Consider the following 72,089-nt stretch of genomic DNA (forward strand, 5'->3'; position numbering starts at 1 on the left):
ACCATGGTAACAGAATACTTTATGTCACAACTATTTTGTTCTTTTGTTTTGTGTGAATAAGTAAGGTATTGTTACCAGTTGACTCCTAGGGGGTGGGGCTTCAGAACGGTTTTGGCTCTCAGGAGAGCAAGGATACACCTCAATTTTTTCATGTCTGCATGAATATAAAGTATGTCCATTGGGACCTGAAGTCTTTTTTCATTTGTGGGTACTGAAACCATTAGTTTACCCACTTTCATAACTGGACTGTTTTCTTACTAACTTAATCTGTGTAATTTTTGTACTCACACATATGTGTCAAAATACTGGAAAAGAAACTTGTTTTCTTGCCCGCAAGGAAAATGGAATGTTTTCCGACAGTTCTTTTTATTGCAGGCTATAGATGCTCCTTTCTTCTTGCATATGATGCAGACCTGTAGAATATTTGACATTACATAAAGCAGAAGAAGTGAAAGGGTAATGCCCCTTGTCAACTTTAGCCTATACTTATTGTGAAAGGTAAGTTAGGAGGGTGTCTGTGACAGACTCAGCATTACTAATAAGTTTCTTGCCCAGATATTGTCTCCTTTCTCCTAATACATCCTACAAATGCTACCCGAACCAATCAACAACAATCAGAAACCTAACAATAAGGCAGAAAAAATGTATGGGGGAGACACATAAACACATTATGCAGATCCAGAGAACAGGAAGTTAAAATAACTGCTCTAATTGTATACACACAAGTGAATTTCATATATACGAGGGGCCTTCAAAAAGTTTCCACAGTTTTTTAACTCTATTTATTTCAAAACAAATTACATCAAAAACAAATTACATCACTTTTCTACATAGTCACCTTCCTTTGCGATGCAATTTTCCCAACGTCGTACCAACTTTTTCCCAGAACATGGTCAACATCAACTTTCCTGTCGACAGTTGCGTCTTGAATTTCTTTACTACAGGAGATGATGGATGCTTCCATTGCATTCTCTGCTGCTTGCTTTGGGTCTCGTAATGGTGAGCCCACGTGTTATCACCAGTGATCTTCAGCAGAAAATCATCTTCTTTGGGTGTCTGGAACATCTAAACGTCTAAACTCTTGCGCTTATGCTCCTCTGTCTGCTGCTTAGGCGACCACCTGGCACACACTTTACTGAACTTAAGGCTGTCATGAATCAGGGCATAGGCAGATCCAACACTCGCATTCAGCATTGCTGCAGCCTCTTCAACTGTTATTCTTCTGTTTTCGCGAATCGGTTCCAGGGTTCTTTCTTCATTCCTTGTGGTCGTGGCTGTAGCTGGACGTCCAGAACGCTCTGCGTCCGTCACACCAGTAAGGCCATTTTCAAACTTTTTAATCCACTCATAGACGACTCTACGAGAGAGAACTTTATGCCCATACTGAGCACACATGCGAAGATTAATTTTAGCTCCCGGCACACCTTCTGCCCACAAAAAGTGTATGATAGAACGCTGTTCCTCTTTGGTACAATTTATATGTTTCACAGCCATCTTCAACCCGGGGTGAAAACTCTTATACCAAACTGCAAGGGCAGCCGGCTTGCGAGACTGTTTCCAAAGAAAAAATATAGAAGCGCGGAAACTTTTGGGAGGTCCCTCGTATAAATATTTGTTATTGTAAACTGTAAACACTATTACATAGGTTTATTTAGTGTAGAACTATACAATGTAATATTTAAGAAAACTGACTAAACTGAATGTATTTGCAAAAGTTTAATTTGCTTATATTAGTGCCAACCTGCTAAAGCAACATAGACTACATAGGTAGCATTTACTCCATAATCGAATCTTTGCTCTGTTCCTTTATGGAAGAAAATTACCAGTAAAATCATCAATGGATCTTTTCTATACACCTTTGGCTGGATACCCAATAAAGTATGTATATATATATAGAGAGAGAGAAAGAGACAGATACAGAGAGAGAGAGATACATAAAAGGCTCACTTTACTATTCAATGCTTTCAATAGTCACATAAATAGGCATATATATATATATTTATATATATATATATATATATATATATATATATTACACACACTGGCCACTTTATTAGACCTTGCTAGTACCGGGTTGGACCCCATTTTGCCTTCAGGAATGCCTTCATTCTTCGTGGCATACTTTCTACAAGGTGCTGGAAACGTTCCTCAGAGATTTTGGTCCATGGGCATGATGGCATCACGCAGTTGCTTCAGATTTGTCGGCTGCACATCAATGATGCAAATCTCCCGTTCCACCACATCCCAAAGGTGCTATATTGGATTGAGATATGGTGACTGTGGAGGCCATTGGAGTACAGTGAACTCATTGTCATGTTCAAGAAACCAGTTTGAGGTGATGTGAGCTTTGTGACATGGTGCATTATCTCGGTGTGGTCTTCTGCTGCTGTAGCCCATCTGGTTCAAGGTTCGGCGTGTTGTGCATTCAGAGATGGTAGTCTGCACCTTGGTTGTAATGAGTTGTTATATGAGTTACTGTTGCTCTTATCTCGAACCAGTCTGCCCATTCTCCTTTGACATCAATAAGGCATTTTTGCCCACGCAACTGCCGTTCACTGGATATTTTCTCTTTTTCAGACCATTCTCTGTAAACCTTAGAGATGGTTGTGTGTGAAAATCCCAGTAGATCAGCAGTTTCTGAAATACTCAGACCAGCCACGTTCAAAGTCACTTAAATCCCCTTTCTTCCCCATTCTGATGCTCGGGTTTGAACTTCAACAAGTTGTCTTGGCCATGTCTACATGCTTAAATGTATTGAGTTGCTGCCATGTGCTTGGCTGATTAGCTATTGTGTTATTAGGTATAATAAAGTGGCGTGTGTGTGTGTGTGTATATATATATATATATATATATATATATATATATATATATATATATATATATATATATATATATATATATATATATACCCGGTATATATATATATTTATATACACACAACCTAGCATAGAGTGAGTGCAATGTTATAAAATTTGTGTTTATTTCCAGATATTATATAATCTTCTATAACGTTCTTACCACTTTTGATGCTTGGTTGATTTTGTTCTTTACATCATTGATCAGAAATCCATAAAAACCATCCGTTTCCTCTCCTTCTTGAAGCAAACCAGTAGCAAGTATCTTTGTAAAATAAATCCAAATATTAATCATATAAATAAAATAATATTAAACATCATTTTTGCAAATCTTGAAATCAGTATATTAACTGTAAAATTATTCTGTCAAGAACTAGATAGTTCAATTACATGAAGCTAAAGTAGTTAAACACAAAATAAGACACAGACTACACTCAAACACATTTTGGAGTTTTTGTTGCCCCATACTTACTAAACAGTTATAATGAACAGTAAGTTTTGTTTCCTCATCAACCAGTTTTTCTCCATACTTTTCAAGGTCATGTTCTATCCGACCACAGAGACCACATGCTATGGAATTTACAAAAAACACAGGCACAAGTTAACCAAAAAAACATCACCAAAGGAATTATGTGTATAGTTTGTTATAAATAATCCAAATGTGTGTCATTGATATTTAAACAACAATGACCTTTGTCAGATGGCAGATACTTACACAGGGAAGGAATGACACCTTCTGGCCCGAGTAAGGGGTGGGGGTTAGGTAAAGCCAAGTAGGCCCCATCAGCCCCTTACCTCCATTTCGGTAAATAACATAAGCACTCGCACACATATTTGCATACCCTCTTACATGTACATGCACACACGATAACACACATACTTAACTAACACACATTCCTAATATACTTACACACACTTACACAAACACTCATGTTAACACACACTTACACAAACACACACTTACACACACACACTCATGCTAACATGCATATACCCTGTAAAACACTGTCTCCAACATACATACATACACACACCTACACACATACATACTTGTGGTGATTTTTTTGTCTAAGGCTATCACCTAGTTTTTTTGAGCCTTGCACACAATGTGCTATTCTGTCCACACATGAAGATGTGTAGTTTTGTATATTATTACATTTTATATGAATTACAATAAAATGTATTTTAATGATTTTGTGCACATAGCTTTATACATACTGACTCTATCCATTCCTCCTTCTCTCTTACTTCTTACCCCCCCTCACCCATTACCATCTTAGAGTTTTCTAGCTGTGGGCATACACTGTGCAGCTATGCTTTGATTTGAACCTTGTACGTAGACATTTTGCCCTCCGGTCTGTCCATATTTTTCTACCTGCTGTAACACTTACATCCTTACTTGGCTAATGCCTTATGCCTGGCTAGTTGATGCTGAAATATGCCCAAGTAATTTCCAGATAATGTGTTCCATCTGCACTCTTTGTCTAACAATCAGAAAAGATGATGACTAAAACAATGACATGGGCTTTACATAGAGAAATTAAGGAATGATCAAGAGTTGCTAGGGAGTAGGGGTACATTTTCTAAATTTAGTGTTTGACAGTATGCAATTGAATCTGGTGGATATTAGTAACTAACAAACAAAGCCACGTAAAATTGCCAAAAGAACACATCAGTTTTACAGCACTTAAAGCCTATAAGAACCAGAATACCATGTTCCTCAAAAAGATTGACATTTATCCCTTCTTTAGGATACATTTTACTTATGGCTTCTAGGTATATTCAGGCTAATCTGCTGGGTTTTTTTTTTTTGGTTAATATACACCTAGCTTATATGAGAAAAATGGCATATGTGAGCAACCAATTTATTGATGCCAGAAGAGGCCCCTGCAGGTGACCAATAGAGTCGCTTGCATGGCCCTTTAACTCCCGGCTGCGAACCTACGGATTTCTGCTCCCGTTATCTACGCAGCATCGCAGGGGTTAAGAAAAGCAGAAAGAGCAGAAATCTTTAGGTTCACCATCAGGAGTTAAAGAGCCATAAGAATGACTTTATTGGTCGCCAGCAGGGGCCTCCTCTGGCATCAACCAATTGGCTCCTGCTGGCGATAATAGCACACACACACACTATAACACCACCTACAACACTCACTCACACTTGTGCGTATTCTGTCTTCACAACATCTTGCATTGTCCATCCCTGTCGAGCTCTCACGGGCCACACACAGATTAGGATTTTTTATATTTCAGTTTGGCTCGATACCTCTATGTCCTTGACCCTTGTGGGTCTGTCCAAGGGATTTTAAGAGTGTGTATGTGTGTGTGTGTGTGTATATATATATATATATATATATATATATATATATATGTATATATGTATATATATATATATATATACACATCACCAATAGACTTTTCAAATGTTTCATGAATACATTTTCCCATAAACTAAATTGATACACATATTCCTTATTTAGAAAAATATCCATTGATTAGCTTTCTTCTGGGTGATGTAATGCACATATCTACAAAACCAGTAAATTCTAAAAAACGAAAAACTAAAAACACCCAAAAAACACGTGTAAGGTGATGGTAAAAGAATAGGAACCAAAAAATACTTCTCTAATGTATCACTGCCGCAGCCCAACCAAAACGCTCCTCTCGGCGTTCAAACACGGAACCAGCAAAATTCGGGGCGCATGTGTACATAGAAAAAATATGTAGACAAAATTCTAAAAAAGGTTTGTCCTAGTAAGGGTTTCAGTAGTTTCTCTAGTTGTAGACCTATTTGAATTAAACTATTCTTTTGTGGTTAGAAACTTGAAAAATGTTCTCTGAGGGGCAAGGGAAAAGTACATAAGGACATATGCTAAGGAAAACTCTTAGAGTGCTGGTCGACAAACAAATCGTCAATTTTTATTATTTTTGTGCTTCCCACATAAAAACAACATCAAGATGTTTTTAATGTTGCAATTAGTTCGAAAAGTGTTTTCATGTGGAGGAGTAGCTAATTTAAAGGAAAAGTCCCACTGGAAAAATGTTCTCCTTGGACATAAAATACAGTGCTGTATGTAGAAATTACATATTTTCAATGACTTTACACTGCTCAAACACGACACTGAGCTGATTTTTTGGCAATTCTAATGAAGTCCTAAAGGTATCATGAAATATTTTCTTTTCATAGACTTTTATTAGTCAGCGTGTCAAGTTTTTAAGCTATTCTGTTGACTATCTTAAGGAGTCAGGATCATTGTCTAGTAGATAGGAGCAAGAGAAGAGATACAGAAGAAATACAAAAGCTCTCTGAAAACATTTTGGTGGACGTTCCACTTTAAATAAATTAACATTTTGTGCATGTTTGTGCAGGTTTTGAGCAGGAAAAAACAGGCAGTTTTTTTTTTATGTTGCCATATCAGGATGGAGAAGTAGTATTCTGGTTTTTATTCGGGCAACTATGTAACTTTTGGCAGGAAATCATTACTAGTTGGTGGTAAAAGTTCACCTTGTGTCTCCTCCGTCACTGTGGAGCTGATAGAATCTTCATTGTTATGGGTTTTTTTCTCCTCCATTCCTAAAAAAACCAAAAACATGTAAATAGTGAAACTAACCCCGAAAATACGCCATTTACCCTTATTTTTTACGAGCAAGAGTAACAATGCAATACTTTCTCATTTTTTAAACATTTAAGTTTTAACATTGTATACCACTCATTGTTACCATGGTTGAACACTGCCAATACAAAGTAACTATTTCTTTAGCCCTCGAGTGTTTTGGTTATAAGCTCACTGATGTTTAATTCAAAATATGCACTTTTTATATACCTAGAAAATGCATATAATACCAGAGCGAGAAAGATGGCTATTGATAAGGCTTGCGTCAGCATATTTTGGAATAAATAATACATAAACACTCTAATGCGTCTATTATTTTATGTAAGTTTTGCCAAAATTGTATCCACCCTATTATATTGCACTATAAATCATACATGAACAGTATCATTAGAGGCTTCTGCAGACTGTAATGGCTTTATCAGCCAGATTCAATTTTTTTTTTTTAAACCTAACCTTATTCTCCTTGGGGTAAAAGGAAATGTCCTGGAAAATAGTATTGCAGTTCCAGGAATATGTGCAAGTCGAGCAGATAGAACGGACATAGTGTGCACTGTAACGTCACTGAGAAGGCAGCAATGTATGAATCATGCTGGCAAGCAGATATGGTCAACGCAAAGGATTAACAATAAATCAGCATTTACGAACTTTTATTTTACAATGGTCCTCATGTATAAGACATTCAAAAGTCATAAGACCACTGAAGCTACCTTGGTGGAGAGCTTTCCCCTCTGGGTGGAATGAAAAGGACTGTTACAAAAATACACTAGAGGATAATTGATACCATCTGATAAAACCACGTGACTTCAAAGATTTTCATTTTCTTTTCATAATGACGACCATTGTGTATTAGAAAGTAATACAACGTTAACATTCTAAATCATACAGTTTGACAGAATTAATGAGATCATAATTCATCACACACAAGTGTTTTTAATTTTTATTTTTGCAGTTAATTGTCTGTTGTAGATTCTTCATGTTGTGTACCATAGTGCAGAAGTTTGAATAAACGTGTCTATACTCATTCCCCAAAAAGGACATTGAAACAATGACAAGAATTTGGTGAGCTGCAACATAACTTATTAAGTGGACAAGATTAATAGATATATCTTTAAGTATCCACCCTTAAAGTACAACAAAACACAACGCATTCAAAATAAAGAAAAGTTGGGAGTTTCCCAACAATTCAGAAAATAGTAACGTTGAATGGTAGCAATACTCACCGAACCTAGGACCAATGTTTAATCAGTTTCAGATATGAAAATTTCTAATACCCTTGAAGGTATACCCAGACAAAGCCCTCCATAGTACTAGTTTATTAGCCATCAATGAATAATCATGGACATGATGGGCCAGTGATCGAGTTGGTGAACATATTTACTCTTTTCCTTGATGTAGTTTTTGGATAATCCAAAGCAGGGGTGTTGAACTTTTGGGCCCCAAGGATTGACAGAGGTTTTGGAAAACCCTCGTTTTGAAGACAAGTGATTTAACAATTTTATTGTGACTGAAGAGCTCCAGCTGGGATATCCTAAAGAATAAAGGCCTTCTTGTTGATGCATTTAAAATACAAGACTTTTGTGAGGAGATTATGTTGGACAACATTCACATTGCTATATTGATATATACCCTGCTTTGTCACAATAACACAGGTTTTACAAATTCTCTGACCAGTTACTGATATTTTAAGCTATATAGTTTCAGGACATACAATTATGAGATGCAATACCTGGTTAATTTAGAACATCAGCCGGCAGAATACACATCAAGACAGAAACACGAGCCATTGCTGTTTTATTGCACGTATAATACAGCTATAAAGATTACAAAAAAATACAGATTCAAATCTAGCATACGGAAAAATCATACAAATTATTATCATTCACACAAACTGATTAACACAAGTCAGTGCAGTGAATGTCATAATACATAATCTTTATAACACAGAATAACCTGTTGTAATTTTATGTTGACACAATTATCGAAGTGTTAAAGGAACGATCAATTGTATGAAATTTGGTAATATCTAGGGAAGTTGACTTACAGGAGATGCATTTAGCTTTCCAGCCAGTGATTGACTGTAGGCATTTTTTTTTGGGGGGGTGGGGGGTAAAGAGTGCATATTAAAATACTAAGTAGTTTAAAATGCATTTGTAGTTGGTCTCTACAAAGCAGACTTTTTCTTTAATAAAAAAAACACAAGGATTAACTCATGTCTAGTTACTCACGTTATTACTCTACAAGCAACAACAACCCTTATATCATAGAATCTTTAGGTTTATCTTTAGATTTGGGCTGTTATTTGGAATGTTCTATAATAACCTTTGATATCTTGAACCCTAAAGGGCCTTTTATGTGAATGCCAAGTAATACCTCTGGCACATTGTCTACTTTGTGTCATTTAGTATTAAATGTATTGATGAAATAATATCATTCTCTTAGGTCTATGTACAGCTCTACCCAACACCCCAATGCAAGCAGTTACTGCACGTACTGCAAGTATGGATGTTGACTGACAATATAAAAGTAAATCATAACTTCATGCCTTTTGCATTCTCATACCTACATAATGATGAAAGGTTATTGTCAAGTGATATTTGTTAACAATTCCACTCTAAAGACCATCCTTGTAATTGTTTTTATGTGAAATTACATGACTTATCCATTGTTTACTGCTTACCTGTATCAGCTACGTTCAAGGTCATACATTATGGTTCAACTAAATGCTTGCCATCCCATGGTCATTTATAGCTAAACGTTTGAGTTTTATCCTCAGCAAGGTGAGACACGCCTTTTAGATGCCAGATTACAGATTTCACAATTTACTGAATTGTGAAGTTACTAAAACATGGCTTGTAATTAAAACATTAAGATAACCATTAACACAGTGTGTAAAGTAACAAAAAATAAATTGGCATTTCACCCCCAAATAATGCTTTGTGTAATCAACAACTCGGTGTCACATATTCTCTGATCCTTTAAACATATCTGTGTTCGCTGGCTCTAAACAGGCAGCTTACCTCATTGTCAGTTCCCCAAGAGAGGAGAGATTTTACTGTAAAGTCAGTTTCCAACTGTCATTGTTAAAAGTCCAAGATGGCAGCCACCAACTGTTGCTGTGATCTCATCAAACTGCAGTTAATGAAACTTTATAATCAATATTTAAAATGTAACTAACATAGCTGATAATTGTTATTACATTAATGTTGTAATGTTGCTGTGTTTATTTATTCTAACTATGTCAAGGGGACCTATACATATATACCACTGGTTAAAAACATGACCCCATGCAATGATATATATCTATATACCACTGTATCAGACCACATTTTAACTTACGGTTAAAATGTGTGTGTATATATACAAACACACACACACATATATATATATATATATATATATATATATATATATATATATATATATATATATACACACACACACACACCATAACCTGAAAAAGGCAGAGCTTGAGAGTGGCGAGTGGCGTATTTTGGCATAGGGGTCGGTAGCTTATCTGCCAAACGGGGGCAGATAACCCATTTGGTGTATTAGGCTCCCTGGTGTGTCACTGCTTAATGGGGCGCTTGCTGTCCATTGATATAAACCTTGGAAAGCACATATGCAGTATAGTGTATTTGTACCCAGAGTACAAACTTTATCACAGTGCAATATATTATTAGTGGCTATATGGATTCACTGTGTTATAAATATAAGAGACCTCTGTTGATGTCCGGAACTGCGCCATACCTTCCTGACCAGGCTAAGACTTTTGTTTCTTCCTATGATTACTGTTAGTTGTGTACATTGTCCCATCTGTCATAATAAAATTATGGCACTATACACGTGCGTTCACATACATCACACTTCAATTCACGACCTTAAAAAAAGTGCTCATTGAGAACATAATGCTAGATGTACATCTGGTGAGCAGCTAAGGTGTCCATGAAAGGTTGTACAATGTTGTCAGTAGAGAAGTAGAATATCAATCCAAAGGTGATAGAAATTGGTAGAGCAGGCAAAGCTTTCTTGAAAACAGCCAGCAGCAACAAGGTCAGACATAATCCCTGGGGGGAAAAAACAACAGTATTGTCTGGTGCTAAACATTCACAAAATTCTCCTGTCTATGAAAACAGGCTGCATAACAATCATATGAATAATTATATGCTAACAAAAAAAAAAATCTTACTAGTATCTAGAGTTACTAGTAAAATTACTACAGGCCTGTGAAATCATTTTTTGGTGGGACTAAAGCCTTGCATGGCCGAAACATTGGCAGAATACTTAACTTGAATCTTAAGTGTGAACGATAACTAATGATGTGCACCGACCGACTGCTATAACTGTTCGTATATAGAAGTATATTAAAACACAGGGACACCTATGAGGCTAGAGGGCAGGGCTGGACTGTGGATGATGAGGTAGCCCTGGCTGGGTATGAGGGGACCCACATTACATTTTATGTTGATGAGCTGCCAGGCATATTAAATCAATTGCCGCACAGTGTAGCTGAAGTGGCAGATTGGGCTACTATGGAGCAGTGTCGGTAAAAGTAAGAATATTCCATCATTCGTATAGGAACACGCAATACCGTCATTAACAATTTCCAATGCCCAAATCATCACTTGACTTACTATTAATATGGCCACAAAACAGGCCAACGTGGTGTTCCAGTCTCCACTGGCAGTTGCTGCTGCCTTTCCCACAAGGACACTGTAGAATATGAAGTCGCCAAGGCCAAGCTTCACTCCCCCTGCGGGAAATTAGATGATTAGGAAAGCCACAGTCTGCAGTGTATACCCGTACTCAGATAGGCCTTGTCAGACTAAATATGCCTCCCCTCATCCAACCTCATGTAACTCATTGTATTCTAGCTACAGGAGATTTCAGGTTTCTTTTAGACATCCTTTTTTAAATATTAAATGAATAAAACTCAACATGTATAGCTTTGAGGACTGGTTAGGGAATGGATTTAAATGCACACAAGGGATTTAACAAAGTACAAGAGGCAAGTATATTGCAAAGAATGAGAAATGTTAGTACAGGAGGTCATACTCTAAGACTGGAGGGCCAGAGGCTTAGGTGTAATATAAATATGTTTTCATTCACTGAGAGGGTGATAGTGGAACAAGTTCCAGCAGAAGCACTAGGTTAATTTTATTTTTTTATTATTATTTGACATCAAATTCTATGTTTTAACTCTATATCCAATAATAAAATACATTCTACATTTATGTAAATTGCTTTCTGTAAACATGCGGCATGTGTATCTAACACTATACTTTTGTTGGGTAAAGTGGGTAATTCAAAACCTGTTTTTTATTTTATTTACTCAATTGATATTCTTTTATACCAGCAAATATTTACACCTAATACGGTTAGAATTTATGATTTCTAACTAGGATAAACAAGAGCATTCTTCGATCAGACTGTCAATGGACACAACATAACGATGAAGATATTCAGACGACATTGTGGCACACAAAAAGGACGATTGACTTACTTTCTTCTTCTGGGTCATCAGAAGATGCAGATGGGTTGCTTGGAGTTTCAACTCTTGTCTCTATAACATCACTGTCTACTTGTTGTAAGCTATTTACATTGTCATCTGCCAAAAAGCAATTTTAAATAAGTTCAAGCCACTCTTTTTGTGATATCCCCAGGCTGTACCATATGCATATACATGAATTATTTCCAAACTATGCTAATTAGGATTATATATATATATATCTCATTTATACACCTGTGTGCATATACATATGTCTATACATTGGAATATGTATTTAGTATATTGAAAGATTTAATACTGTTTGTTCCCACCCATCTACAACTGCTGTGTAAAGTTACATTATTAAACCCGTTTTTAACCAAAAGCAGTCTCCTTTAGTGGTCAATGTAAATGGAGCATTAATGCCTGATGCAGTTATCATGCAATTTAATGCTACGTGCAGCCACTAAAATAATGTGTCTTCATTGTACCCTACACTAACTTCACACAGTCTTCCCTTGAAGTATCATCAAAACAGCATAATTACATGTATCTTGTGGTGGTTCATTCAGCCTACTGTTCCTTCTCTCAGAATCTGCCATTCCCACCGTCCACACCATAGCAGCTTTCAAGTAAAAAGATATGATTAAAACAAGTGTTAATTAAATACAAGTTCTGTATATTGCTTTGTAATATATGAGACAAATATCTTGCTTATCCGAAAACTTTTTTTCATGGAATCCATGTAGCAGCAGCAATGGATGGTTTTCCCAAACTTATCTTCCCTAAAGCCAAAAAGATCAGTCCAGCAAGCTGTTGTAAACCAGAATGTGCTTAAACGTGAATAGGGGTTCTATATACTGTATATAATTATTTTTCTCTCTACTATTCTACTGCTGTTCCAAATGGCATTAGGACTATTGGCTTTTTTTTTCCAATTATTTACGTGATATCACAATCACCTATATGGCACTTGAGTGAAAGGATGAAAGAAACAAGTATTTTTACACCTCACTTACACACAAAAAAGCAACAGCACGCATAGAGCTAAAAGGGGAAAAAACATACAGTCCATTCATATAACAACAACATAACATTGATGTAACTGGTAAAAATACTTACAAGAATAAATCAATGCAGGGAATATGGGTTCATTCCTTTCCTGTGCAGTTTCCACCAGCATTCTCAAAGGACCCTTTGGGCACAGTACAGCTAACAGATCTGTCGGAAAAATTGCAATATATCAGTTTCCGGTAAGATGCCTTGTTAAATTTCAAGTCAAATCCTCAAGGATTCAGGACAAGGTGTTGTTGTTCCATTTCGACACACCTGTTGATTTTATTTTGTTACTAGTATCAGACTGAAAACAATGTCCAAAATTCTGCGCTGATTTTTTTAAATTATTATTTATTATTATTTTTTAACAGTTTTTATACAATATATTTTCAGGTGGATGCATATGCGTAATTTACATGTGTTCTAGCTCTGTTATCATACCCCAATCTACAAGGCAATACCCCGACTCTTTATTACGCTGTCTGTGGTAAACAACACAATGGCAACCTTGAGCAGGGACATCAACCAATCACAACTGACAACAATAGCTGCCTCCAAGACTGGAGATGAAGGAAGTTTATCGCCACAAAATAAGAGGTTTCTGTCAATGCTACTGTATACAGCAAAAAGGTCCATACAGTACTTAACAAGGTTTTTGTCACCTTACCTCGACAAAAATAGAGATAACACCATGTTACTATATTCATATGTTTGGTTAATAAGAACTGTATGAAATTGCAAAAGAAAAATTACCTAATCAGGGCACTACATACTAACCTCTTGGTGACCAAGACCATGTCTCTTAATCAGAATGATAGAATGGGTTGTCAGCTTAATATAATAACAGAGTTTAAGGCTATCACCCACAGCTAGCTCCAAATTGTTAAATATTTTCACAGATATATAGCTTATAATACAGAATAATACAACAAATATATGTATGGATGCCATTTTGTGTGTGCATACCGTAAACTGAAATAGCTCCTAGTATGACCCACGCAGACCATTCAGGTAGATATTTGATGAATACCAATGCCATGAGTGCACTGATCATGATAAGATAAGCTTGCTGGAGCTGAAGAGGGCCTTTCCAATGAATGCAGATCATTCCGACTGCCCCGAAATTCCAGATTACCATGAAAAGGGTTGGATAATCCATTGCAACGTTGTAGGTCTTGAACACTTCACTGGATTAACAGAAGGAAGACAAGCATATTGAAAACCATTGCAAGAATAACAAGCTATAGAATAGCAAGTCAATAAATCTGGATTATTTATGGTGTACCTACAGCTAAACCTCTATTGTACAGCAGGGCAGTATGGCTGGGCACCTTTAGTAGGTGCTGACCCTTATGATCTTTTGTGTCATCCAACAAGCAGACACATATTTCATTATGGAGGATAACAATCTTGCAGTCCAACTAGTTTGACAGAACAGAGTTTAATGGGGACCTTGAGCATGGAAAAAAATTTAACTTAACATGGAACCTAAAATCTTCATCATTATTTAGAAACCAGCATAAAGGGCGTTTCAAAGATACACAGTCTGCAACGATCAAATTAACTTTTTTAGATATAAATTGGTGTAAATTAGGTGTAAAAAACTGTTCATTTTAAGGTAACTGTTCTGAACAAATGAAACATGGTCCACTTTAAGTTGTATATGTTGTAGTTATCAATGTGTAAGATTTTCATGTGTAAGTTGGCTGGTCCCTCAGTGCTCTTTGCAAGTGACATTAGTAAGATTATACTAGTGTTCGTGTCAGCGAGTAGGGTAAAGCTGGACCGGCATAGAGCATGGGTCTGATGTTATTGCTAGCCTTACCTGCAGAAAGGTTCAATGACCTCTATTATTAACTGGTTCTTCTCAGACAAATGGTCAGAGAAAATGCAAATAGAATGCAAATGGAATTTGATTTAAAATAAATAAATATGTGATGTATACATGGAAAGGTTTAGTCGGCTAGACTGTTCATTTTTCTTAGTGTTAGCCTATAACAAGTCATACATCACATTATTTTGCAATCACTTATAAACACTTACCCAAGATACATATACGTGAACATGAAAAGCAGCATTAAGGATGACAGAATTAACCATCCGTGGATGAACTACAAAACAAAATGTTAAATGAATTTTTACAAATTGAAGATATGTTAGTGCCTTACACAATTATATAAATAGCCACCAACAGGATATCAAAAGTCTATGAAAGTTCCGTCACACCTTTAACACCATCTCTCACACACACTTCTACTTTGGCTATTTCAAGTGTTTGGAGATGCCATAATCCTAAAATATGAATAGTTTAACTGGTAATTCAATCTAGAATCTGTATAACTTCTGTACTGTTAGCAACTGATGTTCAACCTGAAGTTCATTCTTACCTTGTAGCATCTGTACTTGTATAACAAAACAAGGAATATTGTCATCACGAGAATCACGCTGATCATTATGATTGTATTTAGCACAGAATTTAATAAGCGTTGGCCAACAGACGTGGTGTCTTCAGAAAAAGGTGTGTAGATTCTGAAAGTAACAAGCACAACACATAAAAAAACCCCACATACAAATTAAATTGTTGGGTTTTTTGCACTAACCTGAAATACTAAAATCATTGCATAGTGATTATAGAGTATATCTGAAATATACAGTATATTAAAAAAGCTACAGTGATAATATGCAAAACAACACATTAGTTCAGGGCTTGACAAATTTGTTGTGAATCTAGGCGCCAGCTAAAAAAGTTAGGAGCCAGGATTTTTTTTTAAACTAACAGTTGGTTAGGAGTGATCTGATCATCATCAGCCCACTTACTAAACTCACAGCATTTGACCTGGAAGCACCCTGGACTTTCAGGTCAGTGCTGTTTTTTTGGGTTTTTTTTTTTAAATAATTTTTTTTGATATATATATTTTTTTTAACTCTTTCGATGCTGATGTTCCATTGGAGCACAGCATTGATTGATATTTAGTCCCCACAAGCTTGTGGGGACAAATGTTAACCCCTGCAATGCCACGAATGTGTTATAAACAATTGTGGAATTGAAGGGGTTAACGCTGCACTGACGCTCTCATGGAGCGATCAGGCAGCAGGGGGGTGTTGGGGCTGGTCTCCACACTCATGTGGAGACCAAAGAACCCTCTCCCCCTGTCACTGAAGCTGCCTCTGGCAGCTGGGAAGCAATTGCTGGTCTATAGACCAGCCATTGCAGGGGGGAGTCTCTGATGACTGCTGTAGGCTTCCATGCCTACAGGAGTCATCAAAGGGCTTGTGGGGGCTCGTTTTTGCTGTTGCTGGTCTGCCTGGACTTCCAGGCAGACCAGCAGCAGCAGAGCCCCATGAAAAACGGGAATTAACCCCTAAATGCCGTGATCGCGACATTGAAGGGGTTAACGCTGCCCTGTCGCTCTCATGGAGCGATCAGGCAGCAGGGGGATGTTGTGTCAGGTCCCCACACTTGTGTGGGGACCCAATCAACAATGAACCCCCTTTCCTGAAGCTGCCTGTGGCAGCTGAAAACGCTATTGCAGGTTTCTCTGCAATCGCGGTTTCAGTCTACAGGATCACTCCGTGGGAGTGATCTCAGGCTCGGGGGCGGGCTCGGAGTGGCTGTGCTGTCTGCCCAGACTCCTGGGCAGACAGCAACAGCAGCGCCCCCGCGTGGTGACACGGGGGCATTTTTTTGTGAATGTAAGAGGCTGACAAACTCCTAGGCGCCAGGACAAAATTCTGAGACCTGGGATTTGTCGAGCCCTGCATTAGTTGCCTGCCATTTTCTTTTATTCCACAGAAGTTTGTGACACCTTTCAACAGACTTACACTGAGAGAGTAAACTAACTGTGATTCTAAATGTATTAATATGCTTGTATAACACAGCCGTTTGAAAACAGAGCAAAAAAGAAAAAAAAAATGTTCACACAGCAAATTAATGTGTTTGCCAACCAGGGCCACCATCAGAAATTGTGGGGCCCAGTACAGACTTAAAGCCTCAGACCTTTCTATCAACCACACACGCCTTATGAGAGCCAAGCATGGGGGTCCAGCTTTCTTGCTTGGCCAGGCCCAGTGGAACAGTGTCAGGCATACCTCCTTGATGGCAGCCCTGTTGCCAAGAGTTAAGAGTTTGTTACTTTTTGTTGGCAAAGTTCATGGTCTGTTCATCAAACCATCTATTGAAACATAACAATATACCAGCTTCATTATGCATTATGATATAGTGAGTTTCTCCTGCAAAAAGCTTGAGTTGGCCTGGAAATATCTTTGGATATTTGAAAGTCAACACAGTACTTTGACTATACATTTCATGAGGCCAGTTTAGTCCTTCATGCAGAAGTTCACTGTGGCTGATCCTCTGTAATGAATAGTAATTAAAGTTTGCTAAATAGACATTTGGTCAAAATGTAACTTTCACAAATCAACTATTATCTTACTACATGCTGAGCTAAGTTAACATTGACTTTGATTAGAAATTGGGTCTACTGATGACCTGGGTTAGAACTTGGAATCATTTAGTCAGGAGAATAGCAACCATGGAGTGACAAACTTAGGAACTCATCATAGATGCAATACTGAGCTCACACCAGTGTGGTTGTGATGTATATTTATTGTTTAACTGATAAAACATTCATACTCACAATTGCCCATTTTTTTCTGTGTAGAAACTGACTGACTTTATTGTGGCAACAACGACAACCATGCAAAGAGTGACTGGAACAAAGAGCATGATGACGTGACGAGCCCCATATTTCAGAGTCAGCTCTTCCTCGTCACCATCTGCTGGGCCTTCCCTGTTAGAAACTCTTGTACGAGATGTTTCCCCATTAGGTGCATTGCCTGCCTCTTGTGTGCTGTTAGTGTGTTGTTTCTGTTAGGAACCAATAATTATTTAAGCATTACACAAGAAAGACAACATTTACGACAACCTAGCATGCTGATAAGCTGTGCTGTCAGCTTTATTTAATAAAACAACAATCTTACACATGGGATGGGGTACATGCAAATGGAAAATTAAAGTGGATTGGTCATTTTCCTAAATGACATGGAAGCATCCACCTTAGCATCCCATTCTTTTCCTGTTCTCAGGATCAGCATGATTATTCATCCCCATTAAGTTTATATTATCATTTTGCCACTTTATGTAAAGTTGCTGTCCCTGCCAAAATGGAGGATCCTTGTTTTGGTGAGGAAAACAAAGGATTTTAGCACATTGTTATAATTTGTTTGCCAACTTCTAGCACATTTAAACTTACACAATATACGCTAGTCCATAGTCTTTCAATAAAATATCTCCAAAACAATCACAAACTGTGGATATTTTCAACCTATAAGTTTAATCAAGGTAAAAGCAATGTAGGAGACAGTCCATTTTTAAATAAAAGCTCTTTTACTGAAAAGTGGCCACAGATGGGCTTCACTGAACAAGAACAAATTAGAGTATTTTAAGATTAATTGTTCTGTATTTTTTTATGATATATAGTATTGTACAAAAGTTTTACGCAGGGTAAAGAAAAAATTCATATTAATAGCCAACTTATTTTTTTATCATTTAACAAAATGCAAAGTGAGTAAAGAGAAGAAAAATCGAAATCAAATCAATTGGTGCGATGTGTAATAGGGTAAGTAAGAAAGCATGAGAGAACGAGTGTGAGAAAACATGAGTGAGAAATAGGTTTGCATTTTTGTAATGTCATTGAATGATAATAAAATATAAAAATAAACAGTTACTGCTAATAGAGGCATTTCTTAAAAATAGAAGCCTGTCTGTTCGTGTATTCACTTATTTAAGATTATTTTAGAAAAAATGCCTGATTCAGTATATTGCGATTGGAGTTATGCTGTACCACCGTCTGTGTCTAGTTCACTAGATAATGGATGCCACGTTGTACCACCGTCTGTGTCTAGCTTGCTATATATTAATAGGAGTCATGGTGTGCTTTTTGAACAAATATCTGTATAGATATTCAAACCTTCAATCTTATAATCTTTCAGTACATCATGGGGGGGGTGATTTTTCTTCTGTTCACTCACTTTGCAGCATTTTTTTTCACACCTGCCTAAAACTTGTGCACATAAATGCACACACATGACATTTTCTCTTTGCTTGCAGAGATCCAAAAAACATAAAGATGATTCTTAACGGGAAAAAGCTGCAGACTTATTCTGTGTAACAGTGTGTGCATCCTGTCAGACGCCCACTATCCAGAAGGTACCATGTCTTCTGTTGTGAACTCCATATGGCTAGATGCTCACAGGAGCTGTGTAGTTTCTATATCCTAATCTTTTTTTAAATCCAGATAGATTTGATTTTATGTTTTCATTTAAACTCAACACATTATATACCTGTAAAACAAAGGTTTGCTTTCTAGGTTTGCTAGAAGGCCTATTTTACTTGGAATTATGCTGTATTATGCTAAATTATAGAATTATGCTATATTAAACCTGTATGAAAAGACATGCTACCCTGTGGTTTGTAGTCTCTTCTTCTCTCTGTGGCTGATGACCATCTTGATACGATGGAAGCAGCGGGCTTTCAGTTGCTATCAGCGATGTTCGCTCGTTGCATTCTTCTTCTTCTTCACTGTCTGAGCTGTTCATGAATGCCATCATACGCAAATACTGAAATTAAGGGCACATACCAATAAATTAAGTGGAAAACAACTAAAGTTCATGGGGGGGAAAAGCAAAACGTCAGTTCCTATGTTTACCTTTCATATACCCGGTATTATTTATATTTATATATATATATATATATATAAAACTTGCCTCAATCGAATCAACATGTGACCTATTGATTAATTAACATATCCAATAACACAGTAGGCCAGTACCATTTGCATGTTCGGAGTACATACATGTTTGTTTGCATGTAGGAAGTATCTAATGCAAATAACATCGCATGATCGATTATAGACGCCAAATAAGTGTGCAAGACCCTTCATGGCACACAGATAACCTGTTATTGAAAGTATGTGATGTTTTGGGTAATTCCCCGCTCAAACACTGCATGAAGCAGAATCTTTATGGCAACGATATTGAAGCATGTTCCTCGATAGACTTTCATTAGTCAGAGTGTCCGACTAGGCGATTAACACAGAGCCGCCTGTTTACCACATGCAGTATAATGAGTGTCTGTTAGGGATAGAAACTTGTTTTTAATCTGACACTAGTAATAAAAAATGGTGGGTTTCAAAAAAAAAAAAAAAAGAAAAAGAAAAAAAAAAAAAAAAGGTTGGCATTCCCCTTAAACGGAAATCAAGTAAAATCAGACTCATTTTAATAAGCAAAGAATCTTCTAAGTACTTCTAGTTTATTTTAATTCCAATTACATTCATATACAGCAACAAAGAACACTTCAGTGACAGACTGAATGATTCCATTGAGATTCACTAAAAATCACTTTTGGTCATAAGACTAAACTGTGTCACTATGAATGCTTAGCAACTCCAAAAAAAAAAAAAACTTTCTTCAAACTAGAGAAACTCATGCATAACTTTTTTCCCCAATAAAGTTGATGCAAAACACCATTATTAGCAGAATCAAAATAATATGAATTACAAAAGTAATTTACATCATATCCATTGATTGTTTTTTTTATGAAGAAGGCTGCTAGTGTTTGATTTTGTAGTGAATGGCAGCAGTTTTAAACCCGTCTGTCATACAAACTTGACCCTAATGCACTTGGAAGTGATGAGTCCACCTTTACATTCTGTTAGCCAAACTGCTTGCATGTGTATAGATCAAAAGATAATTTGCACTGTATTTTTAATTCATTCAGTATACTAAAAATAGAAAACCTTTAAACAAATCTCTGATAGTTGTAATTCCTATTTCTGGATACTGTTGGGCATGCTTGTCAAGTAATTAAAATTGCTTATTGTTATATCTCTAACAGAATAAGGTGCTAATTATTCTGAATAAGCGTATTCAATATTAAGATGTCAGAATACAACACAGATTTATTTTATTAATTGTCACATTTTCAAACCTTTGGCAGATCATCAGACCCCAACTGTTTATTTAATCATCGCATGCTGGCTTGGGGATGTTAAGTACGAAAAAAAAATAAGGAACTGTACTTTTATATTCTTTTAACACGTTGCAACTTAACACAAATATACAGACAGAACTTAAAAGATGTCAGAATAAAGAAAGACGTGACACTAGTAGGTAATAATAATGAAAAAAAAGAAGAAGAAAACATAACTGGCACAACATATTTCCTACCTAGGCGAAGGAGGCACCCGTTTCCGCAAAATACAGGAAAGACCTTCCGAGGACACCGTACCAAGGCATGTATGCGTTCCACGCCTCGTTTGGCTCCGCTCTGTCATCGTGTTTTCATTTGATTGAGCTCTAAACACTAGAGACAAAACAAATCGTTTACGGGACTTCGTTCTGTAAAGGAACATGTATAGCAAATGCTTTATTACTATCATTATACTAGAAAGTAGAAATGCAAAATAGTTGTGATAAAGAATAATTTTAAATTAAAACGTAAGCTTCCAAATTGTAGTAAAATCTGGCAAACTATTTTTTGTATGCTCCTTTTAACCATGGAAGAAGCCTATAATTAAAACACATGCAGGTCATCCCATATGGTACTAGAAGGGAAAGTGTATATAGGCCACACTATATGCATCTGAGTTGCCATTATTGTACATTCTATTCAAACTTCCACTCTCTCCATGCAATATTATTTTCAGACTACCAGAGCAATAATCTAACACTGCAGTGTTTTACTTTAATAAGATGGTGCTGAATACGTGGAACAGCTTCCCAGCAGAATTGGTAGTCAAGAACTTAAAGAGTCTTTAAAGCAGGAATAAACGAGTAGATTAAATGGTTCTTGCCTGTCGTCAAATTCTGTGTATTTCTATTGTCCAAATTCATTAAAAATATTTATGAGCGAATAAAGTAGTTTGTTTAACCCTCACCCTCAAGCTTAGAACTAGTGCCACTAATTAACCCTTCAGGACTAAGTGTGTTCAACACTTTAGATCAAGATGAATTCTTGCATTCTGTCGCATTCATCCACAATCTCATTCAATCGCCAACACAAACCATACACAGTTGTTCTTATTATCCCTTACGGACAACAGGTTGTCCTTAAATCCATTAATGACAATACATTGTGAGCCGGTGCATGTATGGGCTTTGTCATGAATGGGTTAAGAACTTTCTTTAAAAACAGAATATTTAGAAATTAATTTTAATATTACTCTATATGGATATATGACAGCATATGCCAATAGTTTCTCCTACACAGGAATAGGAAGGAGCACTCTTTGGTGTTTATTATGAAGGGCCAATCTTGGTAATTTTCTTTGGAAAGTAGGGCTGAGGCGATACTTTAACGAGCGAGGAGCCTTTTGAGAAAGCTGATTTAGCTATTCATTATAAAAGACCAGCCAAGTTCTCCCTGCATTAGAAGCTCGCTTTTAACTCTTGGTCCTTATAATGAATTTAGCGATCATGGAAAGGGTACAGGGCATCATTTGGTGAAGGGGATCAGCGCATTGAGGATCCCTTTAATGCGTATACCCGTGGATCAAGAGACTGGTCTTTAGCATGATTGTTTCAGAAAGGCTGCAAGTATGGCCACCTTGTCTGCTCTGTCCTCATCCATGGGTTAGGGATAGAGGAAAACACTTCCCCGCTCTTAATTTCTATATAGGCCTCACTAGGCTTCTGTTAAATTTCAATGGAAATCAAATGCATATTAGAAGTTTAAAATAATGTAATCTTAAATAGAAAAAAAAGTCCACTAATAGGGATCTTTCCAGTCCTACAACACTTTAAATTTTCAATCTACAGTACTATACCTAAAATCTGCCTTCTTCCCCCTAGAGACAAGCTAGCCAATCAGTAAAAGCAACTGCCCCTCCACCCTTCTTCATTAGTAGTTCCCCAGTTCAACCTTGTGCGTTCAAGCCCAGACCCTCCTGACCAATCCCTTTCTGACCCCTAGCTACTGACGTCACCACCGGCGAACTCCAAATACTCCGCCCCACCACAGCAAACCGCTACTCATACCAATCCTTATTTTCTCCGCCCCCTATATCGACTGCAGCCGACAAGGGACAAAACGCCTCCCTTTTACAAATTCAATCCCTCCCACTGTTCACTTTTCACTAGGCTGCAAGGGCCTAATCCAAGTTGGGCCTCCTTTTGTCCCCAAACTTCCCGTTTGTCATGTTGAGACATTTACCCGTGCAAATGAAACAAAACTGCTGAGACAAGCACTTCCGCCATTTTACACCAGAATTTTTTTTTTTTTTGTTATTATCAATCCCCTACTCGCATTGTAATAAAGTACCTTGTGCTCGCTACCCATTTTCATTCGAGTCTCTCATTGGTTGCATTGTTTGCCAGACTGTTTATTATTATGATTTAAGGCCTAATGTCATGCAGAAATCCCTTCCTCTTAGTTTATATAGGACAGGGAAGGCCGGTGCATTTATATAATGTCTGCCGGTGCTCTGATTGTGAATGATTTAATGACACGCTAGGTTTGTGTATGTCTCTCGTTTTGTTGGAGCCGGAGGAGTGTCAGTCGTGTGCTCCGTCCGCCTCCTCCTCCTCTTCTTAGTGGCTGCACCATTCATCCAGCCCTCACACACAGGCACCGACATATATAGGGATATACACAAAGCAAAGTGAGGTGCATGCACAACAGGGTGTGTACACAGCACAGACTCGCAGACCGACAAAGCACAGCAATCCCCCCTTCTGCATCTCAGTGGCTGTGCGACCCCAGTGAAACACACACACACAACCTGCAGCCAGCCCGGTCACCACAGTGACACACAAACTGCACCCCAAGTCACACACTGTACAACATAGGCGGCTCCAGCACCAAGATGTCCAACCGAGCTGTGTGCCGGGAGGCAAGTCATGCCGGGAGCTGGTACACCGCCTCAGGTACTGCGTTGGGGGTGCAGGGTAGGAACGGGGATGTGCGAGAGGTGGCAGTGGTGGGGGTGGAAGAAAGGTGGGAAGAGAGTGGGGGAGGGGTGAAAGGGTGTTTGTGGGGGAGGGGTAGTTATGTGCTTGTCTATGGGTTTGGAGTGGCAGTAAGGAATAGGGTTGGGATGTAGATTCCCTTAAAAGTGGTGGTTTTGTGGCTATTAGCCACAAGCATGAGGATTTTGTAATCATTGAGTGTGCTACATGCCGGTGTATGGCTTCTATGTCTCTCTTAACCTGTACCACCATGCAAGAGTTCCACATGATCCTTTGTTCCTTCCCTGGGAGGGTTATTTTTACCAAGGAGCCAAAACTCCTGAAATGGCTACCTCTCCTACCGCTATCTGATGAACATTATTCACATATCGCTGATCTTACCGACATGCCTAGCATTATCATTGGCCAAGGGTGTTTTCTTTTGTGGCGTGGGTTTGCCCTGCATAATGCATGGTTGACTTACCGAGCTTTGTTCGGTTTTAACAATACATGCCGCAGGGTCGAAGATTGGGCACATTGGGACTGGCCCTTTATAACGTATAGTTTGTTTAGTGACATAAAAGGTTCTATTTCTCCAAAAATTCATGTGCATGACACCAAATTACAACTAATAGTATGCCCCAAATATAGCCCATTTCTAGAATGTTTGATAGTACATAAGGCCTACAGGAAGTACAATAAATTCCCTTAATCCTGGAACAATTAAAATATTTGGGATGGTGGTGTTTGGAATCACAAATGGCCATCAGCATTTTCATTGTCTTAGTAGCGAAGGATTGTCACGTGGTGCGTTTATGATCTCATAACCCCTTATATGCCTAACTTTCTCGCATGCTATTCTGTCAGCTGTATCCTTGGCCTCAATCGTGAGGCGTTATCCCCATTCCCCCTATTATTTGTAGATACCATTTCATCAACATTACCCTATGTTGGCAAAAACATTTACGCTACACAACACAGTAGAGGACAATTTGGTTGCCATTTTAGCCTTGCGTGTGTAATAGAGATGCCCGATTCTAAATATTCAGTACATGTATGATGGCGGCCATGTGTATTTTAGTACCTGTGTTTTTGTTCAAACATTGAAGCGCCCTTTGAAAATGCGGAGGTTTGTGCCCAAGTCTCACCGATCTCTCAGCTTTGGCATTATAGCCTTAAAGCGTGCCTCATTGCTAGCTAAAATGGTGCCTTCACCTTCCATCTTAGCACCTTAAAGCATCTGAAAGACCTTCTGGCTTGGCTTGTGAGCACCTTGGACTCTGTATACAGGCAAAATGGGACTTTCATTACAATAAGTGATTTGTTGAAGCAGATACTGAGGAGAACGTTGGTGTTGCCTTCTGGTAACAGGAGTACAGAATGGCACGGGGACTTTGGAGTAGGGTTTATGGAGAAATAGTATCAAACGATCAGACAGTGTCCTAACATCATACTTAACAAAATCCAACAGGTGCAACCAAGTCTTCATGTATGGAGAGAACCTGTCCAGCATGGCAAGCCTGGGCATGTTTAACCCACGTTAAGGATTGTAAAGCATTTTAGTGATGTCACAGCAGGTTTGAATACATGTACACCATACACAGACACTATTATTATTATCTTTTAATTATGTGGCACCAAGAATTTAGGCAGCGCTTACGATACATATATTCAAGGAGTATGACACAACCAGAACTGACAGAGAACCAATTCACTGGAGATAGAAGGCTCTGCTCACAGGCTTACCTTGCGCAGAGGAGGCTTGCCGTGCATTTCAGGTCTGGACTGCCCCAATGACTGAGGCCAATCTGATATGCTCATAGACAGGTCTACTCTGTAATAGTGCAAGTGAGCCAAAAACTGACGATGCCCCCTCCTGAAAAGGCACTTTCCTATAGGGCAGGCTATTTCAGCGCTGTCAGTTCTCGGTTTGAAAAGTGGCTCCCATTTTGGTTTTCTCACCTTGGGTCGTTAAGATGTGCCCAGACGTGGGTCCCTGGTTCACTGCGCTTAGTGGGATATCAGCCCTACCACGCTGACGAGGCGTATGAGAGGACTCTGTGGTTGCTGTGTTCCTTGTGCAGAGGAGGCTTGGCATGCATTTTGGGTCTGGACTGCCCCGATGGGTGAGGCCAATATGATATGCTAATGGAGACATCTACTCTGTAATGGTGCAAGTGGACAAAAAAACTGTGATGCCGCTCCTGAGAAGCCACTTTTCTATAGGGCCAGGCTAGTTCAGCGGTGTCAGTACTTGGTCTGAGATTTGGCTCCCATTTTGTTCTTCTCATCACAATCTAGAGGATATGGGGTGAAGGGAAACAAAGGGAAAAGGGGAGAGATGCTTCCATTTTAACAATCTATACATTTTACATTAAACGATACACTATACATTAAACATGACAGTGTTGGCTATTTGAATGATTTGTGAAGTGAGTGAGTTGAAACCACAACTCTTCCTTAAGTGAATAAACCCCTGTGTGTCAAGTACAGATACAGCCAGCCACACAAAATCAAAAACACAATGCAGATTGTGTGTGTTTATGTATAAAAATTTAATAGTCTTGCGCAAAAATATTTATGCCAATTTAAAAGTCAAAAAATAAAGTGATTATATATAATATAATGTGATACAAACAATATGTATAAAATATATATATTAAAGAAACAATACTTATATTTTTCGTTTCCGTGCTCTATCTTTTTTTCTATTTCTCAGTTGTGGTTTTTCTCCCAGTGTTTCAATGTATACAAGAAAAAAAGAAAAATAACATAGTGTTTTCCGTAAAGGCAATACATTTGTATCAAATATTTCGAATACGGTATCCCACTCACATTGATGAGAGCATTATAGTTTGCTCTGACTTTCTGGGCGTAAATTGAGCGGTTCCACCCGCCAAAAAAACTATATAGGCTTCCGAAACTCCTTCCCGTAGAAAGCAATCGGTCCACACGATAACGCCGCAAGGCGAAAACCAATTGTCGGTCCACACAATATCACCACGGAACAAAGCAAAGAGGCAAAAAAATGTGTACAGATATTTAATTTGTTTACAAAAAAAGTGCGGTATGCTCACATTTAAGATCTCTTTCTCGGGTCTCTCTCTACAAGGGGACAACTTCCGAGTATAACAAAATAATAACGAAAACAGCACGCAGACGCGTTTCGCCTTAATCAGGCTTTCTGAAAGACCATTGAGAAAGCCTGATTAAGGCGAAACGCGTCTTGACACACAGGGGTTTGATATTTGATACAAATTTATTGCCTTTACGGAAAACACTATGTTATTTTTCTTTTTTTCTTGTATACATTGAAACACTGAGAGAAAAACCACAACTGAGAAATTGAAAAAAAGACAGAACACAGAAACGAAAAATATAAGTATTGTTTCTTTAATATATATTTTTTATACATATTGTTTGTATCACATTATATTATATGTAATCACTTTATATTTTGCCTTTTGCGCATTTTTGTATTTTGGTAGAAAGGGGTTATACTTAAGTTATACTTAAGTGTTTGCAGCACCTGTTATAATATATTTTAATTGAACCTTTACTAAACTTTATTATTGTGTTTATGTATGTATATCGTGTGCAGCCAACATGCCGCAGTCTTTCCGAGCCAGGACTATGTCTTCTTTTAAAATGAATAAAGGCTCCAGGCACTCAAGGGTTCCAGCCTTTATTTATTTTGATCTACTGGGGAGCTGGCCCTTCCTGGCACAGTTAAGCACTTGAGTTCCTTTGGTGTGTGTGCAGATTCCTCATTCTGGTGACTCGCTATGTCTTCTTTTAGTCATGGAAATGTGGCATCTGTCTTCTAAAATGCAGGATTACTGATAATGAAGCAGGCGACAATAGTAATAAATGACCATTTGTAATTTTTTTTTCTCTGTTAATTTGCATTCCCGTTCATAAATGAAGCTAGGGAACATATAACCTCATTATTAACAATATATCACATTATTGGATGATTAGGGATAATGAGTGGTGGCCTTAAAGGTTTACACTTATCAAAGCTGAGATTCTTCCAAGTTGGCACCGAGCAAACTTCCTCTGAGACTTTGTAATGTAAGAGGCCATTGTGGTGAGGCTGACAGGTTGCTTCTATACGGTTTCTTGGCCAACAACACCCTGTATACCTGGCCTTCTTTGGATATTTCTATATACCTGATACAGGTGGCTGGTACACACCCAAACTGGGTTCATGCTGTCAACAACCAGACTCCAGCAGTCTATTAGATTCTGGTTAGGTGGTCTCTATAATACGGCTACAGCTCTGTGAATGGCTACACTGATACAGCTGCTTGAGGGCAAAATCAGTCCACTGGTTGGATCGGTGTAAATGCAGCTTTGGCTGTTCATAGTGGGTTTTGAAACTGGGCTTTAGGTGGATGTAGGCCAAGTGGCTGGTACATGCTGCCCTATGTCAGGTGCAGAAGTAGTTCAATTGAACATGCTTCTTTGATTATTCCTATTCAAGCAGCAATCAGCTGAGTAATATCTTGTTTTCAGGAAGATAATTGGTTTACTAACCAATCAGAGGGTAGTTCACTTTTTAGGGGCAGAGAGTTTCGTATATATCATTCAATAGCATATACAAAAGGATGGGACGATTACAGTAATTTCAATTTAGTGTTTGGATTATACAAGAAGTCCTTTGCTGTGTAAATGATTTGTCCAATTGATTTGTTGTTTCTTAAGAAGTATGTCATTGGAACAAAGCTGAAGTGGAGGCGGCCATGTCATTTTCTTTCTTTTTCACACATCTGTTGCTGTGCAATGCATATATTTGATACCATTATAAGTGGAATATTCTGCCATTTCTCCTAAAACAAATCTCAAGCATATCACTGGGTGAAACTGGGCTGCTGTGGACAGTTGAAGGGGCTAAACTTAGTAGTATTGTCTCTTCTCCCCACAGCAAGAATCGTAGACTGTGTAAAACACAAAGACCTCCTTTCCTCCCCTTGTGGGACCTCTTTTCTTGCTGTCCTGAAATGCCCTCTGCTCAGCTGTTTTGCTTACGCAGCCATTCTCTCTGTTGTAGATTGCGGCCCCCTCTTCACTTCATTTTGATGCAGTGTGTTCTTGCATTGTGTTAAATTCTAGTTAAATATTGAAGTCTACATTGCTTACTCAATTCAAGGACCAGGAAATAACAGATGCCTTTGTCATTTTGATGAAGAATTGTATGTCTCTGCATTAACTATGGCCTTTATGGTTGGTTAAAGGCCAACCATGATTTTATTTTTGTGTTAATAATAATATGTTGGTCTTCCTAATGCACGGTTAATGCACCTTACCTCTACACACTGTTACAATGATTAAACACCACTGCTATTCCCGGTAATTTCCGCTTTGTACATACACACATTTTCTAAATGTGCACAGTGCATTCATAATGCTGCAGTATTGCATACAAAGCATACATTGTTAGACCTCAAAATCAAGGAAATACGTGTGTCATTTTTAATATTATTACTATATCAATCTGGGATAAGAAAAGTGGATACAGCATACGGATAAAACATCTTTTTCAATGTTGACCCAATTAAAGGGATCCACTTCAACCAAAGACTTAGACCAGGCATAGGGATAATAAGGCTTTTCTATGTGTATTGATTATTTACATTCATTAGTTACTGAAGTGTGCAGAGGGCATTTGGGGAAGTGATAGGCTCACTTTTTTTATTGTGATGTGTATGAGTTGATTTTTTATGCATTGTGTATTTGTTTTTGTAGGACCCCAGCTGAGTGCGCAGTTGGATGGGTGGCTGTCCCAGGCGCAAACATCTAAAAGACCTGCAAGAGCCATCATTGCACCGTGAGTAGTATTGTTTGTCTTAACTGTTATGTAAATAGTTCTTGCATTTACAGATGATATATAAAATATTTGGTTCTAGGACTCCTAGGCACCAAGCAGCATGGGGTCTACCTTGAAACTCTCTGGGTTTTGCCCGGAGACCCTTTACCCACTTCCCCTCCAACCACGAGGTTTTCCTGTGTGTGAGGCTAGCTCTGTACGCAATGAGCGCGGGACAGCCCACTGACTTCTGCAGGGCCCCCTACTTGCATCTTGAAAAGTGAGAACTCAGGCTACCTGGGGCCCGGATGTTCCCAGTAATGCATGGGGGTCGATTCTATGTGCCCACATTGATTGGAAGAGATCTGTGATCTCCCTTGTAACTGTCCCTGTAGCGTCAAAACAAGCAAAAAGTAAGACACAAGAGTTTTATACCACTGCTTCGGCCACAATGTGCAGGCTGATGATGTTGAGCATTGGTATGGGCTGTCATATTGTGCAACAGAACCTCATGAGATGGTCTGTGGCAGCACCAGCACCTTCTCTACGCAGATCTAAGAGATGGCACAAAAGTACAGTTAAATTGTACCTCAAGTAGCTACGGAAAGAGTTGGGCCCATTAGGCAGTGGAGTATAGGATCTTTGCCTTCATGCCTATGATTAATGGGAGCCCAGTGCAAAGTGTGGGAGATAAGCTAAGGCCATCATCATAAACTGTATGCTGAAATAAAATCTTTGGATAAAGGTTTTTATTGCGCCAACATAGGAAAATATTTCATCTTCTATAATTACACCTTTGCCTTAAAACCCTTGGGCCAATATGATGATAAACATTTTCCTTATTTTATGTAATAAAACACCTATAAATGTATTGTATGGGGGGAGCTTATCACCTTTGGATTCTATAAATTGCAGATCCAAATGTTGGTCAGTCATCAGGAACATTCTGCTGGGTTCTGGCAGTTGGTCTACATTATAGCTTTTGCCATAGTTCTGTGTATATATATATATATATATATATATATATATATATATAAATATAATTTTTTTTTAACTTCAGCCCACAAAATGTGGAGCTCAGCTTGTGTATACGTGAGTGGCTGCTGCTGCTCAGCTCTTTAAAAGAAGCAGGCATGGATCGGGATGGAGGAGAACGACACAGAAGTCTAATTTTCAAATTATTATTAAAAATAAACACGTGCCCTGATTTGTTCATTAAGATGTATGTAAATTGGATTTCAATCTGCACGAAAATATATGGATCGGATGTCCAGCACCCTCTTCAATGCTATACAAGTGCAACAATACACATATAATTTATATTGTATTTTTACATTTTACCTTGTAAATAGTGTGTGATGGACAGTTCTTCGATCTCTAGTTTGTTTTGACCACCCAAACCCTTTGTAACATGGATATATAATTTTGTCCTTAGTCACGCCGGATACACCTACTGTGGGTCCTGTGCTGCTCATGCCTATAAACAAGTAGACCCTTCCATTACGTAAGTAATTGCTGTTTGTGGTTCTCTATCCTATACATGAATTCAGGGGAATATCCCTTTCGTAAGTGGTTTATATCTTGTTTTTTAAACCTAGACCAGTTGTTAAAATATAGTTTTTCTGAATAGTATGTATTATGAGTTTTACGCATCTCTACCTATTACCAGCATTAGTTTCTTTATTGGGTATAAGTTCTGTAGTATCTCACTTATCCTTATCTACTTATCCTTGAGGACCAAGCCCATGATTAAGGGTGGCTCTAGGCCATGGAGGGGTCATCTCTAATGCAAACTTCTAATCTGAATTTACAAATACAGAGGGACACAACCCATACGTTCACATGTATTAAAAAATACATCATAGTGATTTTACATGGCTCACTTGACATTTGTTGAGCAAGTAGTAACTCTGATAAGTCATAAACCTTCCAACTTTATTATATTCCTGATCATTAATATCTGTCATTTGTGTTTCTGCTTTGTAATTGGCTTCCACCAGTGAATGTTTCACCGCATCAGCAGGTTAGGTTCAGTGTTGGGCCGTGAAGAAACTGCTTACTGAGCAAAAATACATTGTTCTGCATTAATTGTAGCTTGCAGAACACATCCACAACCCTTGCTATTACTCAAAAAACATCAGTCAACAATAGCAGTTGTAAAACAGTAGTACATTTTGTGAAGAAAAAAAATCTTAACACTAGCTGTATAGTGCTTTCTCGGATATAGTCTGCCCCATAGTTATAGATATCTCCTTAAATCTGAATGTATTTTGGATTACTATCATTTTAGTGAAGCTACCATTATAGGGCTGCACATTATTATTTATTATTATTACTACAGGGCTCAACAAACCCCCCGGTGCCAGGTCGCCATGGCAAATAGAAAGCTCTTCCTGGTGCCCAGGGTGTTGCGTCACAAATCCGGTGTAGTGGGTGCTGTGAGATGCCCAGTGGGGTCACATAACACACGCTACATCACCCGCTGGGTGCCTCACGTCACTCACTTCACCGCACACCCGCAGGAAAGCATAGCGTGCCAGATTATTGATGGAAGAAGATAGCCAGCGCCGTGGACGGTGAGTGGGGGAACAGAGGAATCTCTGTTAATAAGTGGAAAGTTAAGATTCAGGATTTTCACACCTGAATACAGGATTAGCGATTATTTTACAGATTCAGTTTCAGTGTATTCCTAATTAACTAGAGAGCTTTTTAGTAAGCAGATAGTAGGCCGAGTAGAATGCCTGTTCTAGTGTGTTATATCACGTGTATGAAGTAGGTGTTTTTTTTTTGTTTTTCTTTTAGGAGAAGAGTCTTTATTCTTGGTCCATCCCATCATGTAGCCCTCTCTAGATGTGCACTGTCCACTGTAGAAATATATAGGACACCTCTGTATGATCTCCATATTGATCAAAAAGGTAGGTTCTAAAACACCTGATTTGCTGTAAACACCAACAAGGGGGGCCCTGAACTAGAAGAATTTTTTTAAGTGCGTAATCTTCTTTAGGCTACCCTTCATTTGGATGCTTTGGTGTTGCATTGTGATCATACCTGTGATTAGAGGTCCCTGTTCCAATGTAGCTATGATTTGGACTGCTACAATATTAAATAAGTCACCCTTTGTATCTTTTCAGTGTACGGAGAATTGTGGAAGACGGGGATGTTTGAGAGAATGTCTCTGCAGACAGATGAAGATGAGCACAGCATTGAAATGCATTTACCATACACTGCTAAAGCAATGGAAAGGTAAATTACCTCTTTAGTGTACATTGCCTTTCAAGGAAATTGCTGTACATATGAAGACTAGTGACACTCTAAATGTGACTGCTCATTTTACTCACAGTAATAATGTAACTATTAATGGGTCTCCATGTACAACTATGCTACACATTTCATTGAGCGGGTTATACTACCGTCCTTATTTTCTGCTATTCACTCTAATGCTGAAATGCTCTGTGCAGTTCCTCTTCAGATCTGCATAATGATGGAGCGGGGGCTACACAAGCTTCCAGCTAAGTTTGCTGGCCTTTATAAAGAGTAAATGTGACTAGCTGTTTGGGGGTAAAGAGATACTCACTGCTGTATAAGGACTTTCAAGGAGTCCTGTTTTCATGTTATGTTCATAGTGTGCTACGAGGCGGCGCTATATAAATAAATGTAATGTAATATTGGAGTCCGTTTTGAAGATGTTCTTTAGGTATTTGAGTTCTTTTGTTTTAACGTGTCCCCATGCTGCTTCTACTGAATGCAGGGATCATGCTGCAGAATGCTTCTTGCACATGTTCTGTAGAACTCCTCACTCTAGTCAATGGGAAAATCAACAACCAATCACATATGATACCTGACCACCTAATGTTTTCTTAGTATTCATTGGCTGTTAAAAATAATGCTGATATACCACAAAAACAAAAGATACACAGATTAGCCATATAATTATGACCACCTACCTTATATTGACTCTATCGCCAGTTCACCGTTTTTCCTTGCTTGGACAACTTTTGATAGGTACTGACCACTGCAGACCAGAACACCCCACAAGAGCTGCAGTTTTGGAGATGCTCTGACATCGTCTAACCATCACAATTTGGCCCTTTCAAAGTTGCTGAGATCCTTACCCTTGCCCATTTTCCTGCTTCTAACACATCAACTTTGAGGACAAAATGTTCACTTGCTACTTAATATATGCCACCCACTGACAGGTGCCATAATATCAGTGATATTCACTTCACCTGTCAGTGTTCATAATGTTATGGCTGATCGGTGTATTATATGTTGAAATTTACTGTAAGTATTTTCTTTTCAAGAGGAAACTCAAAAGAAAACCTACTTTTTAAGTAATTCAATGTTATGTGACATATATCCCTAATTTCTTTTATATATATTTTGTCTTCTTCAAGCCATAAGGATGAGTTTACCATAGTTCCTGTGTTGGTTGGAGCCCTTAGTGAATCAAAGGAACAGGAATTTGGAAAACTTTTTAGTAAATACCTAGCAGATCCCAGTAACCTTTTTGTAATTTCATCAGATTTCTGTCACTGGGGTAAGTAAAGCATATTTTTGTATCAAATATATGACAAGCAGTTTATCAAGATAACCTTTAGGCGTTCCATATATGATGGATAAATGGTGGCAAACATTTAACACACCTCAATTGCTTAAAGGTTTTTTTAAATTTGTCAAGTGTGTATGTATGCAACACTCTTTAGTGTTTTTATAGACTTCATGCAAATGGGCATGAATTGTATAGTTACAAATAAAAACATGCCTATTCCTGTATTCTTATCAGTCAAACAGTTCACAGATCAGCAAAACACAGTTAGCATTCAAGACTCACACAAGTGATATTGCTAAATGAAATTGCATGAATATAGTCATAAAAAATAAGGGGCTTTAATCTCAAATGTCCCTTAAATATGTTTTATAGTCGTGTGTTTTTTGCTCTTCTTTCCTTTTGGCTCATAGTCCCTCTTCTGTGTAAGTTTGCTAGACTGTATTTGCCCAGTTAGGGCAGACTCTACACATTTTATTGCCAGCAGCACAACCCAGATCTCTGAGGGAAACTATCTTTATCAAAACCTGTTGCTTAAGATCAGCAAATTAGTTATACAAAATGCTATATTTTCAGATATGTCTTAAATTTCCATTCTTTCAAGATCATGTAGTGACTTATTCTTGCTGATCCTTTTTTTCTTCTCCAGGGCAAAGATTTCGTTACACATATTATGACGAATCTCAAGGAGAAATTTATAGGTCAATCGAACATTTAGATAAAATGGTAAATATTTATTTTTTTGTTAATTACAGTAACATTTTTAATTTTAAGGCTAAATTAGTCCCATTTCTATCCCACCTTTTTATTCACTGCTTGCTGAAATATGATTATAAATTAGGGAATCATAATTAAAGATAATTAGGCTATTTGGTAAAACTGAAAGCTATTACCCTTTGCATTTGTATGTTGTGCTGTCATTGTAAAAAGTATACAAAGATTTATTTGGCAAGGTAAGAAGCCAAGATTAGGACTTACACTTTTATCTAGGAAAGTAAATGATGGGGGGCCTCGGAGTTCCTAATATAAAACAGTATCAAGAGGCCTGTATGGTAGCACATGCAATGGCGACTCAGATAAGTGGAATAAAAGAAGAAGTATGGTACCAAATCGAGGAGATTGCTATAGGCCTAGATGGGTTGGCAGTACTGCCATGGTCTATTAGAGGGGTAGAGAGAAGGTGTGAGGCGGTAATAGGATCTTCTGTCCTAAGTGATATTTGCGGCACCTGGGGAAGGGTAAGGAAGAAGTTAGCCCTCCATAATACCTTAGCGGACTTCCTTCCCTTGGAAGTAATAGAGTCTAGTATAGAGGATATTAATTTAACAAGGTGGAAACAGGCCGGAATTCTAATTATCCAGGATCTATACTTGGATAAAGTATTAAAATCCTTCCCCCAGATACAGGAGGAGTATTCACTCCCTACCAAAGAGCTATTTTCCTATTTAAGAATTAAAGGTTTCTTTTCAAAATATGTTATATTAAATAGTGGAGAAAAATGGGAAATATTAAACTCTATATATAATACGACAAATACCAAGGGAATGATTACTAAGTGTTTAAACCTAATTACGAACATATCCCAGTGAGGGCTATTAAGAACTGGGAGAAGGATTTGAATAGAAATATCTCCTGGGATATGTGGAAAAATATAATAAGATCGGTCAACAGCGAAATACACTGTCTAAATATTAGAGAAAACTTCTTTAAAGTATGCTACAGATGGTATCTTGTCCCAAGAAAATTAGCAAAAATGTATGAGAACACCGAAGCTAACTGTTGGAGATGTGGAAAGGAGGATGGTAGCTTTATGCACATTTGGTGGACTTGCCACTATACTACGGTCCTTTGGAAAGAGATTCTCAATAAAATTGAGAAACTAATTGGGGTAAAGATACCCATAACACCGGATTGTGCATTAATACATTTAGATTGGCCAAAAGTTTCAAATCTACATAGATGCATAATGATTCATATTCTTCTATCTACAAAATTACATATAGCGAGGAATTGGAAAAGTAAAAAAATGCCGAAATGGGAGGAGATAAAGTTAACTACAATATACCATTGTAAAATGGAACTGGGTGCGACCAGGCTAAATGGGTATAGTCTAACCAAAATTAGAAAATGGGAAAAATGTTTACAGCTTCTTGAAGCTGAAGTATGATGAGCAGCTGGGTTATTTTCCTTTATATCGCATCTCCAAAATCATTTTCTTTTTCCTTTTTTTTTTTTTTTTTTTATGTATATATTTCTTTTTAGTTACTGTATGTGAGTAATTGTGTAATGTGTATTTTTCTTTTTTGTGTTGTTTGTGTATGGTGTAATTATAATACAAATTAACGCCATACATTGTCTGGAAAAAACATAATAAATATTGAAATATTAAAAAAAAAAAAAAAGAAAGATAAAAATAAAAAAGTATACAAAGAGTTAAAAAGTAACTCTCACCTTAACTCTGCTCAAACACCGATCCATTGACATTGGTATTCTGCAGTTGAGTAACACATAATATCAGTGAAATTTGAGATTACAGGATTTCAGTCATTGATTTGGGTACCTAACTGAACCTCATTCACCTTTTACTATTGAAATACAGTACAAAGACTGCATCATACCATTGATGTAATCTCATCAGACTTATGTCTTATCATGTAGCCATGCATGTGCTGTACTGCTACAGCAGTAGTTCTGGCCAAACACAGCTGAAAAATGACTTTTTCTTTCTAAATCATACAGTACATTGCCTCTCACGTAAAGGCCTGAAGACTGTGGAAAGAAAGCATGAGCTCAGACTAGGTTGACTACATTCTTTTTCTAGGAACCACATCAACTTTTGTGGAGAAGAATATTTAAAGAGCTACCCTGCATTTTGCATAATGTATTAACAGACACAAAGAAATCAGTTACCCAATTATACATGCCACATGCTGTGAGCAACATGTGAAATGTTACACCAATGTGGTAACTGTGGCAAAGGCACATTGCTATTGTTAAAATTCAACTTTGATACCAGATCTTATTGTAAGTTTTTTTTTTCTTTATTTCTTTAACATAGGGTATGGGCATTATAGAGCAACTAGATCCTGTGCCATTTAGTAATTACTTGAAGAAATACCACAACACTATATGCGGAAGACATCCCATTGGGGTTTTATTAAACGTATGTATTACTTCTTTAATTCATTAATGCGTTTGGATAAACCCGTCCTGTCTCTTCACTTTCCACTTACTGTTAACAATATGGTATATCCAGGAAGTTTAACTTGTGCATCAATCAAGAAAATGTCAAGTCTGTGTCATAAGAATAATTTCGATTCCCCTTAAGTGATCCGAAATTAAATTAAAAATAATCTTATCTGTTGCTGTATCTTATGTTGGAAGAATTCTCTCTACTCCCCTAAATACCTTGAAAGTCACAGTTACTTTTGATCAAATTCCAGCTGGATATTTTTATCTTCCTGTTTCAACAAGCATCAATAAATATAGTCTTTATCATAACAATTTTTTTTACATATATTAGGTTTTTTAATACTTCCCAAAACATTTTATTAATATTTTCAGACAGAAAGCTATCTCTGAGATTCACTTATTAAAAATTAAATTATATATTTAAGACATTGTTTTTAGCAATCTTAAAGCAATTGCTTAAAAAAAAATCAGTGCATATAAAGCTTTTTTTTCAAAAACTGCAGTAAAATAGCATATAGTGGTAAAATATATTTTAACAAAGTTGTGTGTTAGCGCTAGACTAGAAGATACCACTGAAAGTAAAACTAACTCTTACAAGCGTTAGACTTTAATTCATTCCCTTATGCTGTATTGAGACTGAAAAACAGTATCTTAGAAGAAAGATAGATACAATTTGTAATTCACAAATTCTTGCTTTCTTTTTCCCCTCTAGGCTGCATCAGAACTCCAGAAAAGTGGAGTTAATATGAGCTTTTCATTTTTGAATTATGCCCAGTCTAGCCAGTGCAGAAGTTGGCAAGACAGCTCAGTGAGTTACGCTGCTGGAGCACTCATAGTGCATTGAACCACTGAAGTCTCAGGGATGCCACCTGAAAACACAATGCTGACACAAACCTTTCCTTTTCTGTCCATGGGGCCATTGTCAAGCAGTGGCTTCGTACTGCCCTGCCTTGTGGGTTTAGTGGAGCCTCAATCTTGTTTAAATCTTCCCTGTTCCTTTTTTAGTAGGTGTAGTCCTATCTTGATTTTTGACTCCATTGAAAAATAAAATGTCTTTCTTGGTTAAGGTAACAGAACCTAAGTTGTGTCGAAGTGTTTGTGAAAGTTGGTGGTGGCAAATCATTGAAAAATGCTAGTTACATGGGTTAAGTTAGCCTTTACCATAACCCAAATTTGCACTCTTTGCAGATATGTGCACATATATTCAGCTTTCAGAATAGTTTTGCAAGTTGTAAAACAGAAAAAGTATAAAAAAGAGGAGTGGAAGCTTTTTAATAATAAAAAAGCATTTATAAATTATCCTTTATCCTGTATTAGAATATAATACAATTCATGTATAGTTGGTTATTACCAGTGTTGTACAACAAATACCTTCTATTTTAGTTGCTAATAAAGGGCTACACAACCAAACGTGATGTCTTTATTTTTTGTGCTTAACGTTCAGGACGTCATCTAGGTGGTTTCTGTATACAACATTATGAGGTTTTTATATCGCTCTGTTATGCTGCATTTTTATGGAATCAACTAGCTGCATTTATATGCATTGTATTGTCAGAAAGGACATAGTATGTGCTCAGCCAACATATTTGCAGGTTATATCTGATGGCAAAATGTATACTGGTAATTTGTAAAGCCAAAACTATGACCCTGCTAATTTTACTTCCTAGAAGACCTCTTTCATTGAATTTACCTACAAAAATTATATATTGTTTATATTGTGTATGTGAGGACAAAAGAAGGGCTTTCTTTAGATACAATTTTTTATCATATCTAATCTCCTGTAAAATAAAAGACGGTGAAAAATTGGAAGAAAAAACTCCTTTTCTCACTTTTATTTGAATAACCTTTTACACATCTACAAGAGCTAATGGCAAATGCTGCTAAGTAGACTCTAATATTTGTCCTGAGATAAAAAATACCCAGTGTTATAACCAAGTTATACGGCCTATTTGGGACATCTTTGAAGCTGGCCAATTCAATTTACCTTGATCAAGCCATATATTTTTGAAAACTAGACACCCCACTAACACTTTCCGTTTGTCTTTGTCAAAGTTTGTGTTGTTTTTTTCCCCACACAAATTGTACTTCAGGTATGAATTTATAGCTCCTGGTATTTGTCACTGTCAAACAAGACCCCAATATATGTTCAGCCATATCTCCTGAGTAAGGTGGGGGCTAAAAGGCCACATTTGGGATGTGTGCATTTTTTTAATTTAGAATTTTACCATCTGGTCTTTCTGCCATCATGTCCTATTTGGGACATCTTTGAAGCTGGCCAATTCAATTTACCCCAATCAAACAATATGTATTTTTTTAACACTAGACACTGCATGCTATTTCAAATGCTAGTATTTAACTCTTTCCATGCACAAATTCTACCACTACCAAATGTTGTGGTAGTAATTTTTGTGTGTTTTTTCCCCAATATGTGTTCAGCAACATCTCCCGAGTAAAGTGATACCACCCATGCGTATGTACGGTTGCGTGGGGACTAAAAGGCCACACTTAGGAGGTGCACGTTTTAATTCATTTTGACATCTGGTCCTATTTGGGACATCTTTGAACCTAGCCTATAATTATGTTTACATGTTTCAATATTTTTATTTATTTTAACTATTTAAAATGTTTAATTATTTTTAAATATATTTTACTAATCACATTATGATTAGAAAGTTGGGCTGCTTTGACTAGGATGGTTGAATGCAGTACCTGTATTTATTTTTTTTAATAGGTGCCACCATCTTGCGAGAGGCAAAATCTCGCAATGGTGCTTGTGACCGCTCTTCGGTGTCACAGCGCCTTGAGGTGTTTCAACAACACTGTTTGAGTTTAGGAGGTGACTGATGATTGCCTTCTTAGCTCCTTTAAAGCAGGCATCTGCCGCTATTTTGTATATGGCGCACATGGACGATTCAGCAAAAGAAAGTGATCTTTGATTTAATGTCATGAAGTGCTATGTCATCTGCCATTAACTGACCTTTTGGCTGTGACAGGGGCACATCATTGGTCGTTAATACCCGTTTGTGCCACAACTGTGGGTACCAGGTCAGGCAGGGAATAAATGCTTGTTCAGGACCCTGTGTTAGTCTGATGAAGGCTGATGTCTCAAGCTGAAGATGGGTCTGCTGCAGCTTTAACTCTGGGGTTGAGGACCATCTGCCTACAAGGTTCAACAGGTCAATCGGATGGAAGCAGGGCAGACAGAGAGGTAGTCAAGATCAAAGTAAAAAAAGTATAAGGCAAGGGATACTCCAAATGCAAGCCAATGTTGAATACTAAGTATGGTGGGCTAATCAGAGGCAGAGTCAAAGTCCAGTCAGGATAAAACAAGGTACCAATGGTTGTAGAACGAAAGCTAGAAAACAGGCAACCATGAACCAGACAGATAAATCACCAAACTGAAACCAGCAACAAAGAGCGGAATTAATGGTCCAGCAAGGGAAGCTGGGAGGAACACTGGAATATAAAGGCCACCGATGACAACATTGCCCACAGGTGTGTCAGGATCCTGAACAAGGAATGCAGAGGGGGCATGAGGGGACAGAAATCCCAGCAACCACAGATCCATGTGCTGGTGAAATGAGTAAGGGTATAACTATATTTACATTAAAAGGGCATTAGCCCCTGCTATTTGGCTAAGTAACATTGTTAAAACATGAAACAAACCAAATAAAGGTTAATACTACAAAAGAGATCCTGGTCGTGACATATATATTACTGCCTTTGTTAGTGCTCTGTTTTATGGTAAACCAAACTTTCTATTACTTTTAAACAGTATGTAACGTGCACGACAATTCTTCCTCTGTATAGGTCCCTGGGAATGATTTATGACTTTCTTTTGTTCTTGTGATATAGTTCAGGAAAATAGATCCCACGATGAAAATGCGAACAAAACAATGATAACATCCAAAGCCGCTTATTATATGGATCCTGACCTGTGGGTGTATTATTACAAAATTCTTCATTTTGTTCTCATTTCTATTTCGGTCTATAAATCCTAGTATGTATAATCTCAAAATTTACCTCTAATTAACCCACAGCTTTGATGCCGAGATGACTTAATCACTCAGGAATCTTTATAAAAAAAAAAGAATATGCATGCTGCAGGGCAGTAATTATATTAATGCAGCCAAGCACTTTTTTTGCATAGACACGGAAATCAGGATACTATGACCAAAATTACTTTGCGTAATATTGTAAATGTAATTTGTGTAAATATACTGTTTTGAATTTTCCATACATACATTTGAAATAAAGGTGATGCTTAGAGCAAAATGCATCCAAGATAGGACAACCATGACCTTACTCTATACGCAGTCCTATGGTCAATGCAGTCACTTTTATGGAAAGTGTTATCTTAACACCAGTTTCTCATGATCTGCATGCTTGTTCTGTCCTTTAATGTTAAATCTCCCCTATTGTTAACTTTCTTATTACTACTTGTTAGTTCAAGGAAACCATTTTTCCAGAATGAATGAGGAAAAAGAAGAGAAATCTAGGGCCGAAAAGGGATTAAATATGCTGGTTTGAGGCCACAAATCCCACCATCCATGAGGTGAACTTGGTAAATATCTACCAAAACAAGACATTGATTGCCAAAAACAAAAGACAGTTCCCCTTTAATTCGAGCCGTTACAAGGTAATCAAGCAGTGTGACAAGATACATATAAAAATGTATTTTAAAGTATAACATTTGCTATTATTGTCAAGGTTATTATTATAAAGGTTGTAGTAGTAGTAGCAATATAGTTATTAACCTTAGTATTTGTTTGCAGATTACAAGCAGATGCAGTAATTTTTTTGTTGTAAATATATCTTGCACAAAGAAGCATCTTGACTTTTTCTGTATTGGCATCACCTTCAACCAAAGACTCCATCTTCTCTAGGACCAATATGGCTATATCTATTTATGCTATATTCTATTTTCTTGATCCAATTTGCTTCAGGAACAGTTCTGTTTCCCAGTTGAAATATTGTTATCCTTTGTCTGTATACACTACTTGTTGTGCAGTTTTAGCTGACACAGGTCAGTTTGTAGATTGTTATGTACTTATTTTTAGAAGATACGTTGTAGTGGTGTAAAACAATAGGTACTATTATCACGCAAGTAGACTATACAGCTCCTAAGGGTCATACCATGAAAACAATATATTAGTTGCAAGCAATTGTTTCCATGCTAATGGCAGTGAAGAAAGCTGTCAGTTTCCATACTCTGATTACTCTTCACAGATGAAAAACTTTTTATTTCATAAGTAAAGTACTTTACTGCATTACACTCAGCAGGTGTTTCATGGTACATGTGTCATATTTTCCTTACACTTTCTTCCTTTTCTTTCTTATGACCACAAGATGGCAGAGCCACAAATCAAATGCTAGTTTTTGTATTAAGGACATGTGTTTAATGTCAGAACAATCAGTCCCTCCACTCATCAGATATGTGTTACAAGTTAGAACAAAATAGTGACAGGGACATTGGTTAGGATTACAAGAAAAGGGTCCTAAAGCACAGACTTTAGAAGGAAGACATTGAATATTCCAGGTATTTTCATATCACAGAATTACTCAAAAATTATATTTTTTAGCGTGGGCCTGTGTTGAGATCTTGAAAGGTCCAAACACTCAAGGAGTGAATTTGCTCAAGCATGAAGACTTTATGTACAGCAACTTCCCCTGATTACAGTAATACTGTAATAATGTTTTTCTTTTTTTATAGGGCCACATCCCCTCTTATGTATTACCTTTAGTACACTATTTTTTAATACTACTTTGATTTGGGAGTAGTGAGTGATCTTGTTTACTATAGTTTTTACTCGCAGTGCTAGAACAATAGGACGTTGAAGCACATTAAAAAATAATTATTACTTTTTACTCTGTTTTCTTGGGGATCTCTATTATTTCTTATGGATTCCAGTTATATCATGGTGACATTACTAAGCTTGCTATTATTATGATCTTTTATTTATATAGCAGCAGTGTAGGACAAATCTTTAACTGGCAGACTAAGCCAAGCCAATACATTACTTAAGAGTGCCCTACCGACAAGTCTACAATCTGTATTTATTTAATTTTCATTTTTTCAATTTACTTGTTTCTTTTCTTGGAAGAGGAAAAAACTTTGATCTCCCCTGCACTGATTGCACTGTGATCAGCAAGCATGGCTCAAAGCTCCATGAAATCCACGATCAGCCATTCTTGATATAATGGTGTACCCCATGCTCTGTCGGAAGAAAGCCAGATCTTCTGAGCAGCAGCAGGGAGACATCCCTGTCGCTGCAAAAAAGCAGTATGTCCTAAGCTCACCTTTTATAGACATACCAGTACAGCCACGGCAGCGAAGGAGTTATAGTGCATGGAAAAATGAGTCCAAGGATGACTCAGGATAGGGAGAAGACACAGCACTTCTTGTATTTTGGTGAGAAGAAAGCCAGATCTTCTGGCTTTGTCGGAAGAAAGCCAGCTCTTCTGAGTAGCGGCAGGGAGATGTCCCTGTCGCTGCAAAAAAGCCTGGAAATACAAGTATGTCCTAACCTTACCTTTTATAGAATCTAAAACCTTTTTATAGAAGAATATAATATCCATTAGATGGATGAGATACATGATGAGGAAGTTAAGATAATTTTCTTTCATATCCAATTTAGCATTTCATTTTTTTTTGGATAAGCCTTAAGTGCATAGGGCATTAGGAACATTCTTGGCAGAAATACTAGTTCAAAGGGAACTTGAAGATGGAACTTCAAACCAGCAAGATAAGGCATTGGCCAGGTTAATATGTAGTTTGGAAAAACTACAAAAAGTAAAAATCTCACCAACCCTTACAGGAATTCAGTTTCTTGGCACCCTCAAGCTACTAGATATTATTGTGGTGAGTGGCAATAATATCGATTTACACAATAGGAAAATAGGTGCATACAGGTGCTAAAAGTGTATCAATTATAATGAAATAATAATACCTCTAATAGAGGGGTGCAGTCATAACAATTGGTGTTCTACTTCATTAAAAGTACACTTACTATTAACCCCTTTGTGGCAAGACTGGTTTTGTTTTGTACCCTTCATGACAATGGTATTTTTAAAATTTCTGCTTTGTTTGTGTGATTTTCTTGGTCTTTATTTACAGTAACCACACAAATAATATATTTTGTGTCAGGACAAGAATGCTTTCCTTAGATACCATATCATCTAATCTACTATATAAAAAAAAGATTGGGAAGAAAATGTTTTTATATATATATATCTATAAAGGCTAATGAAAAATACAGCTAAGCACATTCTAAAATTTGTCCGGAGTTTAAAAATACCCAATGTTTTTATGCTTTTCTGTTTAAGGTAATACGTTTGTTGGCAAGCCCAGAGGCACACAGGGCCTACCTGAATAAGAGGATTAGGAACCATCAGGCAGGATGGAATGCCAGGCCAGGAAGAACATTCAGGGAGATGTACAGCAGGCAAATCAGGAACCAGATACCTGGTCTCAAAACAAGCAGGGGTCAGTAGCGGGTTAACAGGATCAGGAGACAGAGACTGGTCTTAGTACAAGCCAAGGTCAGCAACGGTTAACAGGGTTAGGGGACAGAGATGTGGTCGTAGTACAAGTCAAGTTCAGCAGTGGGTTAACAGGTTCAGGAGACAGAGACATGGTCGTAGTACAAGTCGAGGTAAGCAACGAGTTAACAGGTAGGGGAATGGGAGTTGGTACAGGACTCAGCGTAGGGAACTGAGAAGCAGGAACGAAACACGCTTAGTCGTAGAGGCAAGCTCTAAAGACAACTGAGCACCCAACTAGGGGTGCCAAAGACTTAAATAGCGTCCCAGGGTACTTAGGGGTCATCCCGCCCAAATTGGGTGCAGGTCCATTTAAGAGTAGGAGTAGGTGTGCAAATGCGAATGCGCATCACAGACACTCACAGGATGCCGGTGCTGGCAGATGGCGTGGGACAGCTCCAGGATGCCGGATCCTTTGTTTATGAAGCAAAGCAGAGCCTGCAGGAGCACAGAGGACCCGGGAACATCGCAGGGTTAGTGGCGGTTTTGACAAAGCTCAAGTAAACATTTTTTCAAATCTGGTCATAAACATCCATATCTGATTTGGGACATCATTGAAGCTGGCTAATTCAATCTACTCCCATAAAACCATATAGTTTAGAAAAGTAGACACCCCAGGTAATTTCAAACAGTGGCATTTCCGTACACTAATTCTGCCACCAGCCTTTGTCAGTGTTTGTGGTAGTGTTTTTTTTACACATTGTAATTCACTGCCAAACAACACCCCAATATGTGTTCAGCAATATTTGCTGTGTATAGTGATAACACCCATGCATGGAATTGACAGCTTGTTTTGGGGCTAAACGCCACTTTTGGGACATGCCCAATTTTGACATCTGGTCATCCTGAGCCTTTTTGCATCTTGTATATACTGTTTGGCCTGAGAGTCTATGTGGTTGAAAGCTTGATATTCTGAGCATGATTAATGTTTATAGCTGTGTAAGTGGAACTGCTTTGTCTCATATATGAGTTACAATTGAATACAGTGGACGTATCTGTTTTTTCCTTTTGAGATTTGAAAACCATATACCTGGATACCATATACCATATACCTGGATATCCATATACCTATGTGTCCTATATAACAGTGGCATATGTCTGGAGATTACTTGAACAATCTGGATATGACTGCCTTCTGGTAAATTGCTCATTTGTTTAAGGGCCCATTTGATAGACATGATAATCCAACTACATCTACATTATAACTTGTCAGGTTGAAAAGCTGTTTAAAAAAAACAGAAGCTACACAAAACGGGTTTCTTCACTAAAGGGAAAGTCAACACTTGCTGGGTAAGGAGACTTTGAAGACATATCCCTGGTTTTACTATGCTTTCTGGGGTTGGTCCTTTATAATGTCTAGTGAAGTTAAGTGTCACGTTCTGCCCAGGCTGCGGAGCTGCATATCTCGCTCTCGCTTCAGTTTCCCTGTTTTGCTTCGATCCATTCCTGGATTTCCTTTTGCTCCTGATCTACCATTCCTTGCTTCTGCTTCAGCTCTTTGCTTCAGCTCTGTTTCCTTTATAAGGTGTGCCCCACCCACGTGTTCTGTTTGTCTCAATCTGCAGTCTAAAGGTATGTCTCAGTGCTTGGATTACATGTTTGGTTTGTTTCGTACCACTGTCAGCAGGGATTAGCGTTAGGACCCACCATCATTGGAGTACTTTGGCGTAGTGGTGGGCTAAGCATACTATGGCCATATGATGTGACGGAATCTCCAATAGTTATCAAATAGTCCTAGGCTAGTTTCTGTATTCATGTTTGTCTGTCTCTTATGTACCTTTGCCCTTCTTCCTTGTATCATCTGAGGATTCTGTGATATGTTTCATGCCTGCTCCAGGGTGCCTGCAGGATATCACTTCGTTTCATTCTGGACTTCATCCGCTGCTATATCAGGGCGCTGGTGTTTGCAACCAGGCCCTGTCCAACTCCACTACTACACTGTGACTCCTGCACACAATCTTTGGGCGCACTGGGTCCTTTCAGTTATCCGTATGGACCCGGTCTGTGACATTAAGGCAGTGAAACAACAACTCATTTTAAGAACCCAGGACTTACCTATGTTTGGACATGAGCCCTAAAACAACTAGGAAATCTCTGAGAGTGCAGGTGTTTTGAGGCCACAGTACTTCAGCACGGTAAGTGAACTACAAAGGGGGGTAGGGAGAGGGTAGATAGAAAGAAGGGGTTACGGAGAGGGTAGATAAAGAGAGGGAAGATAGTGAGAAGGGGTAGGGAGAGGGTAGATAGTGAGAAGGGGGTAGGGTGGGGGTAGATAGTGAGAAGGGGGTAGGGAGAGGGTAGATAGTGAGAAGGGGGTAGGGAGAGGGTAGATAATGAGAAGGGGGTAAGGAGAGGGTAGATAGTGAGAAGGGAGGGGGGTAGGGAGAGGGTAGATAATGAGAAGGGGGTAAGGAGAGGGTAGATAGTGAGAAGGGAGGGGGTAGGGAGAGGGTAGATAGTGAGAAGGGAGGGGGTAGGGAGAGGGTAGATAGTGAGAAGGGAGGAGGGTAGGGAGAGGGTAGATAGTGAGAAGGGAGGGGGTAGGGGGAGGGTAGATAGTGAGAAGGGAGGGGGTAGGGAGAGGGTCGATAGTGAGAAGGGGGGTAGGGAGAGGGTAAATAGTGTGGATGAATTGTGTGTTATTTATAGCTAACCCCCGAAAAGCCCAACATTAGGGAGCTCGAGGTCTGGCACTTCCGACCTCGGCTTCCCCGCTCCCTAATCACTACGCGCCGGCTATTGATGCCGAGCGCGGGGATGACGTCATGTCCCAGCGCTCGGCATCAATTGCCTGCGCGTAGTGATGAGGGAGCAGTAAAGCAGAGGTCTGAAATGACAGACCTCGCGCTCCCACAACTGGATGGAAGAAAGAAGATGAGAAAGGTAAGAGATGGGGAGAAAGGGGTGTGAGATGGTCAGTGTATGTGTATGGTCAGGTGTGTGTAAGAGCAGTGTAGGTATTTGTGTGTTTGTAACCCGGTGTGTGTGTGTGTGTATATATATATATATATATATACATATATATATATATATATATGTATGTGTGTGTATATATATATATATATATGTATATATATGTATGTGTGTGTATATATATATATATATGTATATATATGTATGTGTGTGTATATATATATATATGTATATATATGTATGTGTGTGTATATATATATATGTATATATATGTTTGTGTGTATATATATATATATGTATATATATATATATATATAAACATGTGTGTTTATATATACGTGTGTATATATATATATACATGTGTGTATATATATATATGTATATATATATATACATGTGTGTATATATATATATGTATATATGTATATATATATATATATATATATATATATACATGTGTATATATATATATACCGTATTGGCCCGAATATAGGCCGCACTTTTTTCCCCCACTTTAAGTCTTTAAAGTGGGGGTGCGGCCTATATTTGGGGTCTAGCACCCGACGCCCGGGACATGCAGTTGGACCTGGTGCAGGGGACCTGTATCCTACTGTCTGATACGCTCAGACAGCCTCCCCTGTCAGCACTTCCCACGGGGGGAGTGCGGGCACAGGAGGTTGTCTAAGCGCATCGCGTGATGCATTTTACATCCCCCCCCACTTACCAGAGCAGACTCCCGGGTTTCTTGCAGGGCCGGCGGAAGACATCTACGCAATACGCGTATACAACTTCCGGTGCCGGCACTTCCGCTGAGTGCTGGCACCGGGAGTTGTATACACGATGTGGCAGCATATCTCGGGGGGGAGGACAGAGTGGCAGCATAGGTTGGGGGGGGAGACAGAGTGGCAGCATATCTCGGGGGGGGACAGAGTGGCAGCATATCTCGGGGGGGGAGGGACAGAGTGGCAGCATATCTCGGGGGGGGGAGAGGACAGAGTAGCAGCATGTTTATTTGGTGCTTTTTTAAAGAAAAAAACTTGTTCTTTAAAAAAGCACCAAACTTTTAGGGTGCGGCCTATATACGGGGGCGGCCTATATCCGAGCCAATACGGTATATATATATACATGTGTGTGTGTGTGTGTGTGTGTGTATATATATATATATATATATACATGTGTATATACCGTATTTGCTCGATTATAAGACAAGGTTTTTTCCAGAGCAAATGCTCTGAAAAATACCCCTCGTCTTATAATCGAGGTCGTCTTCTAATCAGACCTCATTCTGCTTCGGCCATGCTGCTTACCGGGCTTTGATCGCGAGCAGCGTCTCTGCTATTAGCAGCAGGAGAACAGGAAGCTAGCACAGTCCTCACATAACTCTACCTCCCCCCTCCTTCCTCTGGGGGCGGGGCCAGAGAAGTTGCTCGCACAGCCGGGCCCCTGCAGAAGTCTGCGAGTGGGAGATCTGCAGTTCAGGTAAGGGGGTGGGGGGTATGAGCGTGTGTGTGTATGTGTGATTAATGGAAGGAATCAGTATTTAAATGTTTGTGAATGAGTGTGTGTGTGTGTGATAGCATGGATGTGTAAGGGGGTGGGGGTGGTAGCATAGCATAGGGAGGCATATCATGGGGCAGAGGGGCATATAGGGGGTTAAAAGGCATATCATGGGGCACAGTGGCATATAGGAGGCTATAAGACATTTCTGGAGGCAAAGTGGCATATAGAGGGTTAAAAGGCACATCATGGGGCAGAGTGGCAAATAGGGGGGTATAAGGCATTTCTGGGGGCAGAGTGGCAAGCCTGGGGGCAGATGTGCATAACTGGGGGGGGCAAGGTTGGCAAATAAAAGGAAATAAAAAATATATTTTTCTCAATCATAGCTTTTATTAAATATGAAAATAAGTTTCCATGAATTAATATTTACTAGTAAAACTTTTTTCCTATAGGGTAGTCTTATATTCAGGCTTTTTGTTTTTTTCCTAAATTAATATTTTGGTTTTGGGGGGTCGTCTTATAATCAGGGTCGTCTTATAATCGAGCAAATACGGTGTATATATATCTACATGTGTATATATATATATACCATGTATATATATATGTGTGTGTGTGTGTGTGTAAAGGCAGGGGTGTGTGGTGAGGGCAGTGTATAAATGTGTATGTATGGACAGGCGTATGTGAGTATGTGTATATATATATATATATATATATATATATATATGTGTGTGTAAGGGCAGTGTATGTATGTATGTATATGTCTGTATAACAACCAGCCAATCAACGGTAAGGTACATCACTTGCCGTGACTGGCTGGTTGTTGTATGCTGGGTAGAGGAGTAGTCTTAAATGGCGAGTATACCCCAAACTCTATATTTCAACTGGAAAAGTTGGGGGGTCGTCTTATACGCCCAGTCGTCTTATACGCCGGAATATACGGTAGTTGTTTATAAATTATGATTTTTTTAATTGAAGGGAGGGATGCTTAACACAAACAATGTTGATTACTTGTTGTCCTTTATATTTGCAGAACCACACCATCAATGGCTGTGACGTGTGACTTTTTCCTATCCTGAATGCTGCATTGTTGAAGATAAAGTAAGTTGAAAAAGTTGACAGATCTGATTCAATATCTAATTTGAAAAAAAATTGTTGTGTAAAAACCATGCTTTTTGGGGGGGTTGGGGGGGCCTTAACAGATTCTCGCACCGGGGTCCTGAGGCTTCTAGTTACGCCCCTGCATGCTGTACTGCCATCTGTGTCTGGATTGCAATATAATGATATGAGTCATGGTGTACCACCACCTGTGGCAATGCACTCTTTGTGACAGTAAGAAAGTAAGTATCCCTGAATAGCAGTTAGGAAATGTGGTCACCCTAGTGCCACATGCTGTGCTCTGCCAGAGATGCACCCCGGTGGCTGCTGTGTCCAACACGGAGAAGAGAGAGGTGCCGTGTATCAAGCGGCTGCTTTTTTATATATGTCATCCAGCCTACTGGCTCCAGCTCATTTACCTTGTAATGGAGGAGGACTTAGGTGGTGTCAACAAAAGGGGGGGGGGTCATGTGTATATGATGGTGCCCCCCAAAGGTGATGCTGTCCCCTGACCTCTAAATAAAGTTTATGCTGCCCCCAAATGTTATGCTGTTCCCCTAAAATCTAAATAAAATTGATGTTGTTCCCCTAACTTCAAAATAAAGTTAATGCTGTTTCCTAACCTCGAAATAAAGTTTATGTTCTCCCTCTAATCTTAAAATAAAGCTTATGCTGTGCTCCTAACCTCGAAAAAAAGAACGGTTGGTGGGTCTTGCCATTTTGTCTATTGAGAATACCATTGCCTTTGCTAGCTTTGCGCTGTTATATGTTGTTTTGCACTATAATTTTAAATTAATTATTACTGGAAAGTGAGCATGGAGCGTGTTTTACATATTCACGTACTTTACTCAATAAAGGAAGTGTTTGCAGAAAAGTTCTTTATTCATTATGGAGGGGTAACACTAACATGAAAAACTTAGCTGGCCCTGTATAATGCATAATTCAGTGTGTAAGGACAATATGAAGAAATGTCACATTATACAGGGAGAGCAAAGCACTTTCTGCAGCACAACTGAAACAACCTTTCCTCTCAACTCTCCCTTTAGTAAATAAACCCCTTTGAGACATATTTACTAAACCCAAGTGAGATGCAACATTAAAGAGATCAAATTTAGACCGAGTTAAGACCCCCTCCTAATCCATAGTGAATTCAGTGAAATTAGATGTTTTGGATACAATATCATTATTATTTTGGCATTTGGTTGGGTTTCAAACCTAAGTTGCCAGCAATCCCTGGTGCTAGATGTGAAGCAACCAGCGGAAACTTCCAGTTGGGTGTTGTTGCATTTTCTCCACGTTAGGCTTATCTTGACAAATATGATCCAGTATCCTTATACACTGATACATATAGCCATGTTGCACCAGTAAAACACCTCAGCCATGCATGCAAGAGCAGAACTATTGCTAATTGTGACCAATTCTCCCCTCATTGCTCTGTAAATCCAACACTTATGATGACCTGGGCCTGATAACAGACACTTGGCTAATTTTTAAGAAAATAAATCTCAACTCTGTTCAAACAGGTATACAGATTATTTATATATATATATATATATATATATATATATATATATATATATATATATATATATAGTGAGCTGAGATCATTTAGCCACACAGTCTTAGGGTTTAACATACCACACAAGGTTGTATATTTTAGAAATTATAGTCCTTTTTATTAAAAGATCTTTTCTTCTCAATAAATATGGACGCTTGTGGACATAAATGCAGTCTTACACACTGCTTGGTTTCCCCACCACTGAATCCCTCACAAGGAACTTTGTAGCTGCCTCCTGCTGCTCATTGGCAACAGATGATGACCCACCTGGGAGATCCAGAACACCCGGACTGGACTCCCCACCTGCTGAAAGTAAACTGTGTAGTGGAGCACTGGCCCTCCCTTCTCTCCAAAATGCTTCATGGGGTTATCAAAAACACTACACTGCAATATGTTCCATGAAACATAGACCCCAGCCACCACTATGCCCCTCTCCCTGTCACAATATATAATTTTTGCACATTAAGTATTTCTTCACAGAATGTAAAAGTAGGAAACGTCCTTCGTGTGATGCCAGAACGTGAATCATTTTGATAAACTCCTTGAATGTGAATGAATATCTTGGAAAAGGCCAAGTACACGGTCAGGAGGAAAAAGTCATGGAGAACTAGTTTTAGTCTTGTTTCCCACTATTTTTGTCTTTTACAGGCTGTTCTTTGAAATGCTTCACTGTCAATGTAACAAATCTTTTCTGTTACATACCTCAAAGATAACTCTTTTCCTTTAAAGTGGGTCCATTGTGACAAAAGACAATTACTACATATTCCTCCTTTCCTAGTCTTCCAGATACTGAACTGAATGTTGTTACATAATTGTAGTTCCCAGAACACGTGCCAAGGTAACATTACTGCATTATACATGTTGTGAAGCAGTCACATTAAATATTTGTCTCAGAATCTGTAGAAAGCACCTTTAAATCCCGGGATATATAACCTTCACCCGTCTGGCTTTCCTTTAACTACTACAGATTCCTCGTCGTATGAAACTCCACTTACACCAGTGGCTTAAAACAATGGGTTTATTAAATAACAAATACATATATATGAGTATATAGAGAAGCGTCTGAAATACAAGGCTCTATGACTCTAACTATACTATGCTAGTGACTCTATGTGTGCATGTAAGGATGGGGTGTCCCTGTCACCTTGATGTTATCCTTCCTTCTTTCTTTCTGTTTCTCTCTCTGTCTTTGTTGCTCACACAACACCTTTATAGCCACTATGCCCAAACAGTCCCAGCCAATCATCTTCTTAGTTTGTGTCCACTCATCCTTAGGAAGGCACAATCTTGTACCTACACCAGCTGCCTGTAGAGACCGCTCTTGTCCAGGAAGTTAGATTGCCCCCACAGTAAAGTTGATGGTCCTCAGGGCAAATTCAGGGTGGGTCTCTGGAATGTTGACATTGTCTCCTGCAATCCTTTTGTTGTAGGAGAAACACATGCTTGTCTCCAGCCCAGATACTATCTCCTGCAGTCCTTTTGTTGTAGGAGATTGTAGATTGTATCTCCTGTTTATTGTTCCCACCTGGTAGAGAGATAGCCCTTTGATGTATTGTGAGTTCCTGGACATTTGGGTTTCGCCACTAGTGTAATTCCTTGAAACTGGTTTACTCAAGAGGAATCCCATTGTGTTGGGAGCCAGCTGTTGTCCTTGGAGATTAATAGTTGACTTATATGTATTACAGAATCAACATAATGAACATAATATTTGTCTCAGAATCAACAACTGGAACATAACAGACGAGAAATGGTGAGCAAAGTGCACAAGTGTGAGTATTCCTTTCACAAACAAAATTGATGCAGCCCTATTGGTCCAAGTGAAGAAGCTGGGGTAAGCTGCTTGTTCCACTCCCCGTTAACTAACATATGTGCTATAGCACACTCATCAACACTAACACACATGCGTACACTATCACATATTCACTCTTAACATAACACCCTTTCTTTATATCTGCTGTGTAATCGGTCAAATCATTACTGCAGGAACACATAATGTCACATTACTTTGTCATGAGGGAACCAATCCTATTTGGATTCGGCCTGTGTGAAGAATTTGGACCAGTCTGGGGGGCTGTTGCCCCTTACCAAAGGGCCAGCCCCTTAAGAAGATGCAAGTTGAGGTGATACCTTTAGACAACCTAGAAAAAAATGTAAAGTCACATGTAGAAATTTTGGGACCTCAGAGTTACAGCAGCTAGTTGAAGGACTAAGGAAATTACATTTTGCCTAACGTAAGGTATATGCCTCAGAGGGTTAGGGTCAACATTATTTTCACCATAGACAACCTAAGAGTCGCAGTTGGAGGCAGGCGTAGGCAGCCATTTGTAGAGAATGTCATCTACCCGGTTCTTTTGCACAGCAGACCTATGGAGTGGAACAATGGTCCCTTTACACAAAGGGTGAGTAGAGAGCAACAGGAAACTGGCATAAGATAACAGAAACAGCACAAAAGGAAGATTCAGACTAGCCAGAGGGTCAACAGCCAGGAATCAGCAATGTTACAAAATCTGGAACCATGATCGGAGTCAGACATGGCCAGAAGCCAACAACCAGAAATCAGTAACAGAATAAATCAGTAACGGAAATCATGGTTAGATGGAGCCAGAAGTCAGCAACTAGGAATTCTTCTTCATGATCCTGTTGTGGACTCCCTCTCCCCGATATACAGTATTTATTATTAAAAATCAGTGCAGACTTTAAAAAGAATGTTCAGAAGACACAAGTTAGGAGAATGCACTACTAAGATAAAACTCCTGATGGAGGAATTTGCTTCAGTTCACAATGAATTGCCAGATTATGTTTTGGAATTTCAAGAAACCAAATCTTCAAGCAATCGCTGCCAAGCCTCTTCCTCCTGACCTAGGCAGTCCACTGGGCTTTGGGGCAGCTGTTCATCAGTCCCAGCACACTGACTGAGTCTGAGTACCATAACATGCAATAAGTTCCCTGCAATCAACAGGAATTCATATTGTTAGGGCAGGGAACTGGATATAGCCTGGCCACACAGACTGCTTGGTTACATGAGAAATACAATGTCAGGATCTGTACTCAACTCCTCTATGGGACCTGTTGGCCCACCATGGCATGAAGACTCCTACGTGGGTCCCGAGTTAGTTTAGAGTAAAATTGCAGCGCTTTGGGTGACATCCTCTCCCTCAACGGAAGGATCGGGGAAAGGAGGCCGCCGGGTTATGTCTAATGAGATTCGGAAGTTGAATGTGGGCCCACGTATTTCGGATGAAAAGTCTGTTTCATGGAGGTTCTGGCCTCATTTTCATGGTACTGAGGTACATCAGGCAGTGCAGCAATTAAATTCTGGTTCAGTTCTGGGCCCAGGTAGATTTAGTAATCTATATAATCAAGCCTTCTCATGTGACTTATGTAGTCATTGTTCATAAATAAATAATCATTAAGATATATTAATAGGCTTCAGGTTTCCTGACCTTAAGTATGGAATGAAGGATTTGCTGAACAGGCATTCTATAGATAGGATAGTAACTTGTTAATGCATGGTATAATTGTAACTGTAAAAGGGCATTACAGTATGCTTACAGTGACCACCTAAAATAGGGTTTAGACGTGTAAAGACCTTAGGAAGCATGTTTGAAACCCAATCAGGTGACGACCAATAGACTGAAATCATTATCCAAACCACATATAAGCTAGGCATTTGTAAGGCATGAGAGAGGCATGGGAGGAGAGGTTGAGGGGAGATGTACTTGCCATCCACGGACTCTTCACGTCCCGAACACAGCCTCCCTCCATCCTCAGGAATAGATAGGACAGATGTCATGAACTAAATTCCTCTCCAAGGTTTTGTAAGACCTATTTTGTATTATTTTTGTTAACTACTTTTTATATTCATCTTCTATTTTTGTTCGTATTAAATGTTTTACCTTTGTTTGCATCTAAGTGACTCTGCCTATTTTTGACGCACATACATATATATATATGTGTTGTTCCCTATACGAAGTTTGTATTGGCCCTATTTTTATTACAACTTCTTACCTAATATGCAAAAGTTGTAAAATGAATTCAAGGACATAGGCATGGGCATAGGAACCGGGCTTTGGAAATCATGAGGGGGGACCGATAATGATCCCTCCCAGTGGATCAGCAGCTGCAGCCTGCACCCAGGCAAAGCTTGGTTTATGTGTTATTCTGTGTATACCTGCTATGATATGTTTCTATACATTGTCATTGTATACCTGCAAGTACAGGATTTGGCTGCCCAAACTTTTGCCTTATATCACTCCTTCACCCTGATCAGGCAAGATTATACATAATCATCAAATTATTGACAACACACGTAATTTCCTAAATATAATCCCACAGAACCAAAACCCCTTGTGTCAGGCCCCATCCGGGCTGCGGAGCCGCACGTCTTTAGTTTACCTTGCCTTGCTATAGTTTCTCTAGTCTTGCTACTGTTTTCCTGCCTTTGCAGTACTCCATTCCTGGATGTCCCTATGTTCTGTCCTGTACCTCTGATTCCTTGCTTCCAGTCTGCTTTAGCTCTGTTTCCTTTATAATGCGTGCCTCACCTGTGTGTTCCGTTTGTCCCAGTGTGCAGTCTACAGGTATGTCTCTCATTGCTATGTGTCTGGGTTTCATGTTTAGTTTGTTTAGTATCACTGTCAGCAGGGATTAGCATTAGGACCCACCGTCATTGGAGTACTTTGGTGTAGTGGTGGGCTAAGCATACTATGGCCAAAAGATGTGACAGAATCTCCAATAGTTATCAAATAGTCCTAGGCTAGTTCATGTATTTATGTAACCTGTATCCCCGGCAGCGGGGTGTCCTGTCTTGTATCCCCGGCAGCGGGGTGTCTTGTCTTGTATCCCCGGCATCGGGGTGTCCTGTCTTGTATCCCCGGCAGCGGGGTGTCCTGTCTTGTATCCCCGGCAGCGGGGTGTCTTGTCTTGTATCCCCGGCAGCGGGGTGTCTTGTCTTGTATCCCCGGCAACAGGGTGTCCTGTCTTGTTCCCTGTTGTGCCCTGTAACATGTATATCTTGTCTGTTTATGTTTCTTGCTTGGTCTCTATGTTCCTTGCTATGTCCTCCTTGCTCTCTCTGTATCTTGCTTGCTCTGTCCCCCCTGCTTGCTATGTTTCTGCTATATCCTTTGCTTAGCTTCCATGCTCCCAGCCTGCAGCATCCTGCCCATTTCTAAGTTGTTATGTCTCATACCTGCTGCAGGGTGCCTGCAGGTTATTACTTTGTTTTGAACTGGATAACATCCGCTGATATGTCAGGGAGCTGGTATGTGGCTGCACAACCCTAGGTGCTTGACACCCTGGAGAGTGCGGTCGCCCTGCATCAGGCCCTGTCCAACTCCACTACTGCGCAATGACTCCTAAACGCCATCTTTGGGTGCTCTGGGTCGTGGTAGCCATCTGACCACGGACCTGGGTCCTTACACCTTGCATGCTAGTATTGTTTGATGAAGAGAAAGCATTTGACATACTTCACTTGACCTTCCTGTTCTCTAGAAATGTGGCTTTCCACAATCGCTTATTCTGTACTTTATAAGTTATTAGGGCAATTTATTGCTTCCCCTCTGTGGGTGTCTTCAATTGAGTCTATTTACATGGTACAGAAAAATCTCTTGGATTCAAAATCTGCTTGGATTCACAGATTAAAGGGTTCTCAACTCCCTCAAATATAGACATTACTCTGGGTCTTTTTGCAGATGACATTCTTGCAGTAGTAACAGATCTTCAACAGTCCCTACCGGTACTCTTGCACCATTGTGCAGAATATGGTGTTGCCTCATTTCATAAAGTTAGCACAACTAAAACTCAAACTCTAAATGTGTGTCTACCTGGCAATTTAATAGCCTTTTTGTGTGAAAAATACCCCTTTGTATGGAGAAAAGATCATCTTACTTATTTGGGGATCAAGGCAAATTTTCCTGGGTAGCTTAGGAAAATTCTTCTTTTAGAACCATATGATGTTGCTTGAATTTTGTGGATAGGAAATGCCTTCGCCTGAAACTAGATAACCTATTCTATTGCCTACTACAAGGCATACTTTTAATGCTGGGATGCTACCATGAATATCCCTAGCTTCCCCTTTATCATTTTGATAGAGAACACCTAGTAACTTTTGAAACATTGCATGAGAAATATTTAATTCCTATACCTGACTTTCATATATACCTGAGGTGTAGACATTTTCTTCAGCAGGGAACTAGTATTTCACTTATTATATAGGAATCTCCCCATGGGTTGATATCTCTATGCATTAAAGGCCCTTACACATCCATAGGATATTGATGGCTCATTCTTGACTGTGAAAATGGCTATAGCGAGACCTAGGAAGTTATCCTCCTTCTCATCTTTGATGTTCTGAAGTTCCATAGGCGAATGGAACATGTCAAACACACTCTCATAAACAGCAACAATTTATGAAAACTGTGGGGACCATGTATTTATAATGCCCTACGATGTGCTTTCTCTGCTTATGTGATGCCAGTGTATGTTAATGTTTAGCCTTTTTGGCCGTTTTATGTCACAAAAAAGAGCAGAGGTCTCTCTCCCTGCCCTTTTACCAATTCCAACTTTTTGTTTTGTTCCCCCTTGTCACGGTAACCCCCTTAGGCTGAGGACACATGGGGGTATGTTTGAGTTTGGGAGGGGGCACTGGTGGATTCCTGGGGAGACTCTGTGCTGATTGGGGGCATAGGGTGACCGGGAAACCCCATCTGGTCTGCCGGAACCAGAGTCCCATGAACTAGCTGGCTATGGGGGGCTCTACAAGCCAAGAAACACTTGATGCGTGTTACACCTACCGTGCCCGCCCAGGTCCCGCGGCGCTCATGGTATGATGTGCACGTCGACGCTGCTTGGCCACGACGCTCGCGGGTTGATGAGTACGTCGACGACGCTCACGGTTGACAAGCATGTCGCCACTGCACAACCGCGAAATTACGTGCACAACGCTACATGTTTGCGGCGCTTGCGACGACATCATACTTTGCCTCTTTCCTCCTATTGGCTGTTGTCTGCAGTTTCCCGTCCTTGCTCCTATTTAAACCCAGAGTTCCACCTTATTAGTGCCCGATTAGTGTTGTTTGCTATGGGTATTTGCGTTTTCTAGTTTATTGTGTATCTTACGTGTCTACCGTGTACCGAACCTTGGCTTGTCTTCTGTCCTCGATCCAATGTCGCCTGCCCCGACCTTGGATTTCCTTGACCTTGCATCTGTTCCGCATATAAATCCTATAACCTCAGGTGCAGACTCCTGTTAAAAAGTCCTGTGTAACTACTCCTGTGTACCTATTCTGCAACCTGCCTCTGTATATCTTGTTCACTACCTAAATCCTGTCTAACATAAGGTTTAATTGCACCTCCCCCAACACATTAATAAGGTTTTGGTAGCAGTATAAACTGCTTTGTGTGCCCACTATGAAGGAGGTGAGAGTAGGTTCTCACCCTATTGAGAGTGTGCCTTGATGTGGCGGTTGAGCTTAATTATTCTTTGTCTAATTCATATAACCAAAACGTCTTATTTATATTATGTATTTATATTTGTTGCCAGTGGCGGAACTACCAGGGTCGCAGGGGTCGCGACTGCGACTGGGCCCTGGAGTTCTGCCAGTCAGGGGGGCCCAAGAGGTGCCGAGCGGTCGTTTTCAGCAACCGCTAGGCCCCCTTCTGTCTCCTCTGCCGCCGCCGCCACCACCTGCCTCAGCGCTGCCCCGACTGCAGTGAGGCGTCTGTCTCGGGTGCCGGCACTTCACGCTGATCGCCGACATATGAGATATGGGGGGTGGGAGAGGGTAGATAGTGAGAAGGGGGGTAGGAAGAGGATAGATAGTGAGATATGGGGGGTGGGAGAGGGTACATAGTGAGAATGGGGGGGTAGGGAGAGGGTGTAGATAGCCTGAGAAGGGGGTAGATGGGGCGGGGGGCTGTTACAGGGTCACCATACCCAAGGCTGGGTACCCCTGTTTGAGGGCTGAGGAATCACCAGTCAGTCCCTCATACGGATAACACTCAGCTATCCACAGATCAGTCAGACCACCATTCGTAGTAAACCAAGAACTCTCTTTATTACAAACACACAGAACTTATATACAATATCAATGCAATGAGCACCGAACCCAACCCCCAATCCCATCAGCCACATCCCATCACAAATCCCATCAGTATACAGGGGATGTATCAGGTGAGGGGATTACAGAATACAATGGGTTCCCCCACTTGTGTTATCCCCCCTGTAGTGCGGGTGCCGTCTGGGCAGACAGGGCTGTGCTGCTGATTATGAGCCCCAGCCGGATTACAGGATTGTCTCTTTGAAGGCTGGAGCTGCAGCCACATTCAGTCTCTGGGCCGAATACACAATAAAACGTCTTATAAAATATTACCGGGTCACGGTATACGGAACCGGACACAAAACTGCTCCATGACCCGGCTAAACTTCATATGACATATGAGCCAGCTAGCCTGGCCCTGTCACAGGGGCCCTTAACAGATTCGCACCGGGGCCCTGAGGCTTCTAGTTACGCCCCTGTTTGTTGCCAAGCGCAACTGTAGTTATCCCTGCAGAATCATCAGGGGAGCTGGTGAGCAACAGACAGAGCTTTAAAAGGCATATGCTCCATTACCATTGGGCAGACCAGCCACACACTCCGAATTCTAATTGGCAGGAAAGAGACAAAAAAAATGTTACGTTTTATCAGATAGGGTTCTTTCTTTTCAAAGCGTTTATCTGCTAGTAGGGTTTTAGCACCCAATAATCCCATCTCTTCTCTGTTAATCACTAGAGTCAATATTTGTGTTTTCAAAGTAATAACTAACCTCTAAAAAATGCATTTAAAAAAGATAGGTAAAAAGGCTAAGCTCTAATCTTTTTAAAGTTTAACATATTTACATGACCCTTACCCTATAGTTAAGGACTGTCCAAGGTTTGGTGAGGTATTGTTTATGTAAGACAAAATATACAGGGCTACCTCTACAGATAAAGTACATTTATTTTGGTCCCCCCAGGGAAAACTTTTAATTTATGGTCTAATAAAGTAAATGAGACACGTCCTCTTTCCCTCCTTGTTAAGAATTATTACTAGAGACGTTCAAAAAGCTTCCACACTTTTTTAAAACTCTATTTCAAAACACATTACATCGAAAACAAGTAACATCACTTTTCTACATAGTCACCTTCCTTTGCGATGCAATTGTCATACCAACTTTCCACCAGCAAAAATTTTTTTTAGTTGAACGCGTAACCACTGATGCACGTTGCTTTCACATAATCATGATGATGGATGCAGTAGCGTACCTAGTGGGGGGCGTGGGGGGCGGGGGGGGGGGCGGTCCGCACCGGGTGCCGCTCATCAGGGGGGTGACAACTTGCCGGCAGTAATGTTTGCCGCTGGAGGAGCAGGCTCGCAAGAGAGCGGTATCGGAGGTCTTTAACAGACCTCCGGCTCCCTTGAGTGATTTTAAGCCGGTTCCCTTGAACCGGCTTAAAATCACTCAAGGGAGCCGGAGGTCTGTTAAAGACCTCCGATACTGCTCCCTTGCGAAGCCGCGCCCACAGTGCCCTCTGACCCGGAAGAAGACAGAAAGAGGAGCGAAGAGGAAGACTGTTGTAAGAAGAAAAGGCTGCTGTAAGAAGAAAAGAGGTAAAAAAGAAGGTAGGAAATCCGTAAGACTGAGTGACAGTGAGAGTGGATTGGTATGTGTGGATTGGTATGTGTGGATTAGTATGTGTGGAATCTGTGGATTGGTATGTGTGGAATCTGTGGATTGGTATGTGTGGAATCTGTGGATTGGTATGTGTGGATTGGTATATGTGTGGAATCTGTGGATTGGTATATGTGTGGATTGTTATGTGTGGAATCTGTGGATTGTTATGTGTGAAATCTGTGGATTGGTATATGTGTGGATTGGTATATGTGTGGAATCTGTGGATTGGTATATGTGTGGATTGGTATATGTGTGGAATCTGTGGATTGGTATGTGTGGATTGGTATGTGTGGAATGTGTGGATTGGTATGTGTGGATTGGTATGTGTGGTATGTGTGGATTGGTATGTGTGGAATGTGTGGATTGGTATGTGTGGAATGTGTGGATTGGTATGTGTGGAATGTGTGGATTGGTATGTGTGGATTGGTAAGTGTGGATTGGTAAATGTGTGAGTGTTATGCTGTACCATTTCCAATGTCTTTTTCATTATATAATTATGCTCTAAAGTACATCATAACTCCCATCACTCTATACTGTTCCATACAGTGGCAGAGCTGGGAGACAGAGGCCTTGCACCCCCACCGCAGGACTCCTGAAAGGTAAGTAAACTTCAAAGGGGCAGAGGGTAGATAGTTAGGAGGGGGTAGATAGGGAGAAGGGAGTGAGACGGGGGATAGGGGGTAGATAGGGAGAAGGGAGTGAGAAGGGGTAGATAGGGCAGAAGGGGTTGAGAATGGGTAGGTAAGGAGAAAGGAGGGTAGCAAGAATATTGAAATAAAGAGTCAGAATGAGAGAGAGAGAGAAAATGAATGGATTAATATGTGGATGAATTGTGTGAGTGAGAGAATTAATGAATTTGTGAGAATGCATCAATGAATATGTGTAAATTTGTGTGAAAGAATAAATGATTGTGTGAATGAAAGTGAATTCGTGAGTGACTGTAAAAGTGTTTGTGTTAATCATAGGTGTATAGTTGATTTGTCAAAAAGGCAAAGATGGTATAAGCGGGGTGTTTATGGGATAAAAATGGCACAGGCAGGGTGTTTATGGGACAAAGATGGCACAGGTAGCGTGTTTATGGGACAAAGATGGCGTACACTCGGCTGTTTGGGAACAATGCTGACTCATGCTGGGCTGTTTGGGGGCAAAGATGGCACGTCCTATGTGTGTGTAATTTGGGTGCTGGTCAGGTTCTAGGTGGCAATGTGGGCAATGTGGACGCTGTTTTTTTTGGAGGGTTATTAAAGAAAGCACTATTATATGTTCAGTAAATGTTATTTAAACATGTTTATTTTACTTATAAGTTATTTATTTTTTCAGATTTCTTGTTGTTTACAGTTGACATACAGTTTACAAATTGGTGCAATTATTCTTGCCAACATAATTTTGTAGATGTCTTTACATCTACGGGTGCCAAATACTCTAGGTACGCCCCTGGATGGATGCATCCACTGTGTACTCTGCCGCTTGCTTTAGGGCTCATAATGGTGAACCCACATTTCATTCATCATCTTCTGCATAAAATCATCACCTTCTTCATGGTAACAAGTCATGTGTCGTGAACAAACGTCTAAGCACTTGCTCTTATGCTCCTCTGTCAGCAGTTTAGGTCCCCACTTTACTGAACTTAAGGCTGTCATGAATTAGGGCATAGGCAGATACAACACTCACATTCAGCTTTCCTGCAACCTCTTCAACTGTTCTTATGTTCTCTAAAGATGTGGTCTGTGTTTGTAGAAGTTTCTGTAAATATTTAAGGGGTGCCAGTCTCTTAAGTTTTAAATGCAGAAGATCTAAAGTAGAGCTATCTGCAGACCACCCTATCAGAAACACTGACAAATGAACTTGGATATCAGCTATTTACATGTCCAGGGATCTGATTATCTGCTTAGTTTTGAATAACCTCCAAATAATTTGACAGAGCTTGTATTATTTTTTATCATATAGGTGCAGGGCAAAAATCTGTTCAATTCAATTTGAGATATTAGCATATTCATGTATATCTGTGTGTGTAAGTGTTTTACTGTGTGTGTATGTTACTGTGTGTAAGTGTGTTACTGTGCGTGTGAATATGTGTGTGTAAGTGTGTTACTGTGTGTGCATATATATGTTACTGTGTGAATGTGAAGTTATGTTACTGCGTGTATGCATGTGTAAATATCTGTGAAACAGCTGTTAACAAAAATGAAGAGAGGCAAATTAGGTAGATTGGTGCTTTGTGGAGACTGAAATGCTATATTCCACTCTCATTTAGATAACTTTACCACGACATCACCCAATTATTGAAATCAGATAATGTGTTTCTAATATTCACTGGAGAACATCTTACTTTCCTTTTATTACTTATATGATGTGTTGCGTGTTCCTCATACCTCACAATGAGACGTTTCTTTCTTCTCAGCGCCCCACTATTCCTATTCTAGGATAGATTCTTATCACTGAATCCCTTCTCAGGGAAGGGGACACAGGGGTTAAATGAGATTATCCAATACTCAATATAAAGAGCAGATTCTGAACTAAAAAAAAATGATTATTTCAAGCATAACAGTACCTTGGAGATTTCTCCATCAACCTTATGGAATGTGCATGAGTTAGGAATCAAAAGACATCTTACTAGTCTTACTTCCTTAAAACAAAAAAACAAGAGCCTTACAGTTCATGAAATAAACAACTTTCTACAGTCCCTAAATCTTCCTCATATAGCCAAACACAATAAAGTCTCCTTACAAGCGCCAATAGAAAACCCTGACATGCAACAGGTAATACAGCAATTAAAATCCAGTTCATCTTTGGGCCCAGGATTTAGTAAACTTTATTATCAGACCTTCTTATGTGATTTGCTACCCAATATGCAAAAAGTGGTTTAACCCCTTAAGAAAAGGGCTGTTTTTAAAATGTTGTACCCTTTATGACCAAGGCTGTTTTAACGCTTCAGCAGTGTTTGTGTTTAGCTGTAATTTTCTTCTTCTCTTCTTCTCCTTTAGTGTACCCACACATCACATATATAGAATTTTTCAGGACATCAAGGACTTTTTTTTTTAGATACCATTTATTTTGATCATATCATCTAATTTACTATAAAAAATATAGCTAAATATCTTATACTCATCTACAAAAGTTAATGGAAAAAACTGTCCTGAGTTTAGAAATACCCAGTGTTTCTATGTCCTAAGTCATAGGTCAATAAGTACACGTAGGGTATTGCCATTTCAGATTTATTTCCAAATCTGGTCATCATGCACCCATATCCTATTTGAGGCATCTTCAACGATAAACAAACCATATATTTTTGAAAACTAGACACCACAGGGTACTTTAACTGCTGGTATTTTAAGACTTTCCATGCACTAATTCTGTTTGGAAAAAAATGACTACTACAAACTTTTACAAAGGCTGGGGGTAGAATTAGTGCATGGAAGGTGTTAAAATACCAGCTGCTGTTGTTGTTTGGCAATTACATATACCAAGAGCTGTAAATTCATACAAAAAGTACAATGTGTGTGGGAAAAAAACACACAAAAAATTACTACCATAAACTTTGACTGAAGGTAAATTCAGTTGGCCAGGGGAAACCAGGGAAAACTCCAGATGTTTGCCAAAACATTTGCTCTGTATCATTACTAGATACAGTAATGTTAAAATTTACATCAAGATATTGATTGCTCCTCTTTTACCTAAACTCCTTTACGCATATCAGAAAGAATTATACATAATCGCCAATATTGGCAACACACGTAAATTCATAAATATTATTTGCCAATCCCACAGACCCAAGACTCCTGGCATCCTAGTATAGTTTGGTAAAGAGACTTCACTTTGAAGAAATGTGGCTTTCTACTACTGCTTATACTTATAAGGTATTAGGGTATCTTCAATGATTTTCTTTTTACACCTCCAAAGGTACATGTCAGGGCTGCTCTTTTTTTCTGTAACATTGCATGAGAAATATTTAATTCCTAATTCTGGCTTTTACATGAACCTAAAATGCAGATATTTTCTTCAGCAGGAAACTGGTATTTTGCTAAAGAAACAGGAATCTCTCCATATATCTATTTGCTACAACAGTTTATTACATCTCCTTGAATCACAAACATTTTATTTTATGACCTCCTTAAAAAAAGAGTTAAAGAATTTCCCCTTGACACAGGGACTAAGGCTAAAGAAGTATACATGGCTTCACAGATGCCTCATCACTTTGCTGGAGACTTTGTCAGGAAAAGGGTGATATGCTGCACATTTGGTGGTCTTGCCAATATCAAACAACTTGGGGAGGAGATTTCTTAGACCATTCAATCAGTCTTACATTTTCTAATAAATGTTTCTCTGGAAATAGCTTTACTACACTTCTTCCCGGAGTGCATTTCACATTTTGAAATTGATTGTTTATTTCCTTTTGGCTATGAAAGTGGTTATACCTAGACGTTGGAAGTCATCCTCCTTTGAAAAACGTATTGGAATTTCTGGCAAATGGAATAAATGTCACACACACTCTCATTAACAGCAACAATTTGTTCCCCCTCTCTTTTATTTAAATTAAGTTGGTTATTGACGTGTTTACTGTATCTGGAAATTACTCTACAGTTTGTCACATAGAAAAAATGAGAATTGTAAACTATTCTCAGTTCAATAAAGTTATATGGCGTCAATCTGCTGTCACACAGAGTGGGTTTATTTTGTGTATAGTATTGTAAAATGTGTTTGGAAAACGTTACATATCTGGGTTTTAGGTGATTGGGAATTTATTTTGATACACAGCTCTACTCACTGTCCTGGAGTATAAAGTGATGAACACACTGTATGTTGGTCAAAGTGCATAGGTGCTCTGTAGATTGTGGCCTTAAGCAACAAAAGGAATTTGAATTTAGACAAATGAATAACTAACCAATAAAAGATAAATGTAAAAGATAAGTAAAAAGGCTAACCTTTAACCTCCTTTAAGTTAAACATATTTACATAACTATTAACCTATAGTTAGGGACAGTTCAAGGTTTGATGATGTATTGTTTGTACCCAGTAATTAATATGTTATGTATAAAATATGACAATAGTATATTTTGTTGTATATGTATAGATACCATTTGTCCAGCTAGATCCTATCCTTCTAGATAGGGCTATGTTGTGAAATGTACCTTTCTTTATATATTTACCAGTGTTTCAATTATGATTAATATTGTTCTTATCAGTTTTATCTGCCGGTTAATGAGCACCACAATTCATCAACCCGGAGTGAGCCTATGTTTTGTGGTGCCTATTTCTTTGATCCATTAATTAATACGTACACATGCTAACATACAATCTTACTCTAATACCTACTTACTCTAACACCACACACTTACACATACCTACACGCTCTCTCTCTCTCTCTCTGTCCCACTATACATTAGCACCCACCTGCGCACAGATGTGCTAACATGAAATACTAAAGCATATATACATATATATATATATAAACACACGCATGCAGTAGCACACACTCAAATGTCATACGGTAATACACGCGATAAGACCATGCACTGACATACACACCTTAACACACTGACTCAAATACCATACGGTTACACATACACTATATACTCTCTAACGTAATACAAAAGCACAGTCATGGTGGAATAGAAAAAGGCCTTCCCCAAACTGTCGCCACAATGTGGGAAGCATAGCATTATCCAAAATGTCTTGGTATGGTGAAGCATTAAGATTTCCCTTCACTGGAAGTAAAGGGCCTAGCCCAACCCCTGAAAAACAGCCCTATACCATTATCCCTCCTCCACCAAACTTTACAGTTGGCACAATGCTGTCAGGCAGGAAATGTTCTCCTGGCATCCTCTGGTGCTTGTACTTGGTGGTGTGAGGCTTGCGTGCAGCTGCTCGGCCATAGAAACCCATTCCATGAAGCTCTCGCCGTACAAAATCTGTTTGGCCTTCCACTTCCTGGCTGAGTTGCTGCTGTTCCTAAACACTCCCACTTTCCAATAAAACAATTGATTGAAACACCTGAATTCAATAATTAAGTGTGTGTGTCCCAATACTTTTCTCCATATAGTGTAACATCTCTAGTTACCTCCATCACTGGCTTAGCCAGTGTTACAGTGGAGTCTTTTGGGCCTACACAGATAAAAACTTTCTGGCAAGCAGTAAATCACTATGTGGAAACAAACACATATGGCCTCATTCCTGCCATCGTCATAAGTTTGCCTTTTTGGGCTGTATGAGGGGTAGATGGAGGACCAATTTTACACAATTATTTAGCCTATACCACATCTTCTTTATTATTTTACAAATAAAACAGTATGGGACTGGTGGCCACCACAAAAATAAAAAAAAGATATACCACGCAATTTGTATTCACAGTAGATCAACAATTTCCTTACCTATAATTGGTGGGGACCAATGATGGAGGTGACAATAACACTGGTCAATAAACAAAAAAGAATGTGGAAATACATATCTGATTTCTAGATTACATCTGTGGATGATGCTGTGATCACGATTTGCTAAATCAAAGGCAATGTGTCACTGTCACGTCCTCGGGTCCTGTTAGCCGCGGCCAGGGGTCTGCTCGCGGATCACGGGGACCCGATACTTCTCTCTCCGGACCCGTGGTTGGCGAGCGGACAACCGCTCGTGGCGCAAGGGCACCCGAGAGACTTACACGTTCTCTCCGTGCCGGCAGCGAACAGAACGACCGCCGACACGGGAGAAGGAAGGTCGGATCCGAGAACTCCTCGACGGGCAGATCTAAGGCTGCCCGTCTATGCAGGAGTTCCCAGAGGGGTTCCCTTACCCGCTGTCCGGCCGCCGGTCCGTCCACTAGGGGCGCAGCTACTCCTTCTGGCTGGTGCCGTGGACGTGATGGACGTCTGGAGGCGGGGTCTTCTGTTTGGTGCCAGATTTAAAAATCCTTGCTCTCCTTTCACAGGCACCCTGTTGTGGTCTTTACCTGTGATTCTGAGTTTTGCTGCTGATCTTTGTTTTGGACCCTTGCCTGCCTGACCTCCCTTTTGCCTTTGTGATCTTGTACTTCTGCTAACCTGCTCCTGTGTACCGACCCAGCTTGTCTGCTAACCTGCTCCTGTGTACCGACCCGGCTTGTCTGCTAACCTGCTCCTGTGTACCGACCCGGCTTGTCTGCTAACCTGCTCCTGTGTACCGACCCGGCTTGTCTGCTAACCTGCTCCTGTGTACCGACCCGGCTTGTCTGCTAACCTGCTCCTGTGCTCCAACCTGGCTTGTCTGACATCCTCACCTGTACCTGTTTGCCATACTCAGTACTTACCTGCTACCTGTGTCTCACTGTTGGGATCGTCTAAGTTTTTTTTTTAGAGCCATTAACCCTTTCATTCCCCACTATTTTTGCTGCAATTGTTACCATGCAGCGGTATACGGCTGAGGAGGCATGTTCCAAATGTGGCCCTTTTGCCCCCAAACAATCTGACAAACCCATGCATGTGGGGTATCAATGTACTCAGGAGATGTTGCTGAACACATATCGGGGTGTTGTGTGACAGCAACAGCATACCAGGAGCTGTAATTTCACACTTTGAAGTACAAAGTATGTGAAAAAAACACCAAAAACAATTACTATCACAAACTTTGACAAAGGTTGGTGGTAGGATTAGTGCATGGAAAGGGTTAAACTATCAGCATCTAAAATACCCTGGGGTGTCTAGTTTTCAAAAATATATGGTTTGGTGGGGTAAATTTAATTTGCTGGCTTCAAAGATGCCCCAAATACCACATGGAGACAGAATTACCAGATTCAGAGAAAAATGGTTTTGAATTAGCAAAACGCTACTTGTACTTATTGCCCCATAACGTGTAGAAGAAAGCAAAAAAACATAAAAACATTGGGTATTTCTAAACTCGGGACAAATAGTAGAATCTATTTAGCAGGTTTTTTCAGTAGTTTTTTATGATGAATAAAAGATTTTTCAAATAAAAGTGAGAAAATGTGGGTTTTTTTTCAATTTTTCGTCATATTTTTTTATTCTTATTATAGGAAATTACACCATATGAAAAAAATTATGGTGTCTGAAGAAAGCCCTTCTTGTCCTAAAAAAAACAATATATAACTTGTGTGGGTTTAGTAAATGGGTTAAGAGAAAATTACAGCTAAACACAAACACCGCAGAAACGATAAAACAGCCATTGTCACGAAGGATACAAAAAATAGAACCAGCCTTTGTCACGAAGGGGTTAAAACTGCTTTGCATACCTGGGAACTCTCCAGGTTTGACCCGGAGATTGCCGGGTGACCCAAATCCTCCGAGTCGCGAGAGTGGGGTATTGGCACACACCGCTCCCCGCCCATCTTATTCCTTTAAATGGGGGTAAAGGCAGTGTGTATGCGCAGGTGTGTGTAAGGGCAGTGTGTGTATATGCGTGTTAATGGGCAGGTGTGTGTAAAGGCAATGTGTATGGGGAGGTTTGTGTAAGGCCAGTGTAGGTGTATATGTGTGTTTATGGGTATGTGTGTGTAAAGGCAGTGTGTAAGGGAAGTGTAAATAAAAAAAAACATCTGTAAAAATAAGTAGCTGGTTCAGGGCAAAAACCTATATATCCTTTAACATAGTTTCCATTAATTTCCCCACTACAGATGTAAGACTTACTGGCCTGTAGTTGCCCGACTCCTCCATTCACTAATTTCCAATCCCCTGGGACAACTTCCGTTACCAATAAATCCGTGAACGGTTTTGCTAGTACACCAGCAAGCTCTTTTAACAACTTGGGGTGTATCCCATCAGGCCCCATCGACTTATTTGTCTTTACCTTAGACAACTGAAGTAGAACCTCCGCCTCGATAAACTCACATGTATCAAATGACTCAGTTTTGTGATAAGCTTACTTGGAACATTCCTGAATTTACCTGGATGCTCTGGAAATCAGAACTGATTACCAGGTCTCCGGGTCAGTGTGTTTAATCTCAGGGTGGGGGAGCTGTGTTTGGCACACGTTCCAGCACATTTCAATTCGTTTTGGGGACTATGCATGACTAGTTCCTCCTCCACACAACCTTCTAGACACCTATAAGAGGCAGGAGATGTAGAGCTCCGGTGCCAGCCTTTGAGAGATCCCAGATATGATCATAACTGATAAGTACATGTTAAAATGAAATTTATTATTTAAAAAATGTGACACAGGAAAGGTTGTAAAAGGTCTTTCATTATATTGAGACTTGGCCACATGCCTTAGGCTTTCAGTGATAAAATTACTAAATAACTCACACAACTTATTATTGAAACAACTCAAAAATACAGTGTACTATATGTTATTTAAATGAAAATACAAAATAGATTTTTGAAAATATTTGAATTTTTCAAAACTATTCAATATATTCAATTATGTTAAAGCCTAGTTCCCTTTACTATGATCTTATACTATCTTTACAATGTGTTCTTCCTATCTGTCAGCAGATTACATATCATGAAGCACTGTTATCTGCTATATGGGTTTGTACTTTAACAGCGTGAAGGTCAGCACATGTGACTAGGGCAGATGTTCAAAATACAGGCAAAAATCCAGATGTGGCATATCTCTTTCATCTCTCTTTAGATATGGTCTTGACCGAACTTTTTGCATGTTTCATAGATCTTTGAATCGTGAAACAGACTTTGTGATATACGACTTTTCTCTTTTTATAATGGACTAAATAAGCTGCTAAATGTTCATAAAAAGGGAAGGTGTACTAAATATTAAGATAAACTTAATGTGACTAAAACACACCAGATTTTAAAGAAACAAATATTAAAACAAAGATCATCATTATTTTTTTACTAAGCTTTTGATACATTTAAAGCATTACGAGAAAGATCGTGTTACTGGTCTGTTACTCAAGGATCTAAACTTGATCTGATCTTGGGATCAATAATTTTTAATATTTTATATTACAAAAGGTATTTTAGTAAGGTATGCCTGTTTGTCTTATACAAAGGCCTGCAACTGGGTAGACATTCCTAGTGGGACAAGATGAATGGCAAGTAAACTAGAAGAGAGAAGGAGAGCAAGGGAGCAAGTTTTTCTGAGGACTTTTTTTTTAGTGCTTATAACTGCTTTTCTTGGCTTCTGGTAATCATTTTGCTTCTGATGAAGACAATGTCTATGTTCATGAAACTATGTCGGGGCTGTAACTTTTTTTTCACTTCCAGGAATTTCATACGTATTCCTGGGATTGTCCAGCAGTGTGCATAGTTCATCCTTGATTTTGCTGACATCAGGGAACCCATCATTGACCCTTTATTTCACAGTGCCACAGACAGACAATGTAGAAATCCCATTCCCTGTTCCTTACAATAAATC

General features: G+C 39.2%; 2 protein-coding genes across 2 annotated transcripts; one reads left to right on the plus strand and one right to left on the minus strand.

Annotated features, from left to right (window-relative positions):
• Nucleotides 1–10,248: 10,248 nt before the first annotated feature.
• LOC128484418 (presenilin-2-like) lies at nucleotides 10,249–23,531 on the minus strand. Its single transcript, XM_053460793.1, has 12 exons — nucleotides 23,326–23,531; nucleotides 21,234–21,362; nucleotides 19,470–19,625; nucleotides 17,645–17,874; nucleotides 15,395–15,536; nucleotides 15,051–15,118; nucleotides 13,974–14,194; nucleotides 13,074–13,172; nucleotides 12,499–12,576; nucleotides 11,967–12,071; nucleotides 11,098–11,216; nucleotides 10,249–10,530 (listed from the first exon to the last, which is right to left on the minus strand). The coding sequence occupies exons 3-12, from the start codon at nucleotides 19,614–19,616 to the stop codon at nucleotides 10,375–10,377; spliced, it is 1,365 nt and encodes a 454-aa protein (XP_053316768.1). The 5' UTR covers nucleotides 19,617–19,625; nucleotides 21,234–21,362; nucleotides 23,326–23,531; the 3' UTR covers nucleotides 10,249–10,374.
• Nucleotides 23,532–23,694: 163 nt separating this feature from the next.
• MEMO1 (mediator of cell motility 1) lies at nucleotides 23,695–38,908 on the plus strand. The gene is made up of 9 exons (XM_053460794.1): nucleotides 23,695–23,930; nucleotides 29,700–29,781; nucleotides 31,196–31,264; nucleotides 32,563–32,675; nucleotides 32,892–33,003; nucleotides 34,155–34,297; nucleotides 34,956–35,032; nucleotides 37,365–37,469; nucleotides 38,211–38,908. The coding sequence occupies exons 1-9, from the start codon at nucleotides 23,870–23,872 to the stop codon at nucleotides 38,340–38,342; spliced, it is 894 nt and encodes a 297-aa protein (XP_053316769.1). The 5' UTR covers nucleotides 23,695–23,869; the 3' UTR covers nucleotides 38,343–38,908.
• Nucleotides 38,909–72,089: the final 33,181 nt, after the last annotated feature.

Source organism: Spea bombifrons, chromosome 3 (genome assembly GCF_027358695.1).
Source record: "Spea bombifrons isolate aSpeBom1 chromosome 3, aSpeBom1.2.pri, whole genome shotgun sequence".
NCBI classification, from domain to species: Eukaryota; Metazoa; Chordata; class Amphibia; order Anura; family Pelobatidae; genus Spea; species Spea bombifrons.

Coding starts and splice junctions, on each gene's coding strand:
- LOC128484418 (XM_053460793.1), bottom strand. CDS start 19,616: ATGATGGCATTCATGAACAGCTCAGACAGTGAAGAAGAAGAAGAATGC. Junction 15,119..15,394: donor ACAAGTACAGATGCTACAAG/GTAAGAATGAAC, acceptor TTTGTTTTGTAG/TTCATCCACGGATGGTTAAT. Junction 13,173..13,973: donor AGGAGCTATTTCAGTTTACG/GTATGCACACAC, acceptor TTTTTCCGACAG/ATCTGTTAGCTGTACTGTGC.
- MEMO1 (XM_053460794.1), top strand. CDS start 23,870: ATGTCCAACCGAGCTGTGTGCCGGGAGGCAAGTCATGCCGGGAGCTGG. Junction 33,004..34,154: donor ACTGCTAAAGCAATGGAAAG/GTAAATTACCTC, acceptor GTCTTCTTCAAG/CCATAAGGATGAGTTTACCA. Junction 35,033..37,364: donor TCGAACATTTAGATAAAATG/GTAAATATTTAT, acceptor TCTTTAACATAG/GGTATGGGCATTATAGAGCA.